This window comes from Marmota marmota, unplaced genomic scaffold (assembly GCF_001458135.2).
Source record: "Marmota marmota marmota unplaced genomic scaffold, marMar, whole genome shotgun sequence".
Taxonomy (NCBI): Eukaryota; Metazoa; Chordata; class Mammalia; order Rodentia; family Sciuridae; genus Marmota; species Marmota marmota.
The window spans coordinates 2957407-3029495 of record NW_026000249.1 but is presented as its reverse complement, the minus strand read 5'-3'; the positions used below and the strand labels follow the sequence as shown (position 1 = coordinate 3029495).

Sequence of the window (72089 nt, the reverse complement as noted above, 5' to 3'; positions counted from 1 at the left end):
ATTGAAGATAGGGTGTAAACATGGGTGATAAGGAATGGAAGGACCAGTGCTTTGTGTCAGGAGAGAGGTACTATTTGCTTTTTGTTTTAAATTTCTACAACTTTAATATGTTGTTTCCTTTCTTAACTAGGACCCATTTTATTGTTTAATTTGTAATGTACACCATGGTTTGGAATTACCAGATTGTTTTTAAAAATTTACTTTGGCATAATTTCAAACTTAAGGAAAAACTGCACAAATATAACAATTAATTCCAGCAAGCTCTTCACTTGGATTCTCCAATTAATATTCTGTCACATTTTTTAAAATATGTATTTTTTTTTAGTTGTTGGTGGACACAATACCTTTATTTTATTTTTATGTGGTGCTGAGGATCAAACCCAGTGCCTCAAATGTGCCAGGCAAGTGGTCTACCACTGAGCCACAGCCACAGCCCACATTTGTTTTTTAATTCTACCTACCTAGTTACCTATTTTTTTCTAAACCATTTTAGGATAAGTTGTGAATACAACACATTTTTATCCCTGAACACTGAGTGTACATTTACTAAGAGCAAGGACATTCTCCAGGATGGCCTTGGTACAATTATCAGTGCCAGGAAATTTCCTTTTGCTGCAATACAGCTATCTAATCTAAAGACCTGCTTCCAATTTTGTCTATTGGTTTTGATAATATCCTTCCAACAGTTTTTTCTGGTCCAGATTCCAATCCAGGAGCATACATCACATTCAGTTGTCATTTCCTGTCAGTGTCTTTTAATTTAGAACTTCCTCAGCCTCTCTTGGTCTTCCATAAGGCTAATATTTTTTAAGACAGCCCAGTCGTTTTGTGGAATATCTTTCAATCTAGGTTTAACTGATGTTTCTTCATGATTCGATTTGGGCTTTCTCTTTTTGGCAGGCATACTCTGTTAGAGATGCTGTGACCTTCTCAGTGTTTTGCATCAGGAGGCACATGAGATGTTAGTTTGATCCATTATTGGGAATGTTAACTTTGATCACTTGATAAAGGTGTTATTTGCCAGGTTGCTACCCTAGAAAGCTTTTTTTTTTTTTGAGGCCTGCTCTTTAATATGTCTCTATTTTCTATGTGGCGTGGTTATTTCAGTTGTCTTTACAAAAAGCCCTTAGCTCAGTTATGAGGGGATTATTTGCAGCCTCCATAGGGTGAATTACTTTCCACAGCATGAGCAAATGCAAATGAGATTCCATGTGGAATGAAGGACACAGAGAAACCACATCAGCATCATCCTCACTTACCAGAAACTCAGCTGACATCTGAGAAACATCAGAGTATTTACCTTGCAAAAATCATTCCAAAGATTTTTTCACAAAGCAGACTCATTTTTTACTAAGCACTAGAGAAAGGGGCTGTTGATGACCTTTTCAGGGGAAATGAAAAACAACAGGGCTGATGTTTCAACCTACTCCCTGAGGCTGAGCATAGCAGGATGTCACTGTATCTAAAACACTGGGCCACAAAGTTGGAGGCATCCTTCTGCAGCACCGTGCCTCAGTGTTTATAGGCTCAATGGGTTTTCCGATAACCTGACAGGTAGTAGGAATTTGATTCACATCTGTTTTAGCTGAGGAGACTCTCCTTTCCTTTTAGCCTCCTGGGGGGATTGGGTCAAGCAGTTTGGGGGATCCTTGCCAAGAATTACAAGAAGAATGACCTATGGAGACCTTGCTAGAGTCAGGCACCACCCTGAGTGCTTCTGAATTCCCCTAGCCACCCTGTTGGCTGGGTGTAATAGACACTTCATTTTTTTGCAGAAAAAGAAACTGGGGCCCAGGGAAGTAGCATGCCCCAGGCAGCTCAACTAGTAAGTCCAACCATTTCATGCGACAGTCTCAAGTTTTATTTTCTAGCATTTTCACTTTCCCCTTCAAACACGGAGCAGCAAGTGAGGAGAAGGTGAGATCTCAGATACTATAAACATTAAATCAGCCATTGACAAAGTCAAAACAGCATATATACATATATAATTTATAATTATATATTACAGATAAATATATAGTATAGATAAATAAGTATATAAACATGTATGTTGCTCTGACGGGAAACACTATTGTTTGTAGTGATCAGTTGTATTGTTTTATTGCAGCCTCTCCAAACCCCCATGAACTTGGTCTTAAGGATGCTCATTTTATAGATGGAGCAGCCAAGGCTCTAGGCATCATTGTTGGCAAGCAGTGGACTTGGGATTGTATCCAGTTCTATCTGGTTCCAAAGTCTGGGCCTCCAAGCCCCTCCTCACTGAGCCAGGATCCAGGCAGGAAGATGCCCCTGTAGGGTAGGCTTTCAAATGCAAATCAAACGAGGAGGCCCTCACTGTTCCTTTCAGACCAACAAAAATGAAAAGGTTGAGTAATGCCTGCCTTGGCCAGAATGCAGGGAAAGAAGAGTGAAAGCAGTTCTCACGTATCCTTGTTGGAAGTCTAAATTAGTGTGCACTTTTCAGAGGTACCAGGGGCATTGACAATCAAAAAGGCATTTCCAATTTAACCCAGTAGTGCCACTGTTTACATTTTATCAACAGCCTTACTTTAGACACTTATGCAAAGGTATGGATGTGCGTGTATGGACATGTTTGCAAATACGTATTTTCCCCCCATAGCACTGTAGATGGAGCGAAAGATAGAAGAAAGCAGAGTGTATATGTATATTTTGAGAATGGCAATTTGTAATTTGTTCTTTTTATATACACATGACAGTAGAGTGTATTTAGACATATTATACATACATGGAATATAACTGCCTATTCTTGTGGTTGTACATGATGTGGAGTTACACTGGTCATGAGGTGGAGTGTATAGTAATGAGGAGATTAAGTGCATGATAGAACATCAAACAATGGAAAACCATAGGGGCCTCAGAAAAAGATGAAGGCAGATTTATTCATGGTACTATATTATACTATGTCCGAAGTATATTCTCAAGTAGAAAAAAAGGGAACCTCATAAATAGTGTATGGCCTTCTCTGTAGAATTCAAATATAAGTCAGGTGTATAGAAACAATTTCCAGAAGGGAATTTTAAGAACTGTTAACTAGAGCTTACCTCTGGGGAAAGGGAATGGAAAATCCATTTTACAAAATGGACATTTTTTCCAGAGGCAGATATTCCTTTTCTATTGGTTTTAAATATTGTTTGTGTATGCTCCCATCCAAGCATCTTTTTAAAATATATTCCTTTTTATTGTAGCTGTACATGATACCTTTATTTAATTTATTTATTTTTATCTGGTGCTGAGGATCAAACCCAGTACTTCATACATGGGAAGCAAGCGCTCTACTACTGAGCCACAATCCCAGCCCTCAAGCATCTTTTCACAAAACCAACTCATAGGTGGTTGAGTGTGCCTTTGAAAGAAACAGAATGTGACCCTGGGTTCCTGGTTTCTTTAGGAAGAAAACACCTTTGGAAGGAAGTGAAACTCACCACCCAGACACAGGCCCCAGAGGCAGCCAGAGGAAGGGGACTTCCTGCTTATTTGCAACTGAAGGAACTTGTATTTATTTTTTTTTTTTGGAAACAACGCCTTTATTTGTTTATTTATTTTTATTGGTGCTGAGGATCCAACCCAGCGCCTCACAGGTGCTAGGCAAGCACTCTACTGCTGAGCCACAATTCCAGCCCAGAACGTGTGTTCTTAAATGGGCAGGAGGATGGTTATTTTCAAGTCTATCACTCTTACATCCTGAAATGAGGTTAACCCTGACAAGTCTGCAGCAGGCCCTCCTTGTACAATGCTACCTTGTACAATGCTCCCGCAACACACCAAATTTAGTCAGCCAGCCCCCATGCAGGCCCCGCTAAGGGACACCCTTCAACACAGCTGCTATGCATTGGATATTTTTCTGTAAAATGTAGGCAGGACACTACATTTTGGTGAACTTCATCATCTGTATTTTCAGCAGCTTAGGGAAGCTGCTCTTAGGATCATCTAGTGGTGTGTGTGAACATGACTGAATTATTCATGAGAGGGGTTTCTTTAAGTAGAAGCACCTGTAGCCAGGTTGAACCATTATAAAAGTGTATACTTATACAGATGTTAAATTTTTTATTTTGCTGATTGTTTGTGTCTGCTAGCTCATTCTTGTCTCCCCAAAGTTCTGAGGGTGACAGTGGGCAACCAGCTTCCCTCCTATACGTGAAGAAATGAGGCACATGGTAAGTGACTTGCCCAAGGTCTCTGGGCACTTAGTGAGGCCAGAACTGGGTCCCAAGACCAGCAGGGTGGCTTCTGGCCTGGTGCCCCAGTAGGGGAGGAGCTGTGGTTTCCTGAGGTTTCATCACCCCTCAGTGGACCGTTGATGTGGAAGTAACTTTCCACTGACTTTGCCTAGGCCTCCCTCAAGACTGAAGTGCCAATGGGACACTGAGGTGGGGGTGCTACAAGGGAGGGACACATATCAGTGGCAGATGGGGCAAGCCTAGAAAAACAGGTGATGCCAATCTCTGCTCCCATATTAGCCTCTGATTGTAGCCCATAATCCCTGTCCCTCAGACTTGCCTGACTTGTTCTCTGTACAGCATGGGTGATGGAGTCCCATGGGACAGAGAGTGGGGGAGGGGAACAAAGCATTTTCTCATCCCCTGTTCCCTTCCCATGTCTGTCAACTGCTTGTTTCCACACAAATGTTATTAGATAATCACTACACACAGAGGCAGAGGAGAGAAGCCTCATACAACCACTCTATAATCCCTACTGTTCCTGCCATAGCTGGCCTTGATTCTGATGCTCTCTGTCACAGAGAATTATGTAGGCTCCCTCCATGCTTTGGTTCTCTGAGAGTGCCAAGTGAGCCTTAAAGGAATCCCATGTTCTCTCTTTTTCCTGCCATTCCCCACCATACCCTGAGACAGGGGTTGTTAGATTTAACCAATAAAAATGCAGGATGCCCGTTAAATTGGAATTTCAGGTAAATAACAAACCACCCTTTAGTATATCAAATGGAATATTTGAAACATTTCTATTGAAAAATATTTTATCTGAAATTGTAATTTAATGGAGAATCCTATATTTTCTGTGGCAACTCTACCCTGGAAGGGAAATCAGCTGGGTGGGGTGGTGCTCACCTGTAATCCCAACGGCTTCACTCTGCTTAAGAGACTGAGGGAGGATTGCAAGTTCAAAGTGAGCCTCAGCAATTTAGAGAGGCCCTAAGCAACTCAGCGAGATCCTGTCTCTAAATAAAATATAAGAAAAGACTGGTGATGTGGCTCAGTGGCCAAGCACCCCTGGGTTCAATCCCCAGTCCAAAAAGAGAGAGAAAACTTAGATCCTTTCAGAGTCCATTGCGACTTCAGTCCCACCCAAACATACCCCCCTACACACACTTCACACACTCACGTACCACCTACCTCAGCAAATCTGAGACCTCTAAGTTCTCCTTTGAGGGGTTCCCACTAGCCCAGGCCCAGTTAGAAAGGGGAAAAGAAAGAGGGGGTGGGAGGAGGAGAGGGAGTAGGGGGGAGTGAGGAGGAGAGGTATTGGGAGAGAGCTGCCTCTGGGAAGATGGCTTAGAGTTCTACCAAGTGGGCTTTGTGAACGACAAGCTTTAAAAGCAAATTGGGAGGGCTGGGGCTGGGGCTCAGCAGTACAGCGCTTGCCTACCACATGCGAGGCCCTGGGTTTGATCCTCAGCACCACATAAAAAATAAAATAAAGGTATTGTGTCCAACTACACTAAAAATAAATATTAAAAAGAAAAAAAAGCAAACGGGAGACACCAACATGACAAAGGGACCTGGGAGTCTCTGAGTTGGTCCACCCAGCAAAAGCCTGTACTCAGACAAAGCAAGGCTCTGATATTCTTATGGTAACCCAAAAGCAGAGTTCAGAAGCAGGAGCAATGTCCACTAGGCTCCTTGGGATGCACACAGCTTTGGTGCCTCCTCCCCCTGCTCCTCATGGTATCATTCAGCAGAGACTTATTGAGTGTCCACTACTTGCCAGGCAATGTGCTAACATGACAGCATGGTAACTTCCCTTTTGGCAGTTTCACAATCAACTTGATTGAGGTTTATTTACATAAAACAAAATGCATTCATTTTAAGCATGTATTCAATGAATATTGAAAACTATGTACACTCACATATCCATCAGCCCCATACAGATGCAGAACACTTCCATCATCCAGAAGGTTCCTTGTCTCTCAGCCATTTTAGAGATTTGTGCTTTAAATGTTGGCTGGGTGAAGCTTTGACACTCTGAGGCAGGATGTAGGCCCCACACCCCCATGCTTTGGAAAGTCTTCCGTTGTGGTATTATTTGCCCTAGTTGCGGTCATTTGTTGCTGCCCTGTCTCCTCTCCCCATTGGGCTGGGTCTCCTCAGTGGCAGGTGAGGTCTTATTTCTTTTTGAATCTCCAGCACATAGCAATGTCAGCCCTGAATAAATGATGCTTCTTGAACAGATACTGAGGTGGCAGGGTTTGAACTCTGAATCACAAATAGTGGGAAAATTGTGTTTAATCTGGAGAGCTCCTCTTCAGAAACAGGTACAGACATGGGCTGCTTCCCCCTTCCTGTGGCCTCACTAACTCAGACTTCTGATATTTAGCCAGATACCCTGTTTGTTATTAGCTACATGGGAGGGAAAGCTCATAAGCCCTTCTTTCTAGATTTCTAGGGCAGTCATAAGGCAACACCCAACCTCTTATCTATGGGGTCTTCATTCTTCCTTGAAACTAAATAGATAGTCATGAAAATCATGATGATTTTATTTAGATGTTTGTGATCTTAAATGTCATTCAGGGTGATTGTAAAAATCTGGAAAGTTTGATAACAGCTATCATTTATAGCCCACTTATTCTATCCTAGAGATTGAGCTAAGCTTTTCTCATTTAATCTTCAGAACATGGTAACAATGTGTAATTGAGATAAGGTTTGGTTGCTCTGACTTCATGGTAGAAAATTGGATTACTTAACTTTTCCAAACTCATATTGCTGGTTAGTGAGAACTGGGATTTGAATGTAGGCAGCTGGGCTTGAGATGTCCTATCCCTTAGTCTCCTACTTAGTTGGAGAGAAGAATCTCAGAAAGACTTGGAAAATTTGTTTTCTTTCTCATTTTGTTTTGTTTTAATTGCACTGTTTGTTTCGTCCAGAGTTTACAATTGTCATTATTATATGATATAATTATATGCAAGGAACATAATCGGAAAGCTGATTATGCCTCTGCAAATTGGAAGGGAGTATTTAGGGAAAAAAGCCCAAATAGAGAAATGCCCAAGTTTATAGCCAGTAACAGCTGTTATTTTAGAGAGTTGCACCCGTTTCTTTTTCTCAAAGAGTTTTTACTACCTAAAGATTTGTACTCTGTCTGTAGTGTACTAAAAATATAGTCTGTATGTGATAACACACCAAGATAGGTCTGATGTCCCACCAAACAAAAGACTAGACCAGTAGGTATCATAAGCTTCTCTTTATACCCCCAATACTGTGTGTCCAGATTGTAATGCCAAACATCAACTCTACTTACGTGGAAGCTGTTCTCTTGTTTCCCTTTCAGACTTCTGCTCTGCTGGGCCAGGGAGTGCTGGAGCAACAGCGTCCTCTAGGGAGTGCCCTGCCCTAGGCAGCTCTGCCCCACACTGCCCCCTAGGGTTACTTCACTGGCGAGGGCCCTGCCATGTCCTGCTTCAAAGCCTTCCAGCACTCCTCATCACTGGCAGTAATGGACCTCAGGTTGGCAGTCAGAGAGCACCACTGTGGGCAGCTAGGATTATCAACCAGCACATTCAGCTTCCTCCAAGTAACCAAACCCTCAGCCACCAGGGTTTATTATTCCTCCTTCACATTCCTCTACATGCCTACACCTCCAGTTATTCACACTGTTCCCTTGACCAGGAATGCATTAATCTCAATTCCAACTTCACAATGACCTTAAAAGACAGCTATTGTAGCACAGATGTTCAAGTAGAAGTCAAAGTGAACAAAGTGCCAGGATTTGTATGCTAATTCTGCTCAGGGCCAGGTTCATGGCTGTTCCTCCTATGCAGTGACATAGGGGCCTGTACTTAGGAGGGCTCTGGGCTTGGCTTAACATTCCACTGCTGCCATCTTGAAAAATCTTGATTTTTTTTTTTTTTGTGGTGTGGGGATCTTCAGCATGCTAAGGAAGTGCTCTACCACCGAGCCACACCCCAAAGCCCATCTCAATCATTTTTGAACAAGGTCACTAGGCTCACAAACTATGTAACTGCTTCCAATTCTGACACTGATGACTTGTATGACTATAAAATAACAGAGAAGGGCTTAGAACAGGGTCAGGCACATTGAACATGCTCCATAAATGGGAACTATCACTATCCTCATCTTGCACAGGAAGAACTACAGGCCCTGAGAGTTGATTAGCACCCCACAGCTGTCACATGATAGAAGCAGTGACGTGGTTCACTTTCACTTCCCGTGTGAATGTGAACTTTGCTATGTAGCCCTGGCTATTCTGAGCATGTGGTCACATCTGCTCTCAGTGTATTGTGTGGCAGTATTCAAAGCCTGCTCATACTTCTTTTGTTCCTTTCTTCAGAAGTCTTAGATGTAAGCAGAGCACAGGGCTAGAATTTCTCACATTTGATAAATGAGAACAGTAAATAAGTGACTGGCCTAAAGGCCCAAATCCAATTATGAGCTTTGCTGAGACAAAGATGCTGACAGCAGAGTCTGAGGCTCCTGAACGCATACATCATGCCTGTCTCTGCAGTCTGAGCCAGAATCCCCCACCCTTGCATAAGACCATAGCAGATGCACGCTGGTCTCTGGGGGAAGGCCACTTGTGCTAGCCAGTGGGAAGACAAGCAGTCTTGATCTTTCCTAAAGACCCCAGAATGCAGTGCAGAAGGGGGAGGGTGGCTCACACCACCATCAAGAGATGCTCTTGATTATTCTGCAGCTTTGACAGCTCTGCGCCATGAATCCTCGTGGTGATGAGGTGCAGTGCTATTGCTAATGTCAGCTTCCATTCATTCCTTAATTTATTCACATACTCCTATATTCAAAATCTGGCTATTTTGCTCTGATCTTGGGGAAAGCACTGTGCTGGTGGAAAGTGATGCAAAAATGACAAGAATATTCTGCCTGTCCTTAGGGATTAGGCAGAAGAGTGACAGGTATGCAAAGAATCGCAACCATATGGTAAGTGCTAAAAGCCAGGTGTTATGGGAACTCAGGAGACAGCAAAAGACCAGAAAGGGCAAGGAAAAGAAGAATCCCCCTGGAATTTGAGCTGAGACTTGAGCGAGGAGCAGACCTGACTGCCAGGGAGTTTCTTAGCACTGCTGTAACAAATCATCACTAATTTGGCTCAAACATCACACATTTATCATCTTACAGTTCTGTTATTCAGAAGTCTCACTGGGTCAAAGTCAAGGTGGTAGAGGACCTCTTACCTCTGGAGGCCCTAGAAGAGAATTTGTTTTCATGCTTTTCCTGATTCTGAAGACCATTTCTCATTCCTTGGCTCTGGACCTGCCTTCATCTTCAAAGCCAGCAATGTAGCATTTCTGTCTTCGTTCCTCTGCAGTTACATTTTTCTCCAACTCTCTCCTTTTAAAAACCTCTTCCAGTTTTAAGGACCCCTTCATTATATTGGGTATACCTGGATATTCCATAACAATTTCTCTCTTTTAAAGTCAGCTGACTAGCAATCCTAATCCCACCTGCAACCTAATCCCTTTTTGCTGAGTAACCAAAGATAGTCACAAATTTCCAGGAGTAGAATGCTGTCAGCCTTGGGGGGCTCTGTCTTGGTGCCTTACACCCATTTTATGAATTACTTGCTACATAACTGTGAGTGACTTACTCTGATCTCTCTGAGCTGGAGGACTCTCACCCCAAAAACACAAAAATAATATCCACCCTCTCATCTCACAGTGTTATCCTGAGAATTTCATGAGCTAGCATATGTAAAAATGCTTTAAAAATGGTAAAGCCCTATGTGAACATAAATGTTCCTATGAGGGGGAAAGGCAGGGGGTATAATCTTTTCTGAGTGCCTGCTACACATTCTAGACAGGTTACTATACAACAGTTTGCTCCAGATGTTGCACATCTCTTCCGAAGTTCTCAGTGATGGCACACTGGTATCTGAAATCAGCCATGATGAGGGTATTTACAGCATGGAAATGGGCCAATACTACAAATCAGTGCTCCCCTCCCCTCACCAAACAGTTGTTAAACAGTTATTAGCACACTGTATGTTTATCCCAGTTATTTAAGAAAACCACCTGAAATGGCCTTTTATTCCTTTATAGTAGAGATAAGCAAAGTAAACCTCAGAGACAGTGATAAATGCACCTAAGATTACCCAGCTGGTGGGTGTTGCAGTAAGCCTGACCTAGCCCAAAGCTTCTGTCATCTTTCCACTCTATCCTCCCTACTATTAAATATTCCTCCAACTCTTCCTATCCTTGGGAGATATGGTGAGCCCAACTGTCCAAGAGAATTATGGGACATAACCACATGTTCAACTGTAACTGTCATGCTTAAAGCTGTGGAAGGACCATTTTTTGGCTATATACATGACGTTTAATGGAGTTCACTGGGGTCACTGCTGACTTGCCCTAAATTATGTTTGAAGCCTTCCACTTCAGAGCTCAGGCAGCTCTGAAAAGGGGCATTCTCTGCCTTCAATTGGAGAAGTTTAAAGGCATTTGATATAAACAAATTGCTAGGTCACCAAAAGTCAAAGTACCACATGACTTCCTCTTAGACAACCTGCAAGTGTTTGAAGGTAACCAAACACAAGTGCTTCATTCAGAAATGGATAAAGTAAATATCAGGCGGATACTATTGACCTTTGGGAACAGAGTTAATGGTGGCAATTTCAGAGGAAAAAAACGACTTTGCTTTATACTCTATTTTATCTGGGCTCTTATTCTTCTAACTCAGTGCTAATGATTCTTAATAAGTTTTAGGTTTTATTTGTAATGTGCTCAAGGCATAAGGAACTTAAACCGGTTAGAGGTGTGAGGATTTAATTAACCCAGGATCAAAGATTACATGCCTAACAGTGGTTCTCAGCTTTGACTGCACCTGGGACTCACCTGGGGACCTCTCAGAACTCCAGCTGCCCAGACTGGATCCACACTAGGGGTAGGGGGACAAGGCATCAGTTAAGCATATTAAAGCTCTCAGGTGATTCTCAGCTTGCAGCCAAGGTCAAGACCACTAATGCAGTGTATTTGCCCTACTCCTCCTTTGTACTTCTATTTCTTGGATTTTCTGTTGTAGTAAAGAGTCTACTTGGGAAAAGCATTATACTGTATTCAGTTAGGGCAACAGGCCCTCACCCCACAGAGGTGAAAGGCCTCAGGGTGTTTCCTAGTAGGTGTTTCAGATAATAAGGATTCCCACACCTAGGAAACCAGTTCTCCCAGCTTCACTAGAAGTGACATCACCAGGAACCAATAAAAAACTTCCACTGCAGCTGCAGCTTACAAGTTAAGTTCTGAATTGATTCAACCTAGAAATTTCTGGATAGACTGTGTGGGGTTAGATTTCCAAGCAGCGCTCTTTTGTTGAGTCCAGTCTCTGATTTACAGTACATTCAGCATTTTACCAGTTCTCTTGTTTCCACACATTTCCTCGGTGGTTGTGGTATTGGCAGAGGAGGATTTGAGTTCACAGGCAGGTGCAGGTGAGGAGCCAGGTTTCAGAGAAAACAATGAAGATTCCACACCCTGAGCTCCTGCTGAGCCTAAAGCCAAAGTGAAGCTTTAGGTAGTCTGTTGCTGCCATCTAGTGGCAGTGATTGGTATTGAGTCGTGAGAGTTGCCAGGGTCCTGCTGTTTCTAAAGCCTGGAGGATCCATGCCCTTGCTCTATATTTTACTACCAATGATGTAGGCAGAAAGGAGCTCCCTTAAATATATCAGATGAGGTAAGTAGCATAGGGATATGCACATGTTTAGCAGTTTATTTTGTCCTTCTACCGTTTTATTGTGAATCTTAAATGAGCCTTCATATTCTGCGATCAGAAAATTATGATCATAGGTTCAGATTAGTGCCTAATTTAAAACTTCTGGCCACCAGAGGCTAGGAGGGTAGGTAACACTGTCCAGATAAGTAAGAGTGACAGAAATAGCAGAAGCTAACTGTTGCAGTTTAAAAGTTGATCAGCAGGTCTTTGCCTAAAGGTCTTCTCCACTGTCCTGGTGTGTTGCTCAAACAGACAGCATTAGAAAGGCTTTCATCTGGCTTTAAGATATGGCCCTCAGGAAACAAAGCTTAGAAACCTCTGTACCATTTGTACAATTTTGCCTGATATCACCTACCAAAGATGATATTCCACTTACCAAAGGTGATATTCTGTTTTCTGACAAGTAAATAATTTCCAGTTTGGGGAAATGTTGGAAAAGGATAAAATCAATTTGCTTAAATAAAGTTAACCCCCAAGTTGATACTCCATAGTTGTGGAAGAGCCATTAGGGGTTGGAAATCTTCTTCTCTGAGTACCTGGAACACATAACTTCTTAAATGCAGTGACTTGAGAGACTGAAGTACAAAGAAGATTTTGGAAAGAGTAATATATTGTGAATACTCTGTCTTTGCACAGTTAAAAGACAAAGGTTAATATGTGCATTATTTATATACCAAACAAATTTATCAGATCACTTTCCAGAATTCTCTTCCACAAGCTTTTATTAAACTACTTCTAAGATGTACTGTGTTTGGTACTCTTGGGGAATCCAGGCATGAGTAAACTGAAATCCCTGTTTCGAGGGATTTAAAATATTGTTGGAGAGGGAAACAAACTTATTATGACCAAGATAGAATACAGATGTGCCATGATACAGGAGCAAAGTGCTGTCAAATGCAGAGATGGAAACCAGGGATTTTGAACAGGGCATGTTGGTAATGTTGAAAACAATGCTTCGCAAAGTATGTTCCCCAACCAGAAACACCAGGCAACCTGTTACAGATGCAACTTGCCAGATATGACCAAGACTGTTTTCATGAGCCCTCCAGGTGAAGCATTCCAAAGTTTGAGAATCAACACTTCAAAAAGAAGATGATGTGGGACATAAAGAGGCATTCAAAAGTTTTTATAATGAGGGGAAGGTAGGAGGGCATTTATACTACACATCTCTTACATTTGCATTGTAATTTATGCCCTGTTATCTAATGCAACTTTTACTATGAAACATAGAAGGAAAGATCAAGTTTAGGTTTGGAGGCAAATAGAAATTGGAGGAAATCCTCACTCTGTCACAAAGCTGTGTAAGTGGGGGCAAGTCCTTTATCCTCCCAGAAGCTATTATCATCTGTAAATGGTAACAGTAATATTCTCTGTGAGGATTTTAGGTAAGGATTCCATACAAAGCAGAGTTGGTGCTCAGTAAATGACTGTTAATTCTATGTGTTATTTTTATTTTTATACACACCTACTGCCCATGAGAAAACCTGGGCTTGCTTGTGGGCATGAAACTGCCATTTGGAATCTTCTCAGTCCTGGTTGGTTTTATTACCGCCTAGTTTTCAATACAGATGGGGCTTCTATAAAGGCTATCATGCTGCTTATAGAGGGATCAGCACATCTGGGTTTACCATCTGTGTCTCTAAAGGGCTTCACTGGTTGGGTGTGGAAATGGCAGCTACTGAGGCAGAGACCCAGACCAGTAGTAACTGCATTTGGAACAGTATAGATGAGAGTTGCATATAAACACCAGTGAACTTCTCATTTTCTCCCCCAAACTAGCCACTTTGGAGAAGAGAGAGATATAAGTCCTCTATGTTTTCCCCAAGTTTGAAGGTAAAATAGGCTGCTTTGTATAACCAGTAGAGATTGGATATAAACTTGGACTTTAAAAATATAGTATGTTTTTTTTCTTATGTATACAATGTACAACCTGCAGAAGGGGTGCTACTGTCATACAGTGGATCAAAGCCAGAAAAGCTGCCAAACAGACTAAAATGCACAGGACAGCCCCTCTTCCAGTCCCCAACAAAAAATAACCTAGTTGAGCCAGGTGTGGTGGCACAATCCTGTAATCCTAGTGACTTGGAGGCTGAGGAAGGAGGATCACAAGTTCAAGGCCACCCTCAGCAACTTAGTGAGGCCCTGTGTCTGAATAAAAAACAAAAAAGGCTGGGAATGTGGCTCAGATGGTAAAGTGCCCCTGGATTCAAACCCTAGTACCAAAATAAATAAATACATATGTATTTTTATAAAGGACTGAGGGTATAGCTCAGTAATAGAGTATATCTGGGTTCAGTTGCCAGTACTTAAAAAAAAAAATCTAGTTGAAAATGTCAACATGTCAAAGTTGAGAAGCCCTGCCCTAAAATATCTCATCACTACTTTACCTCTACGTCAACTCATCAAAGCTCAAGACCATTTCTCCTTGGGTTTGTCTGTTTCTAAAACTGATTCTTCATGTTCTTCTAAATCTTTTAGGATAAAACCGTTAGTGTTACCTTGAACCCACTCAGTCTCCAAGGTGTGTGGATTTTTGTCCCAAAACATATTTCTGATTCGTGTCTTTTCCCCAAAAATTCTTACCAGTCTAGTCAAATACTACTCTCCATTATAGTCTTTCCAGGATTGTCTCAATATGATTTGTACTCCTGGAGTTCAGGAACCTTGGATTTTCCTCTTTGAGTCCTCCCTGGCCAGCACAGTGCCTGGTGAGTGGAATGTATAGGAAGATCTATTTGGGACTACATAGGGAAAAAGATTTCTGGAGGAATATAAACACAAATTTCCAACATTTCACCAAAAATGTATGCAAAATATTTAAATGTAGTTTAGTGTGTATGTTTATTAAGGAAAATTTTCTTTTAATTAAACATTCTTCATAAAGAAGGACCAATATGCTGAAATGTATTTTTAATATTTTTTTAATTAAAAAAATTTTTTAGTTGTTGATAGACCTTTATTTATTTTACATGGTGCTGAGAATCGAACCCAGTGCCTCACACATGCCAGGCAAGTGCGCTACCACTGAGCCACAACCACAGCCATGAAATGCATTTTTTAAACATGCTTCATAGAAGAAGAATCAATATGCTGGAATACATTTTCAACTTTCTTTTGAATATTGTACTCAATCATCTTTATTATTCCTCCTCTCCATCTCTTCATTTGATTATATAGCATGCAAATAATAATTTCAAATAATAATTTCCTAGAGTGGTCATAGGTATTTTGTGGGCTCTTTAGCTGTGAAGTAGTTTATTTTCTGTTCCTTCCTTGCTGATTGAGACTTTTCTATTCCAGTCTCTCTTGACTGTGTGCTTACTCATACCCTTCCCAACTCTTTTGACTTCTCTTCCAGACCACCTCACTTCCAACTGCAGCTCATATACTGACTTCTCTAAAAGACATTTAACCTCTCCCTGTAGGATAAGCAGGAATTAGCTAAGTAAAGTTTGGAGGAAGAGGTCCCTCGGGGCAGTACAGTGTGAGTAGGTGCCAAAATGGGAGTTGGGTGTGTTCTCAGCACAAACTAAGGACTAGAGGTGAGGATGCTTAGAGAGGAGGCTGGAGGGGCAGGAGAATGGAAGTCATAGAGGGCCTTGTGGTTTTATTCAGATTTAAAACTGAATTCAGAAAAAGCCATACCTTTTACAAGAATCACTCTAGCTGCTGGAACTAAATTGAATGGACTAAAGTAGATACCAGGAAACCAGTGAGAGATGCATGTGGCTTGGATAAGGGGTGTTGATGGAGATGGAGGTGGAGTATAGAAGGAAGAAGAATTTAGGAGGTCAGATCAAATGTGTTTGATATATACTTGGCTGTGGGGGAAAGAAGGAAGCATCAACAATGAGCTCCAGGTATGAGCAACTGCATTTGGGGCTTTCATGAAAATACACACATGATTCTTCATCATCTTTGCATTTCTGGTGGCATCATCATGAGATAACCAGAGAGAGCTCTTCCAAAAATAGTCCAGATATAATCTCAAAGGAGGGAAAGACTGAGGACATGAGAGATGAGTCTTTTCTCTCTACTTCTAGAAATGTGTTCCACGTAAGAAATAAAAATGGCTCAGATTATTAAAAACTTTCCAAAGGCAACATTCTACTATTACAAGTGAGTTTTTTTGGTTTTGTTTTTCTGACTATTAGCTGTTGAATTTTAAATCCCAGTCCCTGCCCTTTGCACACTGAAAGGACATGTGTAAAGACTGGTTTTCATTTCAAGTCATTGGCACAGGAAATCCTGAATTGTTCTCCTCAGATTCAAAACACAACTATCCCTTGCCTTGCTCTATCAAGAACACAACATGATTGTTCAGTAAGATATGGAGTTTTACCAATTCCCTCTTTTCATTAAAGCACTCACAGTCAGAAATGAAAACATGGAAATCATGGATACTATAGTGGCTTCAAGTTCAAATATAATGACATTGGAAATCTGACCATAACACTAAAATCACTTTATTAATAACCAACAAGGAAATCGCCTTTATTCTTCCAACAATCATAAGTAACTCTCCCATTCACAAAGGAATTTTAAATTTCCATGGAGTTCTGAGTAATTTATAAAAAGAAAAGCCATGGAGGTTGTTATGAGTTAAACTATGTCACCCCCAAATTACAGGTTGAAGTTCTAACTGCTAGTACTTCAGAATGTGACCTCATTTGGAAATAGAGTGGTTGCAAATGTAATTAGTTAAGATGAAATCACAGTGGAGTAGGGTGGAGAAGAGGAGAGAGACATGGAGGGAGGACACCCCATGTGACAACAGAGGCAGAGATTGGAGTGATACATCTTCAACCTAAAGAATGCAGTAGACTGTTGGTAAACACCAGAAGCTAGAAGAGGTGAGAAAGATCTTCCTTATAGATTTCAAAGGAAGCATGGCCCTGTGGACATCTTGATTTTAGACTTTCAGCTTCCAGACAATAAACTTCAGTTGTCTTAGACCACTGATATTGTGGCATCACTTTCATCAATTTTTGCTTCTGTTAGCAGAATACTGCTAAAGTACATGAGCTTCACATAGATTCTTAATTATCAATGCTACTGAAAAAAATTGACATTTTAATTTTACTGAAATAATTAGAGACCATAAGAAAGAACCTCTAGCAGAAAACAAATTAATATGGTATCAACAGAGATGTTACAGTCTGACAGCTGGTATCCCCTTAAATTCATAAGTTGAAAACCTAACCCTCAATGTGATAGTTACCAGAGGTGGGGCCCTCGGGAGGTAATTATGTCACTAGGGTAGAACCCTCATGAATGAAATTAATGTCGTTATATTAGATACCCCAGAGTGTTTTCTCACCTTCTGTGCACCATGTGAGGTTACAAGGTGAAGTCAGCAGTCTACAATCAAAAAGAGGACCTTCACCAAACCCAACCATGCTGGCCCTCTGATCTTGGCTTTCCAAACTTCAGAACTAAGAGAAACAAATTTCTATAGTTTGTAAGTCACCCAGTCTTTGGCATTTTACTATAGTTGTCCAAACTGACTAAGCGGAGGGATGGCTCCAACTGCCCCCTTATCATTCTTGTCTGTTCAATGGAATTATTGGGCCTTTCATTTATTTTTTATTTTGTTATTCTATTTTATTTTTTGATGCAGGAGGTTGAACCTAGGAGTGTTTTCCCACTGAACTACAATGCCAGTCCCTTTTATTTTGATTTTGAGGGAAGGCCTCACTAAGTTGCTGAGGTTGGCCTCAAACTTGTGATCCTCCTGCCTCAGTCTCCCAAGTTGCTGGCATTGTAGGCATGCACCACCACAGATTCAACTCAATCTTGCCTTTTAAATTTTTATCCCCAGGCCACAACAAGCACAGCCATAAATATCTCCCTAAAAACTTACCATGGCAACAAAATAGGGTTCAATATGACAAAATTAAATTCTCTTTGGCAAACTTGTGTTGATTTTTACTTTGTCCATATTAGATAACATCGTGACATACTGTTTGGGTCAATTGCTTAGACATACACATTTAAAGATAACTCATCCTGCAAGATTAACAAAGAGGCTATTATATTTTAGGAAGAATGATGCAATGGAGGTGATTCTTCTTTTCATGCTGAAGGCACTTTATTTTCTTATGCTTAGTTAAGGTCCAGTTATTCTCAAGTAGATTTCATAAGCTGATTCAAGATTCATACTGGATAGAGGGTGCAATGACCTGCTGTGCAGGAACTATGGGGCTAGTAGTAGTGGTGAGGAAGCCAAATGGCTTTATTTGGGAAGATTATGTAAAGGGTACCAACAGACACCTGATTTTATATTTTCTGAGTCTGAAATTAAGAAAGAATTAATTTCTGTATTAATAATTATCTTAATATAAAAATGGCTTTTCCTTTGATTTCTACTGATGATATTTTTTTCCAAAAAGAATTCTCAAAAACCCAGCATAGGTGACAATTTCTTTTATAGTATAGCTTAATTTCCCTATTATATACATATCATACACTTGTCTTGTAAAATGAAGAAAGTTTAATCACTCATCTTAAGATTTACAGCAGTGGGAAATTAACAAATACTCCAAAAGCTTTCAATGTAGATGCATACATTTTTAAAAAATGGTTAAGAAATAAAAGATACTAAAAACCTATCCACTTCAGCCTTTACATGACATCTAAACCTTAAAAGTCAAACATTATAGCCAATATCTCTAAAAGTTATTGTAAAAGAAAGGCTAATTCAATCATAGCATAATATAACCATGTAGCCATAACATTTATGATCAGTCTAATCAGAAACATTAATTAACAGTGCCATAAGTTCTTATATATTAAAAAGCAGGTGTTGTAGGCTGATTGCTAAGAGGCCACAATGATACATACCTCCTGGCATTCACAGTATGACCAAGATGGCAGGCTGGATGGTAGTCCAGGGGAAACTGTTGATGATTGTCTAAGTCAACCACTGATCTGTCATAGACTGATTTCCACAGACTGAGGTGATCACAGTCCCACCAGTTCTGCTGTTTTCCCTGGACTTCAGTGGTCATTCCCATGAAGCTGGTGGGATCTGTGGTTGACTTTTAACAAATAGAATATGGTCCAAGTATTGGGGTATCATTTCCCTGAATAGATCACACATAATTTAATGTCATTTAATTACACATGATTTAATGTCGCTAGCAACCCCTCTCTCTTGCTGGCATTGATGAAACCAGCTGCTTTGTGAGAGAGGTCCACCTGGCAGGTACCTGAGAGCAGCATTTGGTCAATAGTCCAGAAGAAATTGAATCCTGAAAATGACCACATAGATGTGAGCTTGAAAGTGGGTCCCAATCCCAGAGATGTCTGTGGCCCTGGCCAATTCTTGGAATGCTGCCTCTGAGAGACCTTGTGACAAAGGACCCAGTTAGGCTGCATCTGGTCTCTTGACTTCCAGGGACTATGAGATCACAAACATGGGTTGTTTTAAGCCTCTAGGTTGTGTGGTAACTTGTTACACAGTAATAGATACCTAAGCGAGAAGGGTCATTGCCTTGAATTTTTATTATGGTGTCAAAACATGGCTTAACATCAGTTAGTATTGCCTAATGGAATCAACATACAGATTATTATATCGTGAGTCATTTTCAGTTAAAACTACATTTTTCAGACTTTGCCAAAACAAGCCTTCTGCCTTGGGGTTGTCAGGCCACTGGAGGATGGAGCTCTTGCAGATCCGCCGTCGCAGTCGCAAGTACTGAGAATGCTGTAGCACTGGCTCTAGCAGGATAAATATAATCACATCCATGTTCTCATCCATTAGCCTCTGTAATGCCAAGTAGAAAGCTGTTTTAAAATTCCAGCTTTTGGCATATTTTTTGGTTAAAATGAATATCGTTTTCTTGCTCTGGTTTATGCTGAGCATGAGGTTATCAATGATGGCCAACCCCGGGTCCCAGTCCCTCTCCTGTAGACAAAGGAGAACATTTTTCCCTTCACTCTCTTCAAGGTGGTAGCGCAGCTCATTGATTACCCAATCAGTAACAGAGGCATCTTTGGTGTCATAAGAAATGTAAGCATCATAGAAAGTTTGGGATGTGGAAAGAGTCCTGTAACCTTTGATCTTTGCAACACACATATGGTAGATAAACCAGACATCCCAGTAGAACAGGTGGTGAGCCAGGGCAGCCAGCATAACCATGGTAGTGATAAAGAACGTGAAGAAAAAGAGTATGGCTGCAATGGTATCTGAAACACATGTTGTCAGCTCTAGGCTCATAATGCTCTTCCCTCTCTGGTCCCCAGGACTGGCACAAATGACATCTATCAATCTAGGAATTGTGACATTTGGATTTTCATCTATCCAACTTCGAAAATCTCCAATGTCACAGGTACAGTCAAAAGGGTTTCTGCCTAGTTCCAAAAGAGCTAAATTGGTAGTGGTCTTTGTCTGAAGTGTGGATTTGTTGATCATTTTTATCAAGTTGAAACTTAAATCGAGGTGCACCAGATGGCTGGCTTCGGAAAAAAAGCCAGAGGGAAGGTGGGCAATCTTGTTCCGGCTCAGCAGCAGTGTCTGAAGAGAAGGTGTAGATTTAGATAGGCTGTTAGTTAAAGAGGACAGCTCGTTTCCACTTAAGTCAAGCAAGAGGAGATATGGAAGCTTCTGGAGTAGTGTCCAGTTAAAGAAATTTAACAGATTATTATTTATGTACAGTTCAGTGAGATTGTCTGGCAAGTTAAGGAATGCTTCATTTGGGATATTCTGGAGGTTATTAGAAGACAGGTGCAGCCGTGTCAGGTTCCTGAGACATTTAAAAATGGACCAGTACCTGTTGTCTTTGGTGTTCCACAAAAGGTCAAGGCGGTTTCCAGTGAAAACTAATTCCTTCAGGGACATGCTCTTCAGTTCCTTCTCCTCTGTTAAAGTATAAATGCTGTTGTAGCTCAGGTTCAAAACTTTGAGCTGTGTCAAATTTTGGATAAATCCTAGACGATGTGTTACCCCTGCTATTTTGAAATAGTGTGCATTATAGCTGAGATCTAGAACTTCCAGGTGGGACAGTTCACGGAGAGCATTGTTATCATCAAAGTCTAGTCTATTGTTGGTCAAATCCAAGTATTTGACCTGAGGCACAGCTAAAAATTCAGTTCCATTAAATACTTGGCCATTGCCATTGGCAGAGAGATTTAAACAGGCAATGTCACTGAAACCTTTGAATTGGTTTTTACCAATAAAGAAAATACTGTTTAAACTTAAATCCAAGGCTTTGCCATAACCAGTACATTGTGGCTTCATTAGAGAATTGGTGTTATGATAAAAATTTGAATGTGGGTCAAACTTGGCATCCATGGAGCGTCGTTTAATGGTATGACTTTGCAAAGAGGAACCATTTGTAGGAGTTTGCCTGATATCACTTACCAATGGTGATATTCTGTTTTCTGACAAGTAAATAATTTCCAGTTTGGGGAATCTTTGGAAAAGGGTAAAATCAATTTGCTTAATAAAGTTAATCCCCAAGTTGATAGTTCGAAGTTGTGGTAGAACCATTAGAGGTCGGAAATCTTCTTCTCTGAGTGTCTGGAACACATAACCTCTTAAATGCAGTGCCTTGAGAGACTGAAGTTTAGAGAAGTTTTCGGAAAGAGTAATATATTGTGAATATTCTGTCTTTACATAGTTAAAAGATAAATCGAGTATTTTTAAATTGGGCAGCTTTGTTAAAAATTCCCCAGAGGCCATTTCTTGCACTAAATAGTTGAATTCGAGATGCAACACTTTCAGGTAGTGCATATTGTCAAACCAGGTGGAAGGAACCTTCCGGAGGGAAGTGCTAGAGAGGTTTAGGTAGAGAAGCTGGGTCAGATTTTGAAAAGCAAGTGGATGTATCTCAATTGCGGCATTTCCATCACAAGGTGTACAAGGAAAAGGTGCATTGAAACATCTTGGACAGTTCCCACTTAAATCTAGTAATCTTAAATTTACCAATCCCTTGAAGTCTTCTTGACCTATAGTTTTGATCTTGGTGTTACTCAGATAAAGTTTTCGAAGGGAGTTGGGTAGTTTGGGTGGCACATGGATAAGAGTGTTGAAAGACAGTGACAGCACCTTCAAGTTTGTAAGGGATTCAAATGTCCCATCTTCAATGTAAAATGTTTCACTACAAACAAAATAGCAGTTCCAGCCCAAATAGAGAATTTCCAAGTTCATAAGTCCCAAAGTGTCATTCTTAGTTATTGAAATTATATTGTTTTGAATTAAACTAAGTTCTCTCAAAGACTCTGGCAAACCAGAGGGTATTCTCTCTAACTGGTTGTCTTCAAGCAGTAGCTCCTGTAGGTTTTTTAGATTGAGGAATGCTCCATCTGTAATATTCATGCCATTTTTATTCATATCAGGATTTTTATTATAGTGCTCTTGATTGGCATTGTGGTTTAGATTTATTTTAGTGACATATGGAAGCTCTGGAAACGATTCATTTGTTATGTGTGTGATGAAATTATCAGACAGGTCGAGTTCTGTCACATATTTGCCCACTGTTTGAGGAACTTCTTGCAGTTGACGGCTGTCACATTCTGCAATAATGGAGTTATTTTGCCTTTTCTCATCACAAGGATAGCTCCTGGAGTAATTCGATTCAGCAAAGAACTCACAGGAATCAGAGATAAGCAGGAAAAGGCAGATCAGAATCGAAGACCAGAAGGACATCTTTTCCTAAAGGAAAAATCAAAAGTAGAAACACAATTTTAGAATAGCAACATTTGCTGGGCATTTCATCATGAAATTAACAATTCTTCCTCACACTCGTATGAGTTTGAAGTTCTCTTAAAAGTTAAATAAATTGCCTTAAATGAGGTTCCAAATGATTTTACTTGTTTACCGTGTTCAGCTTCAGGGTACTAAAAGCAGTTGAAAATAAAGTTATATGAGATTAAGGCAGTGAGAAGTTTTTGCAGATGCTTATCAAGATGCCCCACTACCATATTGAGTCTCAGCTGAATCATGGCTCTGGTTCATATTAAGGCTATAGCATAGCACCTGTGTATTTATAGCATCAACCTGTTGACACAACTCTTGATGAAAATTTTCCAGCCTCAAAGGAGTGATCAGATCCAGTTTCTAATGTGATATCACCTAAGATACTCAAGACAGTATCATTGCCAACAATATCTCTTACTGGCATTTCCCACTATTTTTCCATACCTCTCTGATGATGATACACATCAAGTTCTCTTATCTCCACACAGGACTGGAAAGTGTACATCTTTGTGTGAGCACATGTGTGTGTGTGTGTGTGTGTGTGTGTGTGTGGTGCTGGGGATTGAACTCACCAGGGCCTTGCACATGTGAGGCAAGAACTCTACCAACTGAGCTATATCCCCAGCCCAAAAGTGTACATCTTATGCTGATAAAAATAACAAAACAAAGTGCTAAAAACTTCCTCACCCATGTTAAGGCTCACAGGAGCACAATGAGGTAGGTTTCATTTATTATCCATATTCTGCAGATGAAGAAACAAACTCTGAGACTTAAATAACTTTCAGAAGGATGATACATTGTAGTACTGGGACTTGAGCCACTCTGATTCCCAAATAGGTTTTTTGTTTGTTTGCCACAACTAGCCATCATGCTGCATGATTTTCTTTCGAAATCCTTATGCCATAACGGCCTCAAGTGTAAATAGCACTCAAAAAAATGTTAATGGAACAACTACTACTCATATGTCCCTTTTCATGCAAATGGTGATATCAACAGCTATTTGCTAATTTTGAAACTTCTGTAAGGAAGACATGGTGCTTTATGCTTTCATGCATCTTCTGCAACACTCAGTAGAGTGCCTCAATGTTTGTGCACATTTCTTAAGATAGAAGAGCTGGAAGTATTACTTTTGGTAACTATTTGCAATGAGCAGATTAATGTGGTTTCATCAGAGGTTATGCTTAAGAGTACTCTAAAAATCTTATTTCACTGGACCTAGAGACCAACTTTACCAAAGTAGAATTTTCACTAAAGCCCAACTCAAGACTGTCTTTATTATGAGTTAAACCCAAAGTTCCTTCTTGTGAAATTCTCCTACAATTTAGGGTTGATGCAATAACACCCTTATACCCTGACTAGGTTACAAAAGATTTTTGATGTGGATGTTGATTATTCTGAGGGTCAATAATTACTGCCCACTTCAAACAGTCAAGGAAAAGCCAGCTCCTTATGAGATGAAAATTGAAATGAAGCAGAACTCTCAGATATTTCCAGACACATGAAGTTATTTTTTCAAATACAGCAATATTGAGGTCAAAAGAATGTTTCAGTCAAAGGTAACAGCATATGCAAAGGCCCTGAGTATATCCCAGTGAGTTCCCTATGCGGTGCCTTTAGAGCAACCCTGGGATGGAAATCAAGGGAGTTGTAACATTGGCTGAGACAAAGTACATCAGGTTTCAAGTTTGGGAAGTTGGCTGAAGCTTGCATAGAACTGCTTACAACAGCAGAGTCCAGAGTAAGAGGAAGGACCAAGAGGATTGGGGTGGCACATAGCAGGGAACTAACAGATAATATTGCTGAGGTTCTCAGTATTTCCATATTGCCCCATTCAATGGTCATTTTCCAACCCTCATCTTAGCAAGCATATAAATGTAAAGGACTCAAAGGAAGCCAGGGATTTAAGACAAGAGGAGTGGATTCAAAACAATTATGTTTTTAGCCAGTTGTGGTGTGCACATCTGTAATCCCAGTGACTCAGGAGGCTGAGTCAGGAGAATCACAAGTTTGAGGTCAAACTCAGCAACTTAGAGAGACCCTGTCTCAAAATAAAAACCAAAGAAAGGACTAGAGACATAGCTCAGTGGTAAAGAACCTTGAATTAAATCCCTAGTACCAAATGTAAAAAAATATTTATTTAAATTTACAACTAAAAGTTGTATATATTTCTGATATATAGCAGGACATTTTGAAATATGTATATTGCTATGGTGGAATACCATGTAGCAATTACAAAGGATAAGACAATTCTATGTTTATTCACTAATTTAACAAACATTTATTAAATGTAACTTTTATTTCAGGATCTTTTTCATGCTAGAGATGCAGCAAATAACAAAACAAGTGAAAATGCCTGTCAATTTGGAATGGATGTTGAAAGATAGAATGTTCAATAGTGGAAAGTACCATGGATAAAAATTAAGATGGGAAAGAGGATGGTTATTAAAATGCCCCTCAATTGGACTTGTCTATTGTTTTTGTCAAAATCAGACTGGGGTCATGGGTTTAGGGGAGGAATATCATACTGGTGAAGTGCTCTCCTGTCTCAAGAATACATGCTATCAACCTGGCTTTCCCTGTTGATGTAGACCTTTATCATCAGACTGAGTTAGTGTTTTTCAGATCCCTATTACAACTTTTGTCTATAAATTAATAAAACATTAGTTTTTAAAGAGGTCTATGGGGAACATGTCAGGGTAAGGACAGATTCCTGACCCTTCCCTTTGTCTGATAAAAATAGTACCACTGGTAGGTGAGACATCTTTAGGTGAATACTTCAGGGAGTCCAGAGGGCAGGGCAATTCTGTGTGGCCTCCCTAGCCTCTAAGTAAAGTCTCCACATTTAATTTCAAATATAATTCTCTGATACAAATCAGAACAATTGAGGAGAAAAACCTCTAGGGGCCGCTAGAGACCAAGAAAGGAGCCTTTTGAGATTCATGCAAAGTTTTCAGGATGAAAATAACCTCCCAGAGAGTTGGAAGTAACTTAAATTATGGGCCATGGAAATCAATAGAACACTCCACAAGAGATTTCTGAGTGAATAGCTTGAGGTTTCTAGTGTCACTCTTCCAAAAAAGATGACTGAGGTAAGAACATTAGTTGACAAACACCAATAACATGTACACTCATGGACAAGTACATGAATGGCAACAATGGAAAATAGTGAGCAGGTAGCTAGCCAAGAAGTTGAGGAGAGCTGGGTTTGATGGCACACACCTGTAATCCCAGCCACTACAGAGGATGAGGCAGGAGGATCTTGAGTTCAAGGCCAGCTTCAGCAACTTAGCGAGACCCTGTTTCAAAAAATAAAAATAAAAAGAGTTTGGGGATGTGGCTCAGTAGTTAACCACCCCTGTGTTCAAACTCCAGTACTAAAAAAAAAAGAAGACGAAGAAGTTAAGGAGAAATCACTGCTTGTTCAAGCCTTCACATTCCATTCCATTCAGGACCATGGTGTTGGTAGTGCTCATTTTCCTAGGTGCTCAGATGAAATCCAGGGGAGCACCATGTAACAATGCCCAGTAGAGTGAACCCCAGCTCATAACATCCATGTGGATCCTAGAGAGAGCAGAGCCCAAAGAGCCAGCAAGAGCTGTATTTCCTCAGCCAAGTTCTTCGTTTTGGCCACACCTATGCCTCCGACTACCAAAAGTCTCAGGTCCAAAAGGATATCAGTGGGAATCTGATCCCAGATGAAGTGAGAATTCACTCTTTCCCCCCTCCAGTGCTGGGGATGGAACACAGAGCCTCATACATGTTAGATTGGTGTTCTACCACTGAGCTACACCCCTAGCCTCAAAATTTGCTGTCCCTGTGGTATAACTAATAAATAAAAACCACCCAGCCTGGGAAAAGTGAAATGGAAACTATGCAAAGACAATAGAGAAAAAACTGCAACTATGCAAATAGAGAGAGAGAGAGAGAGAGAGAGAGAGAGAGAGAGGCTTCCAGCCAGCTTCCATTGGTTGAATATGGCAGCTGAATGCTCCCATTAAACCAAAAGTAAAGGAATAGAACCTACAAAGCAAAGAAAGCTGAAAGGAGACACCAGCAGTGTTTAAATATGTAAGAAGGTTAGGAAAATGGAAAGGAGACAGATGAGTAGTACATGACAGAGCAGACCAGAGAAGGCTAAAGTCTTTGGGCCAAGCTGAGAAAAGTCAATTTACCCCACAGAACCTTGGGAAGATGCAAGACCTGGAGGCAGCAGGCACCTTGGAGGTGACATGCCAGCTGGGGCTGAATGATGTCATAGTCTGTGTATGGAGCCCAGTAGCCCTGCCTCAGCTCTGGGAACTCTGATATCTGTTGTCATCTGAACATTCCACTCCAGCAACCGAGACAGAAGATCAGAGGATCTCGCTTTGGGACAACAGAAAATCACAGTAGCAGGGCCAGGGTGAGGCAAAACATAGGGGAGCATTGAAAAACTTGATGATCAAGATGAATAGTCTTGGGCCGGGGATGTGGCTCAAGTGGTAGCACGCTCGCCTGGCATGCATGCCGCCCAGGTTCCATCCTCAGCACCACATACAAACAAAGATGTTGTGTCCGCCAAAAACTAAAAAAATAACTAAATATTAAAAAAAGATGAATAGTCTTTAAAAGAATGAAAATCTATAATGAACAAAAGATACATATTTTTTAAAAAGAGAGGACCTGACCCTGTACTTGCAAGACACTGCTTCGATTGCTCTCCCTCTGTCTGGCTCTTGTTCCAATAAAAATCTGTTTACTAAAATAAGTATGCATTCTGCGATTTTTTAAAAAATATAGCATTAAAATATCATTAATCTTTTTTTGAAATGTGAAATTACTTATTCACATGTGTTTCATAAAAATGTAAGACACGTTTAAAAGTTTTTCAGAACCAAATGTTGTTTCAGTTCCATTACTCAGCTTTTTGGCTCACTTGTCTCTCCCTTAAATTTTGCACCTAAAATGAGTGCTTCGCTCACTTCCTCTAGTCCTGGCCCTACATGGTAGCAGATGTCTCCAGATTACATTAGGCACAGCCTGATCAACAAGTGGACTCACAACCCTTATCCATGGTAAGCCTCATCAGGTGGGAGGCCCTGTTCTTACAACTGGAGCTTTAATCAACACTTTATTGGACCACCACTGCTATGAAATGGGCGGCACCAGGCATGAGCATGAAAAACAAAGATGGAAAGAGGCAAAAAGAAAACAATCAGAAGAGAAGCAGTTGGTGGAAGTAGGCCTTCTGACCCCAGGAGGGTGGTTTATTATTTCTTTTTTTTCTTTTTCTTTTCCTTTTTTTTTTTTGGTACTGGGGATTGAACTCAGGGGCACTCAACCACTGAGCCACATCCTTAGCCCTGTTTCATATTTTATTTAGAGACAGGGTCTCACTGAGTTGCTTAATACCTCACTGTTGCTGAGACTGGCTTTGAACTTGTGATCTTCCTGTCTCAACCTCCGGAGCTGCTGGGATTACAAGCATGTGCCACTGTACCCAACTTGGCTTATTTTCTTAATACTATTTTTAACAGATTTTCAATCTCCTCTCTGCAATCGTGAAATCTTTAAAGGTCTGAGCACCACAAAAATTTTCCTCCCATAATTTATTTGGCAGCAAAACCTGATCTGGCTGGGCATTGTGGCACACAACTGTATTTCCAGCAGCTTCGGAGGCTGAGGCAGTAGCACTGCAAAGCTCAAGGCAAGCCTCAGTAATTTGGTAAATAAATAAAAACTAGAAAATTCTGGGTATGTGATTCAGTGATAAAGCACCCCTGTGTTCAATCATCAGTACCCCCATAAAATGTTTAAGAAAATAAGATTGTTTGATGGAACACACTGGTGGACAAATTAAACCTACCAGAAAAGCCTTGTATACTGGCCATATCCATGAACACACTGCATGGAACTCCCTAGAGAGGATGACTAGGCCTGTGTGATTCACATATTTCAAAACAGAACCCATTTCTTTTTTTTTAAAGAATATGAATCATGAAAAAAAATACCTGCTAACTTCTCTTCTCTCTGACATATAGAGTTGTTGCTACTGAGGAAGTGGTTTCACAGTGTTTTTTTTTTTTTCCCTGTTTCCTGTACATCATCTGTCTTTGGTTGGGTCCATGGTCTACAACCCACCAATTCTCTCCTTCAGGTTCTGAAGGAACCAAGTAACACAAGGATAACAACCACTGTCAGTCCTAACCCAAATATTACATTTCAAATTGGACCCCATAGGACACTTAACATACATTTTAAAGACATCAGAGCAGTTTGAATAGCAGTTCAAAAAGTGTCCCTTATCTGAGGACTTGCTCCCTGAGGGTCAAAGTAAGCTGAGGGGCCATTCCCAGAACCCACCCTGAGGAGGGCCTTAGGTGGGGCAGAGACTAGGTGTGTGGACACAAAAGAAGCAGCACCCCCAGGTGAGACTGAAATAAATCTTACACAATCCACAGTGAATGGTAGGAGGGACCTAGTGCTACCTCCTGGATTATGCCATTTTAAAAAAAAATCTTGTCATAGCCCTTTGTAGGTTGCAGGCAGCAGCCATTTTGCAAAAAATGATTCCTTCCTTCTTCCTTCAAAGGCTTTCTTCAGGATTAGCTGGATTTCTCTTTGCCAGGGTATTATTTTCCTCAGACCATCTCCCTATGTATACTTGTCTCTAGAGATGGTCCTACTGATGGTGATGCAGACAGGATTTTATCATGCTACATGAAATTTACAATTAATAGTACATACTTTATTTTATCAATTCCAAATTTTATGGATTCACAGACAGCTTAGGAAGACAAAAGAAAATGTGACATTAAATATATCCATTATGGAAAAGATGGATCCTGATTTCACATACATAAAATATGAAAAATTATGCCATTTGCATCCCAGGAATATGGTAGGGAGTATAGTGGAGGGCTTTATCATGAGGCAAACATTGGGGAAAGTGCAAGTCATGCATTTTCTCATTCAATCCTTAAAAATCAATGAGGTGTGTGGTATCATAAGCCCCTACTTCACAGACATGGAAAGGGAGACTCAGAGAGGTTAATTTACCCAAAGTCACTCAGGTAGCAGAGCTTAAATCAAGCCTAGATCTACCTGAGTACTTAATGAATCAGGAACACTGGAATTGAGGGGCTAGTTTGAAGTGATCTGGTTTAAATTGTCAGTAGAGATATCACAGTCATATCTAGAATCTACAGGATTAAAAAGCTGGGCAGATTTTCCACCTTTCCTTTCTGCACTGATCAGGCTACCAGAGAGAACTTCCAGATTCTCAGACATTCTGCAGAAGAACAGTAAATCCACTGATTTTATACGTATGCACCAACTAGCAGCCATTTGTAACAATTTGTAAAGACAATACAGCTTGTATCTGCTAATGCCTATGTGGAATCACAGGTATGCATTTAAATTTACTCTGTCTTTACAGGTCTTGAATGGTCATCAATTGGAGCCAAGAGTTTAAAAATAACAAGTTCTTCAATTCCATTCAATAATTCATTTGAACTCAAAAGACAATCTTTTGAAAGGCACTCCCTGCCCCCAATGAACCTTTTAGACAACACTAAAATGCCCTTACAAATATTGTCCAACCCAATTTCAAAGACAACCATGGATCACAACCTCTTCCCCTCAAAGACACACCATGATCCTCTGTGAATCTAAGGTTTCCCATAGGACTGCCTCCTCTCTTATCAACTCTGCAGTTTTTAGAATTATTACATGAAAGGAGGAAAAGGTATGCTTGAAGGAAGAGAATGAACTCTATCAATTGCCCTCACCCTTATTCACAGTTTCAGCTTGTAAGATTAGTATGCCCAGAACTTTTATTTTGCTTTCTGAAATCAAACCAAGGTGGTTCTGTAATGAAAAGACCAAAAACTTCCTGGGGTTCTTAACTTTGGCTGCACACTGGAGATGACTGTGAATTTTAAAAGCTACAAATGCATAGACCCACCCTGAGAGATTCTGATTTTGTATGTCTGAGGTTCACCCTCAGCAGCAGGACTTTGTAAAGTTCTCTGTGATTCTAAAATGTAGCATAAAGGTCCTTGACCTCCATGTACCATCAGAGGGAGCAAGATAGGCATTTTCCCAAGTTTAATTTGATTCTATTATTATTCTATATTTTGCTTTCTTATGATACAATTATATTGATCATCATAGTAACTTATCAAATAGAAATGGGATGATTTCAACTGCAATTTCATATCTGTCATTGGCTGACTTGGGCCACTACAGTCATTTTGTAAAGTGTAATAAAATTTTAGTGCGAAATTAATTCACCTTTAAGATCCATAATGGGCCAGGCACCGTGGCGCACACCTGTAATCCAGCAGCTCAGGAGGTGGAGGCAGGAGGATCATGAGTTCAAAGCCAGCCTCAGCAAAAGTGAGGTGCTAAGCAGTTCAATGAGACCCTGTCTCTAAATAAAATACAAATTAAGGCTGGGGATTTGGCTCAGTGGTTGAGCACTCCTGAGTTCAATCCCTGGTACCAAAAAAAAAAAAAAACTAAAATTTTCTCACTACAATGAAAAAGTTCTCCCATTTTCTCACCCTCATTTTCCCCCAAACCTGCTCTCCAGAAAAAATTATATTACCATTTGGGTGAGGATCTTCTGAGCCACTCCCCATCTATACATGCACACACACACATATACACCAACTCACAAAAAATGTGCTGTTTATATCTGATTTGGGTTCTATTTATATAATTTTATAAATGACTTTTTCCCCAATTTCAGTTTCCAAATTTTAAAGCACAGTCAATAAATGATTTAGCAAGAGTTAAGAAATCACTAGTTCCCTTCTTCCCACATAAACTTCTGCAAACCACATGTTCTGTTCTGCTGATGGTAAAGTGAGCCATTTCAGGAAGTGAGCCAGTCTCTTCTCTTCATGCACCTAGTGCACAGAGGAAACCAGTTGATGCTGCTTCAAGTTGTGGAGTGAGAAACTAGAAGAGGCATCAACAAAAAGGGGTAAACCATGCCTATTATTTTATGAAAGCTTTCCAACAAAATAGAATTTCTGTCACAGAGATCTGGGTTGGTGGTTATTCATAGGAACGAAGAAAGTAATAGATTGTTTATAAGTATAAAAAGGTAAAATATTATAACAACCCTGAATGGAGGCAAAAAGGCTTTAATTTGTATGGATGTTAATATAAAGTAATTAAAGAGTAATGCAGAAAGTTGAATGCAGTGATAATCTTATTGTTTTGAACAAGAAAACAAGACAATTCCAAGATAGAAATTGAACTGGAATATTACTTTCTGCCAACATTCTCTTCTAGAACAAAAGAGTCAGAGAGGGAGAGAAAAATTTTTATCTTGCTATATTATAGAAAAAGACAAACTCCCTTCACATGTGTGGATCAGTTTCTAGAGGCCTAGTGAAGCTGTGCTTAATATAATTACTAAAATCTTAAAGTTCAATATTAATGGCTACTTTTCTTGTTCAAAGTTTTAAAGTAACATTACTACTTCTAGAATTATTATTCTACAGTGTCTATTCATAGTTTGTGTATTATCAAAACTATAATACTGTTTTGTATTATCAAAAACTCTCAGATTAAGGGCCTGGCTTGTAGCTCAGTGGTAGAGTGCTTGCCTAGCACCTGTGAGGCACTGGGTTTGATCTTCACCACCACATGAATAAATAAATTATAGAGTTTTTTTTTTTAAAAAAACTCTCAGATTGAAAAACTTTAGTAGTCTTGTAAGATGATATAGAAAATTTAATGAAATTTAAGAGCAATTGAACCTGATTTCAAGAGAACTTCATTCAAAATTTACCACATGCTTTTTTCTCTATCATTTAGTGCTTATTTATGTCCTTGGAGTTTTGCAACAATTTTTCAACAATTTGATGTATATTTAAGTCTTCTTGAAGTTAATGTTTATTCTCAACATCCATAATGGATTTTTTTTTTTTTTGGACCAGGGATTATACTCANTTAAGGTGGTTTTTTTTTTTTTTTTTGGTAGTGCTAAAATCATGACCACAAACAGAGCATGGTAGTGCATGCCTGTAATCCTACAGGCTTAGGAGGCTGAGGCAGGAGGACCACAAATTCAAAGCCAGCCTCAACAACTTAGCAAAGTCCTAAGCAACTTAGTGAGACCTTGTCTCAAAATTTAAAAATAATAATAAAATAAAAAGGGTTGAGAATGTAGCTCAGTGGTTAATGCCTCCAGGTTCAATCCCTGGTACCAAAAACAAACAAACAAAAAATCAACCAACTTTATACTGAATTTATAAACTCATCTTTTGATGTGTAACTCACAGATGTAGGTATATAACCCAAGTATGGCTTCACCTTTCTTCCACATATTTACAAGACAGCACACAACACAGGTGGGTGTGGGTAACCCACCAGGCTATGGCTGCAAAGAGAGTCTTTCCCTTGAGTGACCTTGTACTTCGCCCAGCACCTGGCATATAGTAAAAGTTCAATAATTATTCATTGAATGAATAAGTGAGTGAAGGGTTGATGAACTTTTATGAGGCTGAAGAATCTACTTTTCTTGATCTGGTCTGATAAGTGAATTTGACTTAAGACCCAGGGCCTCAGGTTTAATCAAGAACAGAAGTCAGCAAGCTGCAATGTTTGAGCCAACTCTGATCCACAAGTGAAAAAGAAATTTTATAGATGAACAATTGGCAATTGATCTGATGAAAAGGAACACTAAACTCCAATTAATTAAAATGTTGTCTCCTTCAAAAGTAATTCTATTCTTCCTGTTACTGGACACATACTAAAAAACTGCCTTCAATTATTTTTATTATATTTTAAATTTTTTAAATTAAGGAACTAAATTTGCTTTTCTGTTACTATGTAGGTGTATACATAACCAGAAATTTGCTTCTTGACCTGAGAAGCCTAAATATTTATTATCTGACCTTCTACGAAAAATGTACTGATCCCTGGCCAAAGGAACAATGTTTGGAATGAGATGTAATGTGTTTCACCTTGTTTTACACCCCCTGAATGGGAGAAAATTATGTTGGAGACAAGGTGGACAGGGGTTACACACACACACACACACACACACAGAGAGAGAGAGAGAGAGAGAGAGAGAGAGACAGACTATGAAAAGCCTTATTATGAAGAATGCCTTTCAGAAGTCACAAAATTGCTTGGGTGGCCATTCCCAAAATTGACCTCTAATGACCCAAAACAAATCAAGATATGTTGCATAGTTTGGGGAGCAATTCCCATGACATCAGAGTGTAGCCTGGGTATTTATTTGTGGGCTAACCAAAAGTCTTTTTGATTGTGAGCTCAAAGACATCATCTGGCCACCTCTCAGTCTCTTGGTTTCCCTTGAAACATTTGCTCACAAATAAAGCAGAGAAAGTAAGTAAAAATTACTTCCAGTAGTGGACCGAGTGAGGCTTCTTGGGGCTAGAGTTTTTCAGTCTTTCTAGAAAAGCCAGAGTCTCATGTGCTGGCTTCTAGGCCACCAAGTGCCAGTCAATTGTAGAACAATCAGAGAATCTTATAAAATATGTTTATATATTTGTTATGTGTGTGTATACACATATGTATATATACACATACCATCTAGTGTCTATGCCAGGTGAACTTATAAAAATAAGCTAATTGTTTACAACAAATGAGTTTTCATGGTTTCCCCCCACTATCAGTACTATGGAAGGTGAAAATGAAAATGAAATTGGCAGCAGGACAGGAAGGGCACTGTGAACCAAAAGTTCCATCCAGTGTGCAAAGCGGTCAGGTGATCTGAGCCTCTGCCCAAGCCCAGAAACTGCCCTTGGTGCCCAGGCCTACTTTGCCTGCCCTGCTCTGCCCTGTGAAGCACAAAGCTTTTAGGAATCTCCTGTGCCAATCTTCCCTTTTTCTCCCCATGCCATCTATGCTGTCACAGGTCTTTATTCCAAAATGGAGGGGAGAAGGTCTACCAGATAGCATCCACATCCTAGATACCCACATCACCAGCAGATGAGTCTCTCTGAGCCTCGGTGTTCTCATCTCTCGAATGAAAATAACGTAATAATCATAGTACCTTTCTCATATAGTAGACTTGAGGATTAAATGTGTTCTCACTCATGGAACTCAGAAAAATATGTGGCACAAAGAAAGCATTCAATGAGTATAGCTGTTCTTCTTATTATACCTTTATCCTGTACTAATGCTCACAATTTCCAGCTTATGTCCTCGTCTTACTCTTCCGTCCTCACTCCTGGGTCCCTGTCCCTGTTTGTGCTTCAAAAACAAAATACCACAGACTGGGTAATTTATAAACAATAGAAATTAATTTATCACAGTTCTGGAGGCTGGGAAGGCCAAAATCAAGGGACCAGCAGGTTTGGTTACTTGGTGAGGTTGTTCTCTGCTTCCTAGTAGGTACCTTGTTGCTGCATCTTCTGGAGGGAGGGAGTAAACCCTGTATCCTCCTATAGTGGAAAGGATGGAAGGGGTGGACTTGAGCCTTTTTATAAGGCAGTAATCCATTGATGAGAAGGGAGCCCTTGGGGCCTAATACTGAAGCCCCCACTTCTTTGTACCGTTGCACTGGGAATTAAGTTTCAATGAGAATTTTGGAGGGGACACAAACACTTAAACCATAGAAGCTCCTTAACCCACTCTTCCCGAGCCAGACTGCGGCACCCTCTCAGTCTTCACACGGACTCTAACTTCCACCCACTCTATTACACTCATCCCCAACCTCTGTTGGTTGTTTTCCATATGTGCTATTATTTTTCAATTGAAATAAAAGCTGAAGGTGATAGCCTATAAAACTTCTCAGTGCCCATTAGAAAATGGTGACTCTCTGGATGAACTCGGTAGCTAACAACACTCTTCCTGTGGGCTAATATAGCTCCAAATCAGGGCATGGAGCTGGGCTTGCCTGGCCATATTGCCAAGTAGCCTTGTGCAGAGCCAAGTGAGCTCAAAGACATGTACATGGTGGTCCAGCTAAACCAAACTGAAGCCCATTTCACCATGATGAATGAGTCTGCCCCTTCCAATGGCAACTCTGGCTGCCTAAGTGCAGGGATAAGGCAAGGTATCCACAATCTTGTACAGATTCCTTTTCTGAGTCCATCTTTATCAGGGTAATTATCTGAAAACCAGAGTCTTCTAAAAATTGTTATATTTTTCTGTATTTTCTCAAGTCAGTGTCTCCCAAATAATGGCCCAAGACACCTCCAAGAACCATAACAGGTTAAAACTGGAAGAGTCCTGTTATCTCATGGATGAGGGAATTGAAACCAAAGGTCAAGGGTGCAATAGTGGGAAAGTGAGTGTTGGAACTCTCACTGCTCAAGTTCTGCTCTTGTGTTCTTTCAGCTCCTCCCTATGTGACTGTCCTAAGTGAAAAGCCAGAAGTTATCAAGTGTTCAGTCAATGTGTTGAGCTGTCAAAGGAGACAGGCAATGAGTACCCCAGGGATGAGAACAAGCCAGAAAAAAGATAAGAGATTTTTCTAGAATGTAGCTCTCACCTCCTGTTTTTAAAAGTTCTTAGGATTTCCCCTGCTTTCAGGATAAAATCTAACCTATTTAGGAAAATGAAGAAGACCCTTCATGATGGGCTCTGGCTTTCTTTCCAGCTCTTGGAGAGACCAGTTCCCCTCCTCAGCCAGTACTATAGTCTTTGAAGTTGCTTTGCATTCTTCCTACCAAGTTGCACCCATGAATGTTCTGCCCCCATGCACACAGCCCCATTTCACTCCTCCATAAAAACTTGGCCTATTATGAAAGGATTGTGGCTACCACCATTTCTCATAGAAAGAAGCTGAAGCAAAAAGACATTTAAAAAAAGTCAGATTACATTGGCTCCAGAGTTTGTGCTCTTAACCTTTATATAATATCCCAACAACGTTAAATATGACAGGGACCTATAAAAAGTCACCTCATTTAGTCAGGAACAGTAGCACACATCCACAATCCCAGCAACTTGGCAGGCCGAGGTGGTGGGATCAACAAGTTCAAGGTCAGTCTGGGCAACTTAGTGAAATCCTGTCTCAAAACTTCAAAAAAGTCACCTAATTTGGCAAACAGAAGGTTACTAATAACATTCAAAAGTTGTTTTGACAGTGTGGTAGAATGAAGCCAGGTGATAGAAGGTTAAACAATAATGACAGCCCTTCTCACTCAGCACCAACCCCACCAACAACCACACAGAACTTCAGATTAACCTTTCCAAATTGTTGCAGCAATTACTATCATCTTAACTCAGACCATCACCATATTTATGAACCAGTGAGCTGGTGGCCAAGTTTCTCTCCAACATACATCAAAATTTTCCCCTTTCCCTCACAATATTCCTGGACTTGAAACCTGTTCAATTGATGTGACTGCTGTTTGCTCCTTGAGAGACCCCAAGTCTTATGCTTCCAAAACAGATGTCTTCTGCCTCCACTTGACCCTAACTCTGTAAATCATGGGGGTTTGCATTCTGTGATCTTGGGGGGCCTCTGTGGCCACAAGCATTTAGGACACAGCCTAACAGTGTCCTGCCCTTCTCTACTGGTACCTTCTCTAACCAGGTCCTGCTGGCAGATGTGAAATCAGAGTTCTCTCCCCAGGTTCCTGCCTAACTCTAAGCAATTTAAGATCAAATGGCATCCGTTGCACAAGGTACCTATCTAAGACTGAACCCATTTTTAATTCATGCTTATTTTTACTTGTTACTATAATCCCATTTTCAGAAGAACAAACAGGCATGCAAAGAATCAATAATATACCCCAATTCAGCAGCAAATCTGAGATTTGAACTGAAAGCTCTATTGCACTTGCCATACTGTGCTCTGGCTTCATTTTGGTGGGTCTGTCTTACATTCTTTTTTAGACTGTAAAAATTTTTGAGCCCGAGGGCTGTTTTAATTATCCAGGCCAGTCTTACACACTTATCATTTGGTAAATATTGGTGAAAATGAAAGGGTGATACAGAGAGGATGGTATTGATAGAATTAAGAAAAATTCTTATCTATAAAATATTCCTGATTGTAATATTTTACCTACATATTTATTACCCTTATGTGGTCCTAAACATCCAAATACAGGAATGTCTAACATATAATATGAAAGCCCTACAAATTCCACTCCACATGGATAGTCATTATTAACAGTTTGGTGTATACGCTTCAAGATTTTTTTAATGTATATCCTGGCATACAGAAATGTACAGAATACTTTTGTACAAATGGGCTCATATAATATGTGCTGTTCTGTACCATGTTTTCCTATTTGGGGCACGCAGATCTGTCTTCTGTTGTTGTTGTTTAATGCAATGCAATATTCATTGTTACAGCTGTAAGATTTTATTTAATTAATCTCCTACTTACTGACATTTGTGTTTATACCAGTTTTTAAAAATTACAAGCAAGCTGCCACAAACATCTTTGGAGGGAAGATACTTTAAAAATCAGTGGGTTCAGGTGAGGAGGAAAAGCCAGCACAATGGAAAAACTTGATTATATAGCAGATGGAATAAAACTGATGAAGCCTGTTTCCCCAGTGGAAGGAGAAAATGGTTATGGGGTAGGTGACATAGAACACATTTTGATGTAGACAGGAAGGAATTTGAGGAAGTGCCTATTGGAGGGCCTCAGATTTCTTGATGAGGTAGGAAATGTGGTGCGGTGTTTACTTGGAGGTTGGAATGAGAAACTGATGTGACTCCATTTTTGTGAAACCAGCCTCTACCTCAGAGCAAAGCCTGTCCAAGGAAGGGGATGTGACCCCTGTCCTTGGAAAAACCGACAGAGTACTTCTAGGCAGATAGCCACCCTGCTGAGTTTTTTGTCTGCAAATAACAGGAGAGATCTGCTGCGCCAGGTTAGGTGAAGACCCATTGCAACTCCCTAGCAACCACCAATCAGCATGAGACAGAGAAATACCTGGGATGCCAGATGACCCTCCCAGTAGTTTATGGTGGTTGATAACACATTGGGAAACTATGTAGTTGAGCAGGTACAGCCCTCGTGGCTTAAACCAATCAGTTCAAACGAATCCCCCTCTTGTAGTAACCAATCACCCTTACCCAACTTGTTCTCACCAGTGAATGTGCTAATCATGTTTTAGAGTTGTTTTATGATTTTCCCGTGGTGTGTGATGATTTGCTAAGAGATGCTATGATGTATGTAAAGTCCCTGCCTTCCCCAAAGAGTGTATAAAACTGCTGCAAACCCTTGGCTCAGGGACTGTCAGCATCACCAGTTGCTGTGTGCACGGAGGACTGAGCTAGCTGGCAATAAACACCTCTTTGCTGCTTACATCAATTTCGGTCTTTGGTGGTCTTTTGGGGGTCCCGAACTCCAGCATATCAGGAAGGGTCAGTGCCATAGGCTGAAAATGCTTGGGAAGATTTTAGGAACAGCCAATCAATTCAAATATATGAAGACACTTTGAAAAGCACAAGAACAATCTGTTAGGTTTAAGGCCCAGGGCTCCATGTGTGGAGATGTAGTTTCTAGAAGGGTAATTTCCATCATTTAGATTGTTACATGTTTCTTTCCTCTTTCCTTCTATTTCTTTTAAAATACCTTTTTATTTTAGTTGTAGGTGGACACAATATCTTTTATTTTTATGTGGTGCTGAGGATTGAACCCAGTGCCCCACATGTGCTAGGAGAGCGCTCTACCACTGAGCCACAACCCCAGCCCCTCCCTCCATTTCTTATTTTCAAATCTTCATATAACCATAAATGGTGCTTGAAGCATTGAATAAGGCCATTTTTGTTTCTTTTTTTTCTGTATCGTGCCCCCAAGGAACTGTGGAACCACCTTCACGTGTCAGAAATGACTGGAAGATCTAGTTAAGGGCAAAGGAATTCCTAATCATCCTGCCACCAGATGGCGCCAACGCCCAGTATTTCAGACTTCAAATTCAGCACAGATGATTTTTTTCATGATACAGGACAAAAATGAGTATAAGATTTTAAACTGTTGTAAAAGTTAGCAAAATATACACATTTACAAACGTTTTATTCTGATTTTAGAGCCAATTCATTTAACACAAGGCATGTTTAAAAAACATTTTATTGATAATTTGTTCTATGGATGTAAAAATGCTAAAGATTTAAGAAAAGCACCACTATGACACAATAATCTTTGGCTCCTCCAATTTTAAAATAGGTAGAGAATTTTAACTAAGTTCTAAGCTAGAGAGTAGTTTATTTTACAAGTGATATGTAATCAAGCTCAGAGATCTCAAAGTACAATCTAAATCTACATACTGAGAAAAAAAACTAAAATAAAACAAAAACTATATATATATATATATGAGAAACAGAACTAGGTGGGAAATGTTCAAATACAAATGCAATATATCTGATGTTATTCTCAGTCCACCAACTCAAATGTGCAGAAAGGTGACCATATTTTCTATGACTTGGATTAATTTCTGTCTCTGAGCTTTCATCCTGCTTAACTCTCCAGAAGCCTCAGAAACTCAGTAGGTGGGGAGAGTGAAAGAGTCCTAGCCTGACAGGGTTTGAGCACAGTTTCTGGGTCTGATTGAAAAACCAGAGTGGTGGTGGTGGTGAAAGGGTGGCACAACTGATTTCTTTTTCTCTTTCTTTTTCTTTTCTTTTCTTTCTTTCTTTCTTTTGGTGGTTCTGTGGACTAAACCAAGAGATTCAACACAATTGATTTCTTAATTGGGCTTACTAATCCCACCTCTATGTAGAAACATTTTCTGCATTGACAGTTTCCATCTTTTCTCAGTTCCAGCAGACCTCCTCAGCCTTCCTGTTACCTTCCTTCCCTTCTTTCTCCAAAATGGACACTTCCTGGAGACTCACCCCATTGATGTCATTTAGTATCTTTACTTCCACAAACCTACCTGTATTCCCCTAAGACCATTCAACCTTAAGAAGACAAAATCTAAATAACTTTCTTGCCCTGAACATGTCTCTTGAGACAACAAGTACAGAGCTTATAATCAGCTTGAATGGGAATGAAAGAAAAGGGAAAGAAAAGAGATGACATTTGACTCTGCCTTCCAGTGTCATCTCAGTGCATAAAGTTATGCATTATCTCTAGAGATTTTTATTTAAACTTAAAAGTTCATCTTTAGATTGCTTGGTAGGTTTTTCTTTAAAATGCAGATGTCAGGACTCTGCCTTCAGAGCTATTAATTGAGGAGTTCCAGGATAAGACCTAGAAATCGGCAGGTGAAGAATGAAGTTTGAGAACAACTGAGTAGGGCAAGATCAGTAGCATCAGCATTACCTTGACCCAACTTTTTGGAGATGCAAATTCTCAAGCTGTACTTCCAGATCCAGTGCATCAGAAAGTCTGAGGTGGGGACCTACAATCTAAGTTTTAACATTCACCGCTGGTGATTTTCATGCCTGCTTAAGCTTCAAAACCAACGGTAATAGAGCAATGGTTCTACAGCAGTGGTTCTCAAATTTGTGTGCCTATAAGAATTACCCTTGAGCTTTAAAATACAAAAGCTCAGGCCGAAGCCCAAACTAATGAAATCAGAACCTCCATGGTGAGGCCCAGGAATGAGTATTTTTGAAACTTCCCAGGTAATTTCAAAGTGCAGCCAAAATTAATAACCCCTGCAACAGGCGAGGAATTGCTATCTGAATCACTAGGACTGTCTCACAATAAATATACACTCCATTCTGGGATATTCTGGTATTATGCTCACCCTGAAAGATTCTGCAGTTGTAACCCTTGGGGACAAGGTTATCTTCTACCTGAGTGTTTGCATGAAGAAAAAAAATTGAAAACCAGGCCGGCCACAGTGATGCATGCCTGTAACCCCAGTAACCACTGGGAGATCATGAGTTCAAAGCCAGCCTCAGCAGCAAATTGAGGCACTAGGCAACTCAGTGAGATCCTGTCTCTAAAAAAAAAAAAAAAATACAAAATAGGGCTGAGAATGTGGCTCAGTGGTAGAGTGCCCCTGAGTTCAATCCCTGGTACCCTCCCCAAAACAAATTGAAAAACCACAAATTTAGAGCAATATAGGTCAACTGCATTCCCACCACCATAACAAACAACTTATAAAAAGATTAAGATTTGCATACAGCAAACTACACTAGATATTCTTCTTTTATGAAAACCAAATAGTTACAAACATAGTTGCATTTGTTTTTGAACATGCATTTCCTGAGCAAAAGTATAAAATAACCAGGATACTTGAGAACTTAATAAAATCATACAATTTTAAATCTAGCAAGCATCTCAAAAATAGGAATGCAATCAGAGTTCTGATTTATGAGTTTGTAAATTGCACATTTTTTTTTTACAGATCCAACATGTTCAACCGTATGTGGTTCTTTCAAATCTTTAGAAGGTAATATATTTAAGGCACTCATATATAGCAAACCAGTTGTATAATGTCTGTTTTTTTCTTTTCCTTCACTAGCAGATTTAAAGAATTGCCTATTCTGGGGTTCTTCAAACTAAATATTCCAGGGTACAGGAATTACCTGGAAACAAGGGCTCTTGTTCAAGTGCAGATTCTGACTCCATAGTTCTGAGGTGGGACCCAAGAATCTACATTGCTAACAAGCTCCCAGGGGATTCTGATGCTACTGTCTGGGGGCCACATTGAGTATTAAGGAACTAACTCACAGTCTTAGTTTCCCTACCTCCTACTCACCTTAATCTTTTCTCTCTACCAAATAGAACTTATTTTGGGGTCACCAGTAGCCTCCATTTCTCTAAATTAAATGGGCATGTTTTAATCCACATCCTTTTCTTAGCGGCATCCTTACTTCTTTGATTCCCAGACATGATTCTCCTGGGTTTATCTGTGCCCTTCCCCCACCCCACCCCCATTTTCCTCTTCAGGCTCATTCTCATCTACCCACTGTGAAAGATTAGAATTATTCAAATTTCAGTTCTGATCTTCTTCCCACTTTACTTTATATTCTGCCCTTAGGTCAGTGGTTCTCAACTCAGAAGAGGAGCTAGCTGTACTTTATTCCCCAAGGGACATTTGGCATTGTCTGGAAATATTTTGGATTGTCATAACTTGGGGAGGGGAGCATTCTTGGCATCTAATGGGTAGAGGCCAGTGTTGCTACTAAATATTCCAGGATACACAGGACAGCTCTACTCCTTCCCTGACTAAAGAATTTCTGTCCCCAACTGTCAATAGTGATTGAGCAGTGAAATTCTACCATAGAAAGGTACTTCTCAAACTATACTATGTCTGGGAATAACCTGAGCTTCTTGTTAAAATTCAAATTCTGATTTAGCAGGTCTGAAGTGGGGCCTGAGCTTTTGCCTTCAAAACAAACCCACAGCAGGTGCTGATGTTGATGGTCAAGGACCACAGTTTGAGTAGTAAGGTCCTACCCAAGGTGCCTATTACTACCATTGCCACAAGAGATTCCAGCTCCATCTCGCCAGCTCAGTTTTCTTCCTTGAGCTCCATTGATTATGGACAACTACTTACTCAGCATCTCCAATTTGGTTATCTGAAGGCCCCCAAGTTCAAAATGACTAAGACACACTTGCTAGCTCCCACCCCCAAATGTGATCCTCCATCTCCATGTGATTGGCCATCCTCAGGGAAACCTACCTCTCCTGTTCCCCAGTTTGACTCAGTTCTTTGACTAATCACATGAAAATTATATATTCTTACAGAAAGTTCTTCCTTTCTTTTCTTTTCCTTCATAGAACTCTTGTCTCCCTCGATGTGATTATCTGATAATGGAACTCTAAATAATCTTTGGAAGGATAGGAAATATCTCTACTTTTGCCTACCTGTGTCTCCTCATCCTAAACACCATGCCTGGCACATGGTAGGCACACAATCAATATTTATTGACTGACTGAGTAGATGAATTAAAGAATGAATGAATGAATGCAGTTCCTCTCTGAATAATACATCTATATAAAGCAGAATACAAATTCCGTAGCTACATTTTGTATCATCTCATTGAGGTAAATAGGAAACTACAGAATTTAATCAATAATAATAAGTCTTATAAATGACACTCTTCTGGAAGGTAGATGCATGATGAGGGAAACCGGTAAACTTTGGTCTCTGCTCAAAAGAGAAGAGTCTTCCTTATCACATTAGTTCAAGCTTGGCATCATATTTTACTGACCTAATTTACCAGTATGAAAACTTAGTTGAGAATTTATTATTAATTTATTGTTGATTCAGAATGGTACTTTTGAGGGAATTTTCTCTTCTCCCTACATTTCAACATCAATCTCTGAAATGAGGAAGGAAGGGAATTTGTCCCTCTTCCCCAACCCTGTGCTTCTCATGAAACATGGAGTGACTTGGTGGATTTGTAACAGTAGGAGAAAGGGTTCCTGCTCTTCTTCACTCCAGTCCCCTGGCTCTTGTTCTCCTGGGACAGTCTGCCCATATGCACCCTCTCTTGGCTTCTGCTTTCATAGGTAAGCTCTCTGTGACAGAGAGCTTTCACTCTGGAGTGAAGTCTTACATTTCTCCTTTTCTATCTGTGACTGAGTGGGTCAACTCAATTGAATGGAGGGACTGGAGCGTTGCAAGATGACAATTGCAAGCTATGGACATCAAATTCCACAAATACTGGCTCTTAACTGCACTTGTCTCTACCACTCATATGGAGAGAGGTATAAGTAACCTGTTCTTTCAAACAACAATTCTGAAAGCTTCAGCCTTTCTAAGTGGAATTGTAAATTCCCAGGTGAACTTCACAAAGGCTGGACTTGGCACAACCTTGGAGGCCAGTGCTTCCCCTGGAGAGACAAACCCTGTCAATTGCATTATCAGAAGAAACCACCTGACAGTTGTTTATATAAAACTTGTTGTGGTCTCCCTCAACATAGCATTTTAAGAAAACAGGCTATATCTGGAAAAATTGAAACTCACTATAACAGTAGAGAAGACCAATTATACCCAGAATTAAAGGAAACAGCATGAAGTGGAGAAGAAAAGACCAGGAAAGCCTTAATTCTGATTCTCACAGGTAAGAAACTATCACTGAATTTTATGCAAACCAACATTTGGCACTACTTCATACTTTTGAATTTTCTTCTTCTTTTTGTGGTATTATAGGAAGATACAGAACTGGAGAAATCTGGGAACTTGGATATCAACTAAAAGGGACTTTCCCCAGATAAATTTTAAGCAAGAAGTGGCCAGCATTTTTATGGTAGAATATTTGGAAAATAAAAAAAATATATATATAAAAAAAAAGCTTACAGAGATGAGCTCTGGGTATCTGGGACATTTCTGGAAAGTTTAATGAACTTAAATCCAGAAAAAGCAAGAGTATATCAAGCAGTGTTTAAGAATATGTAATGTATGGAAGGACTAAATTAAGTGCTATCCTTTAAATTTAAAAAAAAAATTATGTAATCTATGAACATAGTACTTGGAATGTTGAGCATAAATTTTATACACAGCAGAAATGGTTAGTAGGAAAAGATTACCAAATATTGTTTGCTAAAATAAAAAGATTAAAATAGTAACTGTATGAAGAACACATAATTATTCTCTTGAGATGATAAAATCGATTGTCTAAAGCAATAAAATAAAAATAACAGAAGATAATCTTTATGGAGATCTTGGTAGATGTTATATCTTATGCTGAATACTTTTTGTGGATTTTCTCCCTTAGGTTTACAACTAACCTATGTAGAAGGTGGCATGGACTTCAGTGATTCTAATACATGCACACAAACACAAATATATACATACTTGCATAACTACATATGCATATATACACAAACATATATGTACAGATACATATACAATTATATAATAAATATGTGGATACACACACACACACACATACAGTTTCAGCAAGTGAGCATTCCATCATCTTTGACTTGATTAACTTTTCAGGAAGCAGGCAGGAAACATCCAAGCATCAAGCCCATTCAGCTTGATCAAGCCCATCCCATTGTCATGAACTGGCACGGAGGAGGATGAAAAAGTTTGCTAACCCTCAGACACTGTCAAGCTACAGCAGGCTTCCAAAATGCCATTTCTAGAGTGGTGGGAGTTAGTGGTAGGAGAGGAGTGTTAATGATTGGATTGTTCAGAAATATGAGAGAGTGCACTCAAGAAGTGAAAATGAAAGAGGGGTTCTATTGATTCTCCAACACAGTTTAAAATTGGGGGAGCATGTTCTGTAAAAAAAAAAAAGGGAAAAGTATTGTAGGGGAAAAGAGGGCCACTCATGTAGTTAACTTAGTTACTCATCTACATCTGTGTGGGCAAAGGGACATGCATGATCAGCTCCATCTTGAGACATCAAGCAAAAGCCTTGGAAATAAGTAGGAGAAACCAAACCTTGATGGTGTGTTGTCTTCACCCTTTTATGTTGTCTCCCCACAAGTCAACAATATTTAACACACACGCCTACTGTAATTATACACTGGATATATATGTTATTAATTTCTGTACTAATACACTGGATTTATGATAAAAATAGCCACAAACATATTTTTGAAAAGATGATTACATCTGTTCTTACACAGTATTTTCTTTCCAGATCCCACTTTGGAGACCTAGATAAGGTCTTAGAAGCAGAGCATCAGCACCCATGAAGGGCTTCACGTTCCACTAGATGGCACCCTGTGACATATATGTAGAACCACATCTGGTATCTACTCATTCAGTAAGACATTTGGAAAAAATATGGTAAAAATATCCTTTCCCACCTTAATTGTAAGTAGTAGCTCCATTTATCAGGAATTATGGGACTGAGATTCAGTTACCCTGAATCTGCCCTTTTCTCTGCCTAAACCAGCACCAGTGTTTTTGTCCAGGTTATCTTCACATTTTAGCCTTGAACACAATTGCCAGTCATACCTAAATTATATTCCCCCACCAAAGGTTTCCAGTGGGGAACAATTGGAGTTCAAGTGAAACTCTACTCCCTGGCAATGGACTACAAGCACCAAGGTTTATACACAGAAGGAAAAAGAATAATTGAACATACGTTAAGGGATTGGTCTTCCAAAATTGCTTTGCAAGTGAGCTGTTTCATATATACCTGCACTAGTTTTAGAAATGTAGATTCCTGAGCCTAGTTATCAGAATCTCTGGTGTGGGGACTTGGAATCTACATGTTTTCCAAGCTTCTTAGTTGATATCAGCTCCTGGTAGAATTCAAGATGCAATTGGACCTTTCGGACAAAGTTAGATCAATTCTTTAGTGTTATCACTTAGTTTCTCTGTGACCTTGGGCAGCTAATGCTCATTTTCTGATGCCCCTTCATCTCTGAGTTAACCCATCATGCTTAAGATGAAGGTACTGAAGATACTAGCCTCGTAGAGGTGATATGAAGATTTAATGGAATAAATTAAACATTTAATTTGCATTTGCTGATAATATATGTGACTTCCCCCCACTCAATAACATTGTTGGGGTCCCAGAGACTTCATATTGCATCTGTCTTCCTAAAATCCTCCTCAATTTCTCCTTGTCTGTCATTTCCTTTGTGGATCTGCTCTCATGAGTAGGGATTATTTTAAAATGCACCTCCCCATTCAAAATGTTCTTCTAGTGTCCAGTTTTCTTAGGTGACCTGTTCTGAAGAGTTGATCATCTCATAAAATAATCAACTAATGATTAAGTACACTGTGTTAGGATAATCCTTGGCAGGCTATAAGTTAACTGAGAACTTTGGTTATGATGCCTCAATCCAAAGGCAACTACGTTGTGGCAAATTCAGTCCTAAAAATGAGAGATAGAAGCTGAAAGCTATTTTGTTTAATGCATAACACCAGGTATCTAAGTCCTGTGTATTGGGCCCCACTAGAACCTTGCCCAGAGATGTTATTCACAATCTCAGAGACAACAGCCGGACAACAGCCAAGCCCTAACTCCCAAAACAGCTTAAGAGATCTTAACAGTGTGGTCCCCCTGGACAATGGGCCTCAAATATGGGTTCATGTAGATGTTACTACAAAGTTTGCTCAAGATGTCAATTCATGCAATTCACTGTTACAAAAGTCCCTGGAATCTATATTCCACTGTGCTACCTTCACCGGTGATGTTTAAGCCGTCATGTGTATCATGAAAGAGCAGTGTGGCATCCAAGTTGGCCATTTCTGTCTAGGTTTAGCCTTGGGAGTCATCACCAACCAGAAGAACATTAAGAGCCATTTGTTGTCTGTGGAAGAAACTGCCTTCCTCCCCCTGCCCAGTGGTGGGCACTAAGGGATATTTGAAAACTGCCACAAGGGCAGTAGGACTTCCTTTTTCCTCTCCAGATCCCACCAGACTGTTTCCAGAGGGTGCTTATTGTTAGATACTGTGACTCAAACCTCCACGGTCAGTTTAACTCTGTACACTTCCAAAAATTTTAATTAATATAAGTCATCAAGAAGGGGCAAGGATAAACATATGAAAAAATGAAATCACTGAAATGTCATGACAAACATGGGAGAAAAGAATTAAAATCTGAGATTAGGGCAATCCTCAAGGCAGAGCACCAGTTCATATCCAGTTTCTTACCTCCCATGCTTGAAAGTAGAAAAATATGAATTTGAATGTGGCAGAAAATCTAGCCAATGTCGCCCAGGAAGTTTTCACCAAGCCAATTATAGAAGGTCATGCTCACTGAAGCAGGTGGGGATTTATTCTGTGTGTGTGAGGAAAGAGAGGTTTTAAACCAAAAGTACACACGTGACCACCTTTCCAAACAGAAGAATCCACCTGCAAGTATAGCTGCCTTCTTTTCATTCTTGTGCATTTCATGAGGCTTGCTGTGTGTATCTATAGCCAAAAAGAAACTGAGAGGGAAGGGGAGGAAAAAGGATGGTGGGAAAGAAAGAAAACATAGAACTGCACAAAAATGCCCTGTTATAATTCCATTCTCACCAGCATGGATGGCCCCTATGTCACCAGGGCTTTTTTCCTTACAATCTTTTTGTGGGCTTGGGACTTTTTCTCCAACATGATTCCCCTTCAATATGTTGGTTGGTAAATAGGTTGGTTTCATGTTTTCTTCATTAGATTAACCCAATTAAATGGATTAATTTTCTGCTTGGTGTCCTTAAACTTTTGAGTCTCCTCAATCATGTTTGGTTGTTTTCCTCCCACACAGCTGGCTATTTATGTTTCAGATGCTGCAAATAAGTTCCCAATGTTCCTTAGGGCGAAGCACTCAACCTTTCATCAAATACAACTGGCAGCATGTCCCATAACTAACTGCTTCTGGGACCTGGCACCTCAAAATTCCAAGCAGGAGTGATTTCCCAAGTCAATCTTCTCTTCTTACTGAGCATGTGCAGATGAGGTATAGGAGAAACTCCAACCTCAGCTCCACCCCCATTTAATAATTGGACCATAAATAACTAGCAGGATGTGCATCCTGGATTTCTCATTTACCTGGATTAGGATGAAAAGGAAGTAAACAAAAGACATGTTTTATGGAAGGGGAAAAGACCTCCTCAAAAGAAGAGTGTGTGTCCTTGTTACCTTTACCACAGCTTCCTAGGAGATTAAACAAGATGTCCACATTTTCAGATCACTACATCCCTTCATGTACTCTATACTCCATGACTACAATTGAGAGACCATCTGGACCTAAGAGGGTTCAGACAGATATTACTGGAAGTAAACAGGATGCTGGGGCCCAGAGAACCTGACTTAGAAATAGGCCTACAATCAAATTAATCATTTCTCTCCCCTAAAAACTTTAGACACTTGTTTTGCTTTTCCCTCAACTGTAATATATGCCCTGCCCAACGTATCCCTTGGCTTGAATCCTAAAAATGTCTAAGTCTTGCTCAGGTGCAGCATTTATCCAAGCAGGAAGAACACACCTTTGCAGGCACAGAGTTGAAAGGACCTGGGGGCCAAATATTGATGGTGGAGCAGGATTTATGGAAAAGTTAGGAGTCCCTTCTGGGGTAGAACCAACCAGAGGTGAGTCAGCAGAGAAGCTCTTTATTCTGAGCTTTATGGAGGGACCTAGGAGTCATGTTCTCTTGGAACCTTGAGGTGATGGCTTTTGATCAGAGCCATCCATGGACAGCTCCAGCCCCACAAAACTTCACAGAGGGCCCTCATTTAAAAGTGTGACTTGTCAAAGTCATAAAGGAATTAAACAAAAACCATGATTGGTGTGCTCTTGGTTGTTTTCTCTGCATCAAACCACCGTACTTAACTTCATGTCAAAAGAAGCTGTGGTTTCTGAGTTGCCTTATTTTTTTTAATTTCCCTTCTTCTTAATCCATTTCAGAAGATGTTTAAATTGTCTTCAAGTGACTTATGATTTTATAAATCACCAAAATAGTTTAATCTTTATGACTTTATGTTTTAATAGTAGAAAATTTATAATGGCCCAAAGCCAACATTATCTTTGTTTTCACAAAAAAAGGAAAATCTATTGAGCACAGCAAAGCTACTAGAAGCTGTGAAATAGTTGACTCTAGCAACTTAATCACCTCTCTATCATTCCAAAAATTCCTTTGGGAATGTGTACTCCTATTAATCGATTAAATATCTTGTGCAAGTAATTCAGATACTATGATAATTTATATACTATACTATATTAATTCACATAGTATGCATTCATTTACAGTACAGCTTTTGGCATCTTCACATATGAGGAAAATGCAATTTCTTTAAGCTAATGCTCCAGGATTTGAATATATGCATGCTATTTTTCCAAATGGCACAGATAACTTTGTAGAAATTTTATTTTATAAAATAAAGCAAGTTGGCCAGATTTCATATTTCAAACTTTGAACTCATGTGAATTTATACTCAGTTTGTCTTAAGAATGTTTTGATTCTTTTTTGAAAATGAAACTTTTTCAATGTTAAGATTTATCAACCTCTGATTCTTCTTTTCCTGTCTTCAAAAATAAAAAGGAATTTGTATAGTTGTCAACCATCTAATTCTCATCTCTGATAACCATAAATACATGCCCTTTTCATCCTCTTTTGGGGTTTACCATCAAGACCACATAATATTGGTGCATCAAGTTTGCAGATACTTTTAAATATATAGTGTTAGTTAACAAAGTAGTTTGAAAGATCATTTGATGAGGCTAATTTACTTTGGATATAATATTTTGCAGTTCAGATAAAAGTACTTCACAAGTAAATTATCATCAAAGGTAAAGAACATCATTTTGCATAAAGGTAAATTGTTTTAATTATTTTTCCACCTATAGGTAGACCATGTTCATGGATAGTAATGATGTTTCTTTTTCCCTATGAAGCCCATCAACAGACCCAAGCTACAAGAACAAGAGACACAAAAGCAGTAACTGTCTGTGTGGTACCAACATTTGGTCTTCACAGAAGGGGTGCTAGCAAGCAATTTGTTGAGGAGTTAACTGGGTTTTTATTTCACTAAACTCACTCTGGTACAGTTTGGTATCATAGAGATTTAGTATTTTTACCTATTTCTGAACATGCCAACATCTTTTTAAAAAATGTTTTAGTTGTAGATGGATACAATACCTTTATTATATTTATTTATTTATATGTGGTGCTGAGAATTGAACCCAGTGCCTCACACATGCTAGGCAAGTGCTCTACCACTGAGCTACAGCCCCAGCCCATATGCCAACTTCTTAAGGGTAGTAGTATGGTTCTTCTTAATTTCAAGATTGTGCATATATTTAATGATCATAATTGCAGGTGAATCAGAGCCTCATGTTCTCTCCTTGCCATCTGTCTTCCAAAAGTACTTTATACAAGAGTTGATATGAGAAGCTGAAATGTAAATGGAGATACAAAGAAAGAAGAAAGAAGACTTGATATATTACATAAATTCCATCTTTCCAACTTCTTTGTCATACATTGGTGACTTTCCTCCAACATAGGAAATTCTAATTCTTGGAGAATATCAAAGCAGTCTTGTGGTGAAAAATTAATGAGAAAATTCAGGCAACCAGGCACCTCCTGAGTAAGTTAGATAGTCACATTTTGAAAAAAAAAAAAAACTAGGCTGTTTCCTTGAACATCTGACTATAGGACACATGATTGTCAGTGGTCAAAGCATTTTTCAGACATTGCCAGAAGTATGGGTGAGCCTGTGGATTTGTTGGCCACTCAAGGACAGAACTCCCACAGAGCCTCTTCCGGAGCTGGAGAAACTTGGACTTCTTAAGGGGCTTCTCAAGGAATATCAAGATAATCACGTCTACTTTTTCATCCATGAGCCTCTGATGGGACAAGTAAAATGCTATCTTGAAATTTTCAGTCTTTGCGTACTTGTCCGTCATCACAAACACTGTCTTTTTGCTAAGCTGTATGCTCTGGGAAAGATTTTCCAGAACTGGCTGCCCTGGTAGCCAGTCTCTCTCCTCCAGACATAAATTAAAATGTTTCTCTCGTGGATCTTCTAATTGGGCCACCAACTCCTCAAAAACCCATTCTGTCACAGCTGGATCTTTAGTGTCATATACAATAAAAGCATCATAGCAAGAACCTGTTGATAGCAGACGCTGATACCCCCTTATCTTGGCCTTACAGAAATGGTAAAAATACCATACATCCCAGAAATAGAGGTGACTTGCTGTCATAACCACCATCAGAAAGAGAGCTGTAGATATGGAAAATGAGAACAGAATCAAGTTAGTGAGATCTAACTCACAGGTATATAGATCCAGAGAGACCACACTCTGGCCTTTGTGTGCTCCTGGCCCCACACAAGTCACTTCTGTGGCCAGGTAAGGAATAGTCACCTCCGTGTGATTAACCCACCAGACAAACCACACAGCATCACAGGTGCACAGAAATCGATTATGGTGCAAAAGCAACATCTGCAGATTGTTAAGGACATTTTCTGGGAAGCTAGTCTTCTGGATAACCTGAATTTTATTTGAACTGAGATCTAGATATCGCAACTGGAAAGCATCTTTTAGAAAATACTTTGTCAGGTGCCTGATTTGATTATTCTTAAGAATCAGTTTCTTGAGACTTTTGGAACAGTTGGATAATCTCTCTGGGACAGTCATCAATTGGTTGTGGCTGAGGTCCAAAATTTCCAGATTCTTCAGAAGATGGAGTCTTCCCCAGTTGAAAGATTTAAGCCTATTTTGGGCCAAGAAGAGAGTCTTTAGGTTTGGAGGCATACCATCAAAAACTCCAGGAGGCAAGAAACTCAGGGAATTTTTAGAGATGTCTAATTCCTCTAAGTTTATCAGATTCTTGAAGAATTGTAAGTATCTATTATCACCATCTCGCCATAAAACATCCAGGTGGTTTCCTCTGAATTCCAGAATTTGAAGAGATTCACTTTCCATGATCCTACTAGTGGAGGTAGAGATGCCATTGTTATTCATCATCAATCTCTTCAGAAACTTTAGGTTCTTGGTAAAGTTAAGCATGTGAGTAATTCCTTCTGATTGAAAATAATGGCTGTTGCTACTTAAGTCCAGAACTTCCAGTTTGTGAAGTTCCTCAAATGCAGTTGAATAGAGTAAATCAAGTCGATTGTTAGAGAAGTCTAAATATTTCAGTTCGACTAATGGTTGGAATTCACTGCCATTAAGAGTTTGGCCAATGTTATTTCCTGACAAGTTAAGGCATTTGAGAAAAGAAAGATGCTTAAAATCAGAAGACTTGATAAAAAATATACTATTTCTACTCAGGTCCAAGGTCTGCCCATACATGTGGCAATCCTCATTAAAAAGCAAGAAAGAAGGAGCCTCTCTGTTTTTGAACCTGCAACTTCTTGCAGACTCATCATATTTGAAATAATGGAATGTTTCAAGTACCTGGGGCCAAGGACTTTCTGCAAAACTTCTGGAGTTAGAGCAGAAGCCAACTTCTCCTGAAGGTGATATTTTATTCATTGAAAGGTCTATGACTTTCAATCCTTCGAACTGTTTAAATATACTAAGATTAGCGATTTTTATAAAGTTAGTGCCAAGATCAAGAACTTCAAGATGACGAAGATCACGTAATGGAGAGAGATTTCTGCTTGTCAGCTCTTTGAAGACATATCCTTGGATCCGCAGAATCTTTAGTTTTTTCAGAGAAGAAAATGCATCTGATAGATTTATAAATGCCTGATAGACCTGAAGTTCATAATTGAAAGACAGATCCAGTTGGATGAGGTTGGGGAGAGAATGCAAAAATTTGGCATCCCCAATTTCTTTGGCCAAGAAGTTTTGGGAAAGATCTAGTTCTTTAAGTTTCTTCATTTTTTGAAACCATGCTGGGGGCACATTCTGAAGAGAGTTACTGTGTAGATGTAAAACTTCTAATTCTGTTAATGCATCAAAAGCATTATCATGGATCTTTAGGGGGGAATTATTTTCACAAGGTGTGCAAGGAAATGGAACATTATAACAACGAGGGCAATTTCCACTTAGATCAAGAATTTGCAATTGGTGGAGGTTACTAAAATCATCTTTTTTGATTTCTGTAATGATGTTGTTGTAAAGATACAGTTCTATTAAATTAGATGGCAAAACAGTGGGGACAGTTGTGATGTTGTTATCTTTCAGGGAGAGCACTTTTAAATTTGTCAGGTTTAGGAAGGCATCTTTCTCAATTGAAAATGAAACATTACAAGGATTGCGATAATAACAGTTTTGGCCCAGGTAGAGCATTTCTATGCTGGCAAGTTCTGTTAAATTCTCTTTCATGATGGAAAAGATGTTGTTGGCCTCAAGGCTCAGAAGCTGTAAGCTGGGAGGAAGATCCTGAGGTATCTCCAGAAGCTGGTTTCCATCCAGGTAAAGGGATTTTAAATAAGTGAGTTTATTAAAGCTTTTAGGTTTAATCTGCAGCCTCCTGGTACACACATTGTTTTTTGGCCCCATTCGAGGAGGTATGCAATTGCATCTGAAATCAATCTCTATCAGATGGTCCAGCCTATGGAAGGAGTCTTGGGAGATGCTGGCTATGTGATTAATGGTGAGGGTGAGGTTGGTGGTGTTGGCAGGGATACCTTCAGGAATTTCTGTCAAATGCTTGTCTGTGCAGTCCACAGTCACTTGGTTCTTTGGAACGTCCAAAGTGACATCACAGGGCAAAGTTTTTGGAAACCATCTATCCCCAAGGAGTTTGGAAATTAGGATCATGTTTAAAAGGATAAGAAATTGTCTCTTCAATGTCCACATTGGAAACACCTGAAAATATAAAAAAAGAACAAACCATTGTTCTAAAATATGCTAGTAATCAGAATTTGAAAGTCCCATTTGTTACCTCTCTGTAAAATAAACAATTTAGATCTTGTTCTTAGCTATCTAAATAGCACACCTCGGGACAGTATTTGTCAATCACTGAGGTTTTCCATAATTTGGTCACATATTCAGTTTTGGGCACCTTAACTTTCTAGCAAAATATCTTTTATTGTGCAAAAGCAGACTTTTTTCTGATTTGTTGTTAAATAGAATACCACAACAAGAAGGAGTCAACAATTAGCTATCGAAGTCTTAAATTTGGGGGGTCAAGGAATGTGAAAAATGCATATGCATCTGAAAAGAACCACACATTAAGATTTTAGTACAGGCTAGGGATGTAGCTCAGTGGTAAAATATTTGCCTAGTATGTGGGAGGCCCCGGGTTCCATCCCTAGCACGGGAAAAATAAAAGGACTTAAGTACAATTAATGTTTACTTGCTCACCATGCCCTGGTACACATTTCAAGAGACTTTCATAATATTCAAACCTCATAATACTCTAAATAAGAAAATATAAGAGATCCATTTTCCCTATATTACAAATTAAGGCACAGATTAGTAATATTAACTGGTTTTCCCAAGGTCACCCACTTAACAAATGGCATTTGATTATCAAATACACTCCTGCCATTTTGGCACTGCCTTACTGCCATTCTATAAACTGGTTCTTCTCATGGACTGTTTTTGGAAATAATTCCAGAAATCACCTCCAAAATGATTTGAGGATGAATGTTTTTCCCAATCCATTTGGTTTACATTACATAAATTTACCTGGGTGATCCATAATTAGAGTAATATAATTGATCAAGTGGATACTTACAGGGGATAAGGGGGTCAGTCATAAAGGATTATGTTGAGATTATAAGCATAACCAAAAAATGGCAAAATGGGCAAAATGGGACACACAGGAATCTACCCTGAAAGATGATTCTTGGGCATTTAGGTTTAGCAGGAAAGACACTGCAACCCTGGAAAACTGAGCCTTAAATGGCAAGATGAGAAGCACTGAAGAACTTCGCTGATCAGCATATGAATTTCAAGTGGCCCTGCCTTAGAAGGAGGTTCAAACATGAACTTGTTGTCATATTTCAGGATTTCTATCAGTATTTTACTTTGAAATGCTGGTGTTAGTTTTACTAGTAATTATACATGGAACAATCCAGACTATGTTTCTACAGTAGGCTCTGGCTCACCTAATGATTTTGCACTCTCAATGGACAATCAATCATGTTGATATCTAATAAATCAAATTCCTACTTCCCTTAATTCCACTAAAAGGAGGTAAATAAGCAAAATTTACCCCAGCTTTCTTATTCTCCAATGCAATATAGCTCAGAAGGATCTCAAAATGGCTTTTGAACCCATCTTTACATGCAACCCACAAGTGCATTGAAGGTAAGGGAACAAAATTGTCCTCTTTACCTTTCACAACCCTGTCCTCTCTTCCACATCATTAAAACCATTCATCAATTACAGCTGACCTCCTCCATTACACTTCTCAACACCCTCCTTGCTTTCCCATTTTAGCTGACACAACACCAGCTGGGCCTTGGTCTACTCCAAAGCCTAGTCCCTATGCCCTCACTCTTCCAATCCACATTATCCATCCAGATTCCCAAACATTAATAAGTGATTGTCTTGCTGTGTAGTCTTTAAAATTATTTTCTTTTTCTGTTTTATTCTCACGTTTTATAGCATGAGCTTTTATCATGGATTCTAAGTCTTCCATAACTTTTCCCCTTGCCTCCTTGTCTAGGTCTACCTGATATAACTCCTGTACCAGCCTTTCTTACTGCTAAACCCAAGTTCACTGACTTTCAAGTCCCCCCACTTGCCATACTCTTTCCTACCTTCTTCATCCACCAGAATTATTTAAGGCTATGTTACTATAACATGCAGATACCTGGGAATATATGGTAATGGGCCAGGGGATACAAGAAGACCTTAGATAAATATGGCACATCTTCCTAGAGCATCACAATTACTCAAACATACAGGGAAAGTGTTCACTACTCAGGGAGGAGAGGATGAGTCAAGATAGGAGGAAATATTTTAGAAGAGACAAAGGAGAGAAGTAGAGTGAATGTTATGCATGGGCCTTGATTATAGGCTCCCAGACCTTGGACCCCTACCCTGGCTATGCTTCTTTAAAAAGCATGATGGGTGCTTGGATCATACTATCTGAAGGCAATAGATACTGCTGCTAAGAGTGATATTGTGGTCCAGGGAGGCACGCTCTATTCCAGAGGAGCCCAACATGAATAAAGGACAATCATGAAACAGGTGCTCTCTTCCCAACCCATTCCCATGAACATATATGAGACCCTAGGTAGAAGTGGGAGTATACCTGAATTAACTGATTTAAAAACATTAAATGATTGAGCCAGTAATTACCAACCAAGCTTCCCAGGGTGTTTCTAGTTTAAGTACTTTTGTGATCAATTAAAATGGAGGCACTAAAGAAGTATTATTGTAGAAAATAAAGTCACATCTTAACCAGTGGTGTGCAGATAAATGTTAAATGATTGGCCTTCCTTCTCCCCTGCCAGCAAAATGCTCTCACTTGTCAAGTCCTGATTCATAGCATGTGTCAATGTCCATGGTGTAAATATTTTCACCACGGCCTATTTCAAGCTACTTGTGCAATGAGGAGAGATATACAGAATTGCTCTTGTAAAGCCTGTATGTACTGAGTGCATCATACCACTTGGTTTAACACACCTGACAATGACTGAAAGTTTTAGCTTTTACATACTGGTGTTATAAATTCAAGTGTAAAATTAATTAGAAAACTTTTACCACCTTCTAAATTTTCTCTTCACGTGTCTACTTTTTTGCTCATCTACTCCCACCTTTCTAATCCAAGTAGTCATTCAATTTTACCTGGACTCCTGCAGTAGACTCCAAATGGATCTCCCTGCTTCCCCTTCTCTAAAATTCATTCATTAATCAGCATCAGAGCATTCTCTATAAACACAAATCCAATCAACTAAAATGACTTCCTAATTACACTCTGAATGAAATCCAAAGTTTTTTCCATTCTTTATTGTGTGTATATTCTGCTTCCAACCTACCTCTCTAACCTTGAACCAGCTTTCCCCTCTTTCAACACATATCAGCCATCTGGCCACCTCTTTTCATTTCTGCATTGGAGCCAAGCTTATAACCTTCTCAATCCTGATACTTGGTGTTCCCTCTTTTTGAGATTTTCTTTCTCCTTCTCTTCCCATGGCCAGGTCATTACCACCTCTTAGGTGTCTGCTCAGGTGACAATCTGCAGAGAAGAATTCCCTGACCAATTAATCTAAATAACCTCCCATGTAGTAGTAGTGATCATGATAGTAATAGTAGTGAACTTAGGCAGCATTTACCAGGCATCATTTTAAGTACTTTATATATACTAACTCATTTAATCCTCACAATAACCAAATGAGAGGGTTCTAATGGTTTTCAGTCGCTTATCCAAAACCTTTGTGTTTTGGATTTCAGATTTTTACTGATTTCAGAAGGTAACATGACACATATACCCTGTATATATAATACATATTGGGGCCCAGAGAGCAACTCAGATCATGACATATTGCTTTCAACTGAGTTAGGACACAACTTTCAGCTTTGGGATTTTGGAATTGTAAACCTGTGTGTCTTCATTATACAGATGAGTCAATTGAGACACAGAGAGGCATACATTGTATTATACTACATTGCTTTATTTCCTTCATACTACTTAGCACAGTCAGAAATTATCTTACTGATTTATAGGCTTATTCATTTAATGTTTATTCTGCAGGAGAATAATTCCCCTCAGAGAAGGTTCCTTCAGGTTATACTTCTGGAATCAACAGGAGTCTACAATGTAGAAAACCATTAATTCTTTTCAGACAAGATTCTGACACTTGTGTTATGTGTAGTTTAAATGTATGTTGTTCTTATTCCATTTGGTATTTTTTAATACTAACAATTACTTCTTTCTATTATCATCAGAGTTTAGCAATTGCAATATATTCCCAATACATTTTCCCCACTTGCCTCATCTCATAGTGACAGATTCTCCATTTTTAGTTGGGCATCCACCACTCTGTAAAATTATTATATTTCCCAGACTCCACTGCAGTTAAGTGTGAACCTATGACTAGGTCAATGAGATGTGAGAGAAAGTGAGGCATGCAATCTCTGGCACATGTCCTTAAACAATGGAGCTATTCCCCTTCCTCCCATCTACTTCCATGTGGCTTCTTATAATGTGAATGTTGTAGGCAGCCATCTTAGATGATGCAAATGAGGGAAACAAGTTAGGGATAGTGAAGCAACAAGGTGGATGATCCAGAGTGTCCAGATCATTCCTGTGTGACCTCATAGAGCAGAATAGAAATAATGGTTCTGAATTACTGATTTCTAGGAGTTAATGATAAAGCAGAAAATAGTTATGGTACATCAATGCTAACTGGATTTTCATTGCACAAACACAAACCTAATAGTTTTTTAGTACCAGGAATTAAACCCAGAGGGTCTTAACCACTGAGTCACATTCCCAGCCTTTATTATTATTATTATTATTATTATTATTATTATTATTATTATTTAATTTTGAGACAAGTTCTCAACAAGTTGCTTAGGGCCTCACAAAGTTACTGAGGCTGGCTGGCTGGCTTTGAACTTGTGATCTTCCTACCTCAGCCTCCCAAGTAGCTAGAATTACAGGCATGCACCACCATGCTTGGCACACAATCATAATTTTAACCAATATAGAATTTGTAAATAAATTGCTGCCCATGAGAGAATCTAAATTATCTAATGTTGATTTCATCAGTCTATAAGCAAGAAAGACTCAGGTATTGGAGGATGGAAAGCTGATAGCCCATATTATACTATTGAAAGACACTTCATAAACTATCACCTGGAAAATCTTGGAAGGCAGAACATATGCCAATTATAACTTTACTCTAGGAGAAATGGTTTGGCAATATTCATAATGATGGTTATGTGTTGGTAGCTTCTTGCTGTTTTTCAGCAGTCCTATGAGAAAAAATGAACTAGTGCTGAAGTTGGCCAGTCTTCAAAGAAGAACTGGAAGGAAACAGAACTTTGATAAAAGAGATTTTGTCTACCTGCAGCCTGAACACTAAGTTGATTATGACTTTTTAAAATCTGAGGCCTGGTTAAGTTGAAAAAGCCAACTACTTTTTCCCAAACTAAGACAGATGTAATGGATAGAATCAAAGTAGCAGCCTTAGAGAAAATAAGCCTATGTCCACATGCATTTTTCAAGCACTTTCCATTAAGCATTTTCTAGCAGACATTAAAAGCCAGTCCAGGGCAAAAATCTGATTAAGAGTGTTACCTCCCCATTGACTTAGAGAGCCTCAGGATAGTTGATTAAATTGAAAGTGAGGAACACAGAACCCAGAGAGCAGACAGAAAACAAAGTCTTTGCATTTGAAGTTCTCTAGAGCTGCTCTAATGTGATAGCCATTAGTCACATGTTGCTATTTAGTTTTAAATTAATTAAAATTCAGTCTCTCAGTCACACTAACTCTATTTTAACTGCACAAAAGCCACATTAGGCTAGTGGTTACTGTATTGCAAGATACAGATACAGAATGTGTTCATCATCCCAGAAATTTCTGTTAGAGGTTTGTCGAGACCAAGAGTTGGCAAACTTTCTATATAAACATAATACTTTAGGTGAAATTGAGGATCTTATGGAGATGCTTAGGTAACTACGTAGAATGTAATTCTAATGTGATTCAAATTACAAGACCATCCTCAACTCAGTTCTTCAAAAATGGGTGGCAGAACAGATGTAGCCTGCAGGTCACAGTTTGCAGACCCCTGGTCTGGATAAAATTTAGGCTGTGTTAAACTTGTGCATAGACTTAACATAAAGAAAATTCAATCCAAGTCTACCAAGGAGAAGTGGGATTACCTGAAAAGCCTGTAAATCCATTCACATGTGGCTAATTTCAAAATCATTCACTCCTTCTCCCAATTCTAAGAGATATGTTCATTTTCAGTGAAGAAAGTGAAAAGCAGAGATGCTACAACACACCAAGGCAGTTTCCAGGTAATTCAAACACAGAGCCTTCCCTCCAGCCCTTCTACTGTGCTGTCTTCATCTCTCTACAGGCAAGGGACACTTCAGGTTCAGGCACCTTATTTACACTTCATCATAATGCTACATAGTGAGTGCATGATCAGCATTTGCTGAGGAAATCAAAGCTTGAAACTTAAAAAAAAAAATCCCATAGAAGTCCCATGTTAAACTATCATCACTAGAAAGATTTTTTTTTCTGAAGGTCAGATTTTATAAAGTGAATAAGGAGAGACTAGAAAGGACTGGGTCCTCTAAAGGAAGGGTTGAAGTGGAATTAGTGTCACAGAAGAAAAGCAGCTGGTGTCATTAGAAGGGTATGGGCAGTGGAGATCAGGGAAATTCCATCCTCACCCTTTTTCTCAGAAGTTCTATCCCTTCCATCCTGAACCACCAGTGGAAGTACAGGGTTTATTTGTATCACCTGGGAACAGGCACAACCAGGACAAGGTTAGTCCTGTTCTATGCTCAATAGTTGAGCCCAAGCCCTTGGAATGTTATATGGCAAACAAGGTGTCTCTTAGCTCTCCTTGATGGCTGGGCTGAAAGACTGGGAATTGAAGATATCAACAAGTTAGCGTTCTAGGACTCATGCCAGGAGGAAGATCAACTGCAATGAGGAATTTGGGCTCTGATCAAGCAGGTGAAGGAGAAAATGAGCTCAATGAACAAAGCCTTTCTAAATTTATTATTTAAAGAGAAAGATACCTTTGAGGCTTCCTAACTTAAGGGATCTTTTGGAGAGCATGGTTTCAAAATGTGAAATATTCCTTTATGCCAATGGAACTTTTTAAGTGTGGAAATTCCCCCTTTCCAACCAGCTTCAGACGTACTTAGCTTCAAATCATATTATTTTAAAATGTAAAAGTTCCATTCTGAGCCAGGTCTAATTTTTTAAGTGATGTAAACAATCCATGTAATTTTGTTTTGCCTGTTTTTTGGGTCAATGAGTGCCTAAAGTCATGCATCTTTTAGTAATTTGATTTGTAAAATAGCATAGTACACCATGACATAGGCCTGGCTTTGCTGATGAATCATAGCTAATTACACATGCAAATACACTGGGTAAATTTGGATGCTCAATTAGTGAACTAATTATGGTAGAAATGGGAGTGTGTAATTTTTGTATGCACAGGTGTTTCTATTCTCTTACTAAATCACATCATTTGTTAAAGTGGAAAATGTAGAATTCAGATTGTGCGGCCTTCAATCGTGTGTGTGTGTGTATGTATGTGTGTGTGTTAGTATCAAAATAGTGACTTTTATTCCCTACTTATTGTATGCCAGGTGTTAAGGCAGACACACTACTTCTATTGCATCACTGGTCTCTCACACTGAAATTGAAAAGGCATGTAAATATTCCTGTTTTACTGATGAGGAAGCACAGATCTGAGAGTCAATTTCAAACCAAGATTCAAACTTGGTTTTGACCCATCTATGTTCAAGTTGCCTGAGACAGTTAATGGCAAATGCCCATGGTATAATGTGGATCTGCAGTTTAGTCAATTTCCTTTTCAGTTAGTGATTCTTGGCACTTTGATATTTCTGTTTTGTCCTATTTTTTAGGGGGTGTGGGGGGGGCAGGGCTGTATGTTTTCATAATAAATTTTCCAAATATTAAAAAAGTGGTATTTATGTTTTGAGTAGAACTAAGTTGAAGGGAAAAAAAGCAGAAACATTTTTCAGATGCTGTATTTCTTGTGAATTGTATCCTATGGACATAGGATATAGCTGTGCTACATTGGGGGCAATTTATGAATTTATATTCTTAAAGGCACCTTGAGCTTTACCTTCATAATAGGAAATTCTACCCTTATGTAATCATTCAACAAATAGAACTGGGAACCTACTCTGTGCAAGGTACTGTGTTAGACAAAGTAGGGGACTGGTGATGAGTCAGACCCCATTCCTACTCATTTACTAACCATGGCTGAGTCACCAGAAGCCCTGACTTTCTCTTGTGAACAGAACTTCCTCTGTTATCAGGAAAATATATGGTGAGACAATAACATTTAGTTATATCTAAATGTAATGCTGCTTGCCCACCCTGCAAACAAAAGCTTGAATAAATAAATCTTCAAAGTGGCAAAACCTGTTCATTCAGACGCACCATTTTGGTGGCAGGACTTGAGTTTGTATTTGAACTGAATTCTCCTGATTTTAGATCTATATTATATTTCCACCAGAATGTTTACAGTTGTAGAAATATGATTACCAACAGGAAGAAACATTAACCAAGATGTTCCGAACTTTGTGCTTTGCATACAGCATTTTTATCTTCAAAACTTTGCAAGCTTGTAAGAGATATATGGTTGTGATATCAGGAATGAGAAGGAGATGTATGTAACTGGAAACTAGTAGATGGCAAAAAACAAAAAATGAGGAAGTGAGGTCAAGTAGCTTGTGTCTTGTAACAAATTAGAGCCATGCCAGGATTCATCTGAATTCTCCTCGTTTATTTATTTTGGGAGTTATCAATCTTGTGAACAGTCAGGCCAGGGTTCAGCCTCTTAGAGCTACTGACCGAATTCTTTTAAACCTTGCCTTTTTCATCTATAGACTATGGGGGTTGAACTAATGGGCCTGCAAAGTCCGTTTCTAGTGTGCAGACTCTATGACTGATTGTTGGCTTGGAGTTCCCTGAAACTTATCTACTGCAAATGCACATGGTATAATGTGGATCTGCAGTTTAGTCAATGGGTCTTCATAGCCCCCCAGAACCTCAAACTACTGCCATTTCAAAATGGCCTAAGCAAAGTTTTAAACACCATTAACATCTTAAGGATTCCACAGAAGGGGAAAACAAGCAAATACAACTTTTGATAATATTAACTAAACATTATATGTCTTCAGGTAAGACTATTAGTTTGATTAAGCTCTCTGAAATAGTAAGAATGGGAAGAACTGGATAACAACCAATCAATTTGGCAGAATGGTTAAAAATGAGAAATCACCAATAGTGGGATATGAAATGTTCCCTAAGAAGAATGTGGTAGAGCTATAGGTGTTGACATGACAAGCTGTGTAAGACCTACTATGACTATAAAAATAAAGTGGATTTTAAAAGCAGTATCAAAATCATATGTAGCATATGATCAATTTATGTTGAATATATGTACATGTGTTTGTATTTGCAAAGAGAAGTGGAAGATTACTCAAGTGACCTTTAGCAGCAATTTCTTCTGGGGAATGGAATGAGGGATGCCTTTTCTGGGGGAAGAGGACTTCTACTTTCATGATATGTTGATGTTATTGAATTATTTGGTAACTAGGTTTGTGCTTTGTATGTCTCTCTAGGGGTTAATCAAGAACTTTGAATTAGGGAAGTTGCTTAAGTGATATTTATTTATACACTGAACTTCTACTAGGAATTTCCCTAACAGATTTCTCACCCAATATCCCCTTTTTGAGAGTTCTGAAATATTTCTAATCATAGGCTAATCTCTGTGAAGTGTAAAAACCATTGGTATCAAAGTCTCATTTTATAACAATAACAAAATTGAAGTACGATGGTGTAACACACTTTTTAAAAGGGAGAGACATCTTAGCCTGGCATGGTGGTACACACCTGTCATCCCAGCGATTCAGAAGACGGAGGTAGGAGGATCACAAGTTCAAGGCCAGCGGGGTAATTTGGTCAGACCCTATCTCAAAATAACAAAGGCTGGAAATGTAGCTTAGTGGTAGAGAATTTGCCTAGTGCATGCCAGGCCCTGGGTTCAATCTCCAGTATTGTAAATAAATAAATAAATAGTTTTTAAAAAATCATTTGCTTCTTACCATTTTAGCCTAATGGATTTAGTTTTCAAATGAAAAGAATATAATTACATCAAGTGGTTTTATGTATATTAGGAATTTAGCAGCTATTATGTATTACAACAGTCACCAAAGACCCTAAGATATTAAACATGTGACATTAAACCTTATCCCCTGTTTTCCATAAGTCACAGATTGGCAATTTTTTTCTACAAAGGGCAAGTTAGTAAATATTTTAGGCTTTGGAGGTTACACAGTCTCTCTCCCTATTTAATTCTTTGAGAAGTTGGCCATCAGAGTGCAAAAGCAGTTATAAACATATAAACAAGTATACAAATGATAAAACTATTTGTGGGAACTTTTTTTTGAAGTCTTCATTCATATACTTTGTATAATGATGTCCATTACATTCCACCATCCTTGCTAATTTGTGGGAACTTAAATTTGAATTTCATATAACTTTTAGGTATCATGAAATAGTAATTTTTCTTCATTATGTTTCAACCATTTAAAAACATAAAAAAACATTTTGTGGGCTGTACAAAAACAAATGGCAGGCTTGATATGACCCATAGGCCAGAGCTTGCCAGTCTTAATCCTAAGCTTTGATAAACTTCTGATGTCAAAATGTTCTATACTCAGGCTGTGAAGAGTCTGGTTGATTAATCTGTAATAATGTTTTTGATTTCAGCAAACCCTTCAAACTTCTTTTTTTTTTTTGTACCAGGGATTGATCCCAGGGGTCCTTAATCACTAAGCCACATCCCCAGCTCTTTTTTATTTTTTATTTTGAGTCGGAGTCTCAGTAAGTTGTTTCAGTCCTTGCTACTTTGAATTTTTAAATAATTATTAATTTAGTAAATAGATAACCTTACTATCCCTTTATTTAGCCATAAAGAAATTAGCTATAGTTAAGGTAACTTAATATTTTTATTTTTAAAAATTTCTTAGCTTTAACATTTTGATATGTTTCCTTCTAATGTGGATTTCCCCATCCCTGCATCTATTTCACATAGTGAGAAACATTTTAGTAAGAGCCAGGGCTTTGTCAGTGGAAAGATTTGGTGTTAAATTCATATTCTACCTCATAAGAGCTCTCAGACTTTCATAAATAATTTTGCCTCATAAGACTCGTATTTCCTAACTGTAAAATGATCATAATACAGGGATTTTTTGGTGAAATTAAAATATGTAACACATTTATGTATGTGAAACATCTTCAAAGATGGTCTAACTTTTAGTAATCACCCAGCACTTATCTAAGATGTGCATTAAAAACATCAGGAATACACAACAGTTACTGATTCTAGTTTGCTTTTTAAAATTAACATTATAACATGAATATTTTATTATGTCATTCAGTATCCTCTTAAAAATAGAATTTAAATGGTTACATATGATTCCTTTAATGGGTGGACCACAATGAATTAAGCCCTCCCCAACAAGGGACCTGAGATACATCCTTTGCCCTGCTGCATACACTGACTTGGTAAAATGGTTCACCACAAACCTGATCATTGCTTTGAGAAGAGTTTCTAGAAGTCAGATTTCCAGATTAAAGGATCTGACATGTCTATTAGTAAGGTTGAATATTTTCTCTGTGTTTTGGGGGCCTGGTATATTTATTCTTTTTTTTCTGTTTTGGTACTGGGGATTGAACTCAGGAATACCCAACCACTGAGCCACATCCCCAGCCCTATGTTGTGTTTTATTTAGAGACAGGGTCTCACTGAGTTACTTAGCATCTCACTTTTGCTGAGGCTGGCTTTGAACTTGAGATTCTCCTGCCTCAGCCTCTAAAGCCACTGGAATTACAGGCACGTGCCTACATGCCCAGCCTGTATATTTATTCTTTTGAAAATTATTTTTAATGTCTTTTTGTATAAGAGATATGCCAACTTCCCCTATTCTCTTAAATAGTAAGATCATAATCAAACCTACATTTATTGAGTGTCTGCTGGGTAAAAGTGCATGCCAGGCTTGATTTAAAAACTTAGAGACCTTGGGCCCCCCTTTCAAAGAATCAGGCTGCCCACATCCTCAAGCTCCTTACTCTTGTGAGGTCTCAGTTTCCTCATCTGTACCTCACAGGACTGCTTTGAGACTGAAACAGAAGCATGTATATCAAGCCCTTAGCATGATGCTTGATCTATACTAAATGGTCAAGAATGTGAGCTCTTTTGACTCTCATCACTACTATCATGTCATCCCTCAAGAGGCAAAGACAATTGTACACACATGTGTGCAATAAAATAGACATCTGGGGTTCGAGGAAATGAAACTATAAACAGTCATTTCCTTTGTAGCAGAATAGCCTCATGGTTAACGTTTCATGAGATCTTAGATACAAAATAAGCCCAAGAGCCAACATTCAGATCCAGAGGTTGCAGAGGGTTCCTGGTGAATACTCTTCATCACATCTAATTTGGATGAGAAAACAATTTAAGGAAAAGGCCACTAATGTCTCTTTCTTACTTAATTTTGGCATACCTGTTTGCTTATACTTGCATCATGCCACTTGCAGAGGACTTGAACAAATACATTTTTATTTGAACCTCACAATGGCTCTGAAGGCAATTGAGGAGGATATTCTAATGCTCATTTTATAATCAGAGAAATCAAGCTTCAGAAGCCTTGGTGATAGGCACAAGTTCCCCCAGATAGTGATTGGGAGAGCCAGTACTGACAAAGACTCTCCTTGACAAAACTTTAGTCAGTCTCTTCTAAGCCCAGAAGCCTCTAAGGACCATTCTATCCATCTTTGCATTGCCTGATTTGAGCAAGAATTCTTTTTTTTTTTTTTGAGAATCCTCCCCCATACCTTGGTTTGTGAGCACCTTTAGCATTTGATCAAATTCCTCATCCCCCACCATTCCCCAGGAAATGTCTGATCCCCCTGGCCTGCCTCCAGTAAGAATCTTTCCAGATCACTTTAACCAGAATATCCTAATCCCTGAAGTTTCCTCTCAATAATTTTCCATCCCCTGACACCATTCTGCTCCCTAATTCCCACTTATTCTTGCTATATTTGGAATTGAGTCTAGTTCTATACTGACTGAGGTCTCTCTTCCCCTGTTACAATAGTTCTAATAGTACCACTTTAACTATTTGCCAGCTCTTTTCTTTTTTAACAGCACCAAGCTTGGAGGTTGGTGGAAACTTAGTCCTATATTCATCCCACCCTGTCCTATCTATGTAGTCATTCAACCTACCATATGCTGCATGAAGCTCAAAGTAACTTCAGTGATTGGTATTGCTTCAAAGCTAAAAATGTAGGATGAAGAAATGAGATCTATAGAAGCCATGTCTCCAGTCCAAATATCTGCCCCTGCTCACTACAGCACACATATATAACTTTTGTAGGAAGTTGGACAGAGAAAGTGTTGATTAATCTGAAAATATGAAATGCTTTCCCAATTAACCTCTATTATGAAATATCACAAAACTGTTTTCCCCTGGGAAATAGCCAAAATACAATGTTAAGTATTATTCTTTCCAGCTGGTTTTAGTTCTTCCCCCAAAGATCACAGATAACAATTTTACAGATCTCTTGGCTTTCTTACCATTTTGAGTCTTCTTCCAAAATGGAATATAGAGGTCTGGTGGAAGAGGGAAGAGCATGAGAGGTACCAAGATCAGCCTGAGATGGACTCAATAGCATCAACTAAGATAAAAACAGACATTGAACTTGACATCACAAAGACACCAACATACTGTAGCCTAAAAACATGCTGTAAACATTGCTTTAAAATATGTTATTGAAAATAACCTATTAATAGTATTTATTTCCTCAAAGGTAAAAGAGAGACGAACTCCAGAAAACCATTTCTAATGTTACTAAAAGTCTTTATCTTTGAATAATTGACATTTTAGACTACCACATTTTTGCTTTATATTCTAAAAACTGTTTGCATATGATTCGGGTTCCCTCTCTTTCCCTCCCCACTCCCTTATAGCAGTGCATACATCAACTTACTTAAATTATTCCAATTTGTTCCAATGCTTAAAATACTTTTCTTGATTGCATGGAGTGATTCTATATCTGGAGTCTTCTGAGATGAAGAGATAGGCAGGAGGAAACATAGAGTCACAGAGACTCTAGGCTGTCAGCCCTGGAGTTTCCAAGTACAAAGATGATGTGGGAGGGGGGAGCAAGGAGGAGCATGATTATTTAAACCACCCAGACATGGGGTTTGCAGAACCACTAGGTTCCTCTTATTTCTACCACCATAATTGGGGAAATATTTCATCTAAGTCCAAACCACTGGTCAGAATAATATTTTCTTTTTTATAACAGAGTTTTTCAACTTTGGCAGTATTGATATTTTTGACCAGCTAATTCTTTTAGATTGCAGGGTGTTTGGCTGTATCCCTGCCATATACCCACTAGATACCATCAGCACTGCCTCCTTTCCTTTCTGTTGTGATAATCACAGATGTCTCTAGACATTGCAAAATATCCCCCAAGGGACAAAATACCACAGGTTGATAACCACCAGTTCTATAGATATCTCAGAGACATGTCTAAATTTACCTCATGTTTTGGACCCAGCTGGAAGAGATGCTGGTTTTTAAGCTACTATTTGGTTCATTCACTTTAGTTTAAAAAAGGCCAGTCGTACTTGCATTTTAGTGTCAGATAAAGCCTTGCTTCTGAGACCATGGTCCCCAAGAGAATGATTCCTTTCTTAACTGATTATTAGAGCCTTTAGTAAGTAAAGCCAAAATACTGTAACTATATTTAAAGCTATTTAATCCACCTGTTCTGTCTGAAAAATATGGTAAATTCAGACTTTGGCATAGAAAACTCAGCTGATAATGACCAGGATCAATACACTGTGTTGAGAAGTTGCTGGTGCCCTAAATTGCCTGAAAAACTACTAGATACAATAATAACAGGGGCTGGGGTTGTGGTTCAGTGGTAGAGCACTTGCCTAGCATGGGAGAGGCCCTGGGTTTGGTCCTCAGCACCACATAAAAATAATAAATAAAATAAAGGTCTTGTGTCCATCTACAACTAAAATAAATAAATATTTAAAAAATAATAATAATAATAGGTAACATTTACTGAGGGTTTATTATGAGCCAGATACTATTATAGCTGCCTCATATGTATTAACATTTTAATTGAAAACAATGAAGTAAATATCTTATTACTCATTTTTAAAAATATTTTTTAGTTGTAGATGGACACAATACCATTACTTATTTATTTTTATGTGGTGCTGAGGATCTAACCCAGTGCTTCACCCATGCTAGGTGAGTGCTCTACCACTGAGCCCCAATCCCAACCTTTATTACCCATTTATTTTTACAAATACTGAAATTGATGCGGAAAGGATATTGAACTTCCCCTGGGTCACATAACAAGTGATACCCACATATGCATAAAAATCAAACACCTCGGGCTAGGGCTGGGGCTGGGGCTCGGTGGTAGAGTGCTTGCCTAGCATGTATAAGGCACTGAATTCAATTCTCAGCACTGCATATAAATAAATAAATAAATAAAGGCCCATCAACAACTAAAAAAAATTAAAAATCAAACACCTCCTTATCAAAGAACTCTGCTATGCAAGTAATATGCAAAAATTAATAGTTTTCTTACATATAAATGGTAACTGACCTAAAGAGGCCCTGGAAGGGGAGAGCCCATCCAGAACAGTAAAGTCAGAAATGCTTGAGAAGAAAATTGACAGGAAATGCAAGGTGGAAGAGGAAGCAGCTTCGCCTACCTAGTAGACTGCAAGTTGTGCCTTCTTTGCCAGCCCTCACCTTGTCCCAGCTCTGCCATCCTTCCCATCCTGCTCTGTGTCCCTGGAGGCTAAGCTATATGAACAACTGTTCCCAGCTCACTGCCTTCTGGTTGGGAGACCTGGGTTGGATATCTGAGTGCAGGGTCTCTCTCCCCCTGGCTGCCTCCCCCTGCCTGGTTGTGAATCAGCTGCAACTATTATCTAATGATGCTCTTGTTCAGTGATGCTTTATTTCCTGAATTCCAGTAATTGCTTTCCCCCCTTGCTGTTTTAGGCCTGGAGTCAGGAGGCTTTTCCCTAAAGTGCAACACCCTTTGTGATTTCCTTAGATCCTGTCTAAGTAATACAGTCACTTTGCTGAGCTCATCGATTTCTCATGTTAGTGTGACATCTGTTTCCTGTTTAGGCCCTGGAGCATGCAAAGACATAAATAAAGGAAGAGAAATATGCTGTTATTGGGAATAGGGGCCACAACATTGTAAAAAAATGGAAATTTTGCTTTGCTTGTAGATGTTGTGCAATCTCCATCAGATACCAATAGGATTTTTTAAGACACTTATCAGATGGATTTGAAACTGAGGGACATTTGGAAAATCAGTTGAGCTATTTTGTTTATTACAAAGACTGGGGCAATACTATCCATGAATGTCGTCTCCTTGTGTATAATAAAAAGGTACATTACTGGTTCTTAGGAATTTAGCCTGACTGGGGCAAGAGAACAGACAGGTAATTTCTGAATGAAAAAGTACCAAGTGAAGGGTTTCTCTTCTAGATCTATAATGAATTATTATAATGATGTGTTGTCTAGAATGGTATAGAACCTAAAATTGGCTCATCAATACAATAGAGAAGTCAGAATTAAGTAAAAGCACATGTAGAGTATAAGAGATTATTCAAATAATGTTGGGCAACTGGCTTGAAATTAAAAAAAAAAAAACCACCCTACCATCCAACCTTGTTTCTCATATTAAAATGAATTTCACATGGTTCAAAAATTTAAATATAACATGTTGAACTAAGACTGCTAGAAGAAACCCTAGATAAATGTTTTCATAATCTTGAAGTGTGAAATTTGTTCTAAGTTTGACAACAATAAATACAAAAAAAAACCACTGGCAACAACTTCAATGTCTTCAGGAAAACATTGAGAAAGTTGAATACATAAACATAAATCTTACTCATCTGTAACATGAGAGATGAGGCTGAGTGATGCTGAATGACAGGTAATGACACATCCAGGTTTTGTTTGCTAAGGTGCTGAGAGATCATGATACTATGCATTTAGCATATTGATTATGCTTTCTTGTATGGGTATTTATTCTTTATTCATATCTCCTAGTTTCCCAGTGATATTATGGATCCATTGAGTTAAGAACATGTTGTCTCCAGCATCCTGCTCACAGTAGGTGTTTAAGAAGTTGCTCATTATGACGATGAAAATAAAAGTGATCGTGGGCTGGGGTTGTGGCTCAGTGGTAGAGCACTCACCTAGCACAATCCTCAGCACTACATAAAAATAAATAAATAAAATAAGGTATTGTGTCTAACTACAACTAAAAAATAAATATTTAAAAAAAGAAAATAAAAGTGATCATGAAAATAAGAACATTTCAATCAATTAGACAGATTTTGAGAGGAAGATCATTAGGCACATTAACCCATTGAAGTAATCAGTCATCTGACTGGGTTCACTAGTTGGTTGAATTAACTAGCATTTTTGTCAAGTGCAACTTTTCTAATAGTCAAACATCAACAAAGCCTCTGTTTTCTTATTCAAAAGATGCTAAGTCCTTACAAGCCAGGTGCC

General features: G+C 39.1%; 2 protein-coding genes and 2 long non-coding RNA genes across 6 annotated transcripts in view; 1 reads left to right on the top strand and 3 right to left on the bottom strand.

Annotated features, from left to right (window-relative positions):
• The window catches only part of LOC125614139, a 17249-nt gene extending 12565 nt beyond the window's left edge, over positions 1-4684 (top strand). Inside the window, exon 4 of the long non-coding RNA XR_007344786.1 lies at positions 4671-4684. This is a non-coding gene — a long non-coding RNA (uncharacterized LOC125614139). The remainder of the gene's footprint in view (positions 1-4670) is intronic.
• Positions 1-7233, bottom strand: part of LOC125614140 — a 17467-nt gene extending 10234 nt beyond the window's left edge. Inside the window, exon 1 of the long non-coding RNA XR_007344787.1 lies at positions 6104-7233. This is a non-coding gene — a long non-coding RNA (uncharacterized LOC125614140). The remainder of the gene's footprint in view (positions 1-6103) is intronic.
• An 11170-nt stretch (positions 7234-18403) lies between these two features.
• On the bottom strand, positions 18404-31040 carry Tlr8 (toll like receptor 8). The gene is made up of 3 exons (XM_015488030.2): positions 30907-31040; positions 25852-25928; positions 18404-22587 (listed from the first exon to the last, which is right to left on the bottom strand). The coding sequence occupies exon 3, from the start codon at positions 22579-22581 to the stop codon at positions 19468-19470; it is 3114 nt and encodes a 1037-aa protein (XP_015343516.1). The 5' UTR covers positions 22582-22587; positions 25852-25928; positions 30907-31040; the 3' UTR covers positions 18404-19467.
• A 19173-nt stretch (positions 31041-50213) lies between these two features.
• Positions 50214-68799, bottom strand: Tlr7 (toll like receptor 7). Of its 3 annotated transcripts, XM_048796486.1 has the most exons (4): positions 68506-68799; positions 68093-68193; positions 57757-57956; positions 50214-54628 (listed from the first exon to the last, which is right to left on the bottom strand). In XM_048796486.1, the coding sequence occupies exon 4, from the start codon at positions 54617-54619 to the stop codon at positions 51488-51490; it is 3132 nt and encodes a 1043-aa protein (XP_048652443.1). In that variant the 5' UTR covers positions 54620-54628; positions 57757-57956; positions 68093-68193; positions 68506-68799; the 3' UTR covers positions 50214-51487. The 3 variants fall into 3 exon arrangements, with proteins under 3 accessions (XP_048652443.1, XP_015343515.1, XP_048652444.1); XM_015488029.2 differs by lacking the exon at positions 57757-57956 and having other exon boundaries at positions 68506-68798; XM_048796487.1 differs by lacking the exons at positions 57757-57956; positions 68093-68193.
• Between the last annotated feature and the right edge of the window lie 3290 nt (positions 68800-72089).

What these genes read in the sequence shown, in the direction of transcription:
- Tlr8 (XM_015488030.2), bottom strand. Translation starts at nt 22,581, where the DNA reads ATGTCCTTCTGGTCTTCGATTCTGATCTGCCTTTTCCTGCTTATCTCT.